The 72089-nt window shown below is 41.0% G+C and overlaps 2 protein-coding genes across 2 annotated transcripts; one reads left to right on the top strand and one right to left on the bottom strand.

The window, feature by feature from the left end:
* The first annotated feature begins 30285 nt into the window (after positions 1-30285).
* LOC146713170 (uncharacterized) lies at positions 30286-31173 on the top strand. The gene has a single exon (XM_085437655.1). It carries the CDS (start codon positions 30286-30288, stop codon positions 31171-31173), a length of 888 nt encoding a protein of 295 aa, XP_085293781.1.
* A 15474-nt stretch (positions 31174-46647) lies between these two features.
* LOC146713171 (uncharacterized) lies at positions 46648-49714 on the bottom strand. Its single transcript, XM_085452293.1, has 2 exons — positions 49559-49714; positions 46648-48385 (listed from the first exon to the last, which is right to left on the bottom strand). The coding sequence occupies exons 1-2, from the start codon at positions 49564-49566 to the stop codon at positions 46762-46764; spliced, it is 1632 nt and encodes a 543-aa protein (XP_085308419.1). The 5' UTR covers positions 49567-49714; the 3' UTR covers positions 46648-46761.
* Positions 49715-72089: the final 22375 nt, after the last annotated feature.

Genomic DNA, 72089 nt, shown 5'->3' on the forward strand with positions numbered 1-72089 from the left:
CCTGTACAAAAATGAACAGTTGGAGAAAATGTGGATAGAGTACACTACACGAGTAAACTGATCCTCAAAATCCCTTAAACCAAAAATGGATGTCTAAATTAATTATCTAGTTTTTGCAAAGGAGGGTGAAGAAGGTCACTGACAGACGCAACAAAGTGCTGCAGGTGATCAGACATTTTGAAGTAGCAGGTAGAGTGTGAGTTCATTTCTACACAGCTTACTGAGTGAGAAGATAAAAGATAAAGAATCAGACTGAATAAAACCAGGAAAGATAAAAATTATTTCATTGAGACATTTAGCTCACCAACAGCTTTACTGTGTTGCACAACGACTGCACAGAAAACAACATAAAATCCTTTTGGAACTGTCATGATAAACTGTGTGGCAGGCAGGATGAAAAACCCAAATGCAGGTGATAGGTTTGTCTAGCACAGACCAAGACAATTCTACGAGGCAATTCTAGTACAATGGCAAAAACAAGACGCAAGTCACCAGAGCTCTTTGGGTAGTCACGTGCAATATAAAACCGAGATTGGCTTATGAAATGGGGCCATTATGGAACCCGTGGACAATCCCACTTAAAACCCACTTTTTATCCTTTGTGGTACCCACATGGTACCCACCAAAAACTTGAAAGATGGGGCCCAGGTGGGTTTCTGTGTTCTTTGCCCAGTTGGGGCCCATTTAGTTCCCAAATTTTCCTAACATAACACCTATATGGGCATTTAACATGGGGCCATTACAGAACCTGCGGACAATCTCATTTAAGGGGCCCATTTTTCAGCCCATTTTCAAATGTGTATATGCGATCCAGTCTTGCCAAAGATACATGATTGTCCTTAGAATGACTCCATGTGTACTTTTTTTAAGAAAATAGACCAGTTAATTTCTCAGTTTATCTGGAACTAGAAGACACCCAGAATAAAAAAAGATATTTCTCCAAAGATCCAAGATTACAGGAGGAATGCGGTTGCCTTGTTTTCAGTTTTATTATTGGGCCTGTAATATACGTTGTATGTCATTCTGGGGCGGGGAACATAGACCTGATTGGGAACGGATGGAAAGTATGACTTTTTTCTCTAATACTCTTAAATCTTTGGTTCATTCAAACTCAGATCTGGGTAAGCATAAATGTAAAAATCCGGTAGTGTCTGATTCACTAAAAATTTGGTCTCAAATTAGAAAGCATTTTCATTGGCGTTAATGTTCAATCTTTACACCATTAATTCATAATCAAGCATACACATTGCTCTCAGGATCAACATTCCAGCTATGGACTTCCAAAGGGATACACACAATCAAGGATCTGTTTATTGATAATTTTTTTCCTTCATTTCAACAACTTCAGCAAAAATTTTCCATAGAAAACAGAGATGTTTTCAAGTATTTACAAATACGTCATTTTATTAAAGAAACGTTTCCATCCTTTCCCAATGAACCACAAAAGCTAGCTTCAGGTGATCTATTCCTAATGAACCCGCTAAAGAAATGAGCTATTTCTAGGATCTACAACCAACTTTTGCAAATAGACAGTACAACTACATTGGACCACTTGAGAAATGCTTGGAGTGAAGAACTGGCTACTAACATCACTAAAGATCAATGGACTAAGGCACAAGAACTGGTTCACTCCACTTCTGTCTGCTGCAGGCACGGACTACTACAATTTAAGGTCCTGCATAGGCTCCATCTGTCTAAATTGAAGGTTTCAAGGATGTTTCCGGGGGCTGACTCAAGATGTGAGTCATATGTTTTGGACATGTCCTAATATCGCTACCTACTGGTCTAAAATATTTAAAACTTTGTCTGATATTTTTAAAAAACAGCTCCCCCCAGACCCAGTAATTGCACTATTTGGTGTAGCTACAGTTAAATGTTTTTTTTTGTTTGTTTTTGTTTTTTGGTTTTTTTTTTTGAGAGATCTCGCAAAAGTTTTAGCCGCATTCTTCCCGTTAGCTCGAAGCTAACGGGAGGTCGAGACCTACTACAGCCGGGAGGAACACCACTTTCCGGCACATCGTGCCTCGACCTCCCGGTCGGCTTCGAGCCGGCGTCCGAAGAATGCGGCTAAAAGTTTTGCGAGATCTCGCAAAAGTTTTGCGAGATCCCGAGTTTGTTTTGCGAGATCTCGCAAAAGTCCGTCTTAATTTTTTTTCTCCCATGTCCCCTGCGGGGCTCCGTAGTTTCACGATTAAAGTAGCAGGAAGAAGAGGCAGTCGCTCCATATATCGGTTGTTAAGCTTAACGTGGGAATGCTTTACAAACATTCAGAGATGAATTTACACACTTGCTTTACTTCTCTCTGGGATAACTTCCTCGGAGATGAAATGCTGGTTTGGTAGCGAGGCTACAAATACACACAGCCGATCTATCACGTGACGCATACTGCTGCAACGTGCTACGGTTATGAGCCGAGTTACGCCGTGTAGCAAGTTTTGTGAGGTGCTTTTTTGATATTTAATGGATCGGATTACATTTTTTGTTTCTCGCCGATATAATTTAGGTCCAGTAATTTAGGTCAGTATCGGACCGATACCGATACGTAATATCAGATCGGTCCATCTCTAATATCAATATATTAGTGACCTTTGTTATTGCACTGTACAGACAAGTGTGATGATCAGGCTGAGACATGTTTGATAAACAGGTGAACAGGTGAGCTGTTTCAGTTACACTGATCACCATAAACGGTCTGAAGAAATCAAGCCAACATCCAGCCTGTCTGACAGAAACCTGCTGAAACCTGAAACTGGTGAATATTTCTACAGAAAAGGATTGTTAAGGCAGGTGGGAGGATCAGGTCACTGACAGATGATGGCAGATGTCTTAAAAATTTACAGCAACAATATAAAGCACCAGGTAAAGAGCGTGAATCCATTTCTACCCAGCTTACTGAGCCAGCGGGAGATAACACCATGTTAAATGCACAGAACAAGTTCAAGTGACGTGTTGAATAAAAGCAGTGCAAACAGAGCAGTCTGGCTCTTCCTCTTCAGCTGGAAAAAATGTGGATCCTTGTTTTCTGTCCGCCTCTGAGCAGGACCTGCCATCCTCTCACCTTGAATTAATTCATGACAATCAACAGAGGGTAATTATTGGTCAGCTTCCCCCTTCGTCTCACCGTCAATTCATCTACTCACCTAAGTCGATAACAGGCTCACAGTCCTAGCTCGTGTTCTAAATTCTTATCCAATTACCTAATCTTCTATGTTCTGTAGCTCTGTTGGCTTGACACGACGCATCACAGCTGACTCACCTCTTTGATACTGGACACCATTCCCACAGGATCTCCGCCACCCTCCTGGACAAAAACGCTTATCACACTCATCTGTCTGCCCTCCTGTTACCAGTGCTCTCGAGGATTCTAGAAAACTCAGGTTAGCCCATCTCAGTTATTCTCAACCAGCCTACCAGACCTCCCTGTTCAACCCTAGCCTTCAAAGTAAGACACACTTTTTCAGTTTTCACTATCACCCCTGGACATATTTGTGCACCCATTAACTCTGTTCTCTCTCCCCTGAGTGCGACCACCACACCACCAGTCGCCCATTGTGTAGCAGCCCTCTTGCCGTCATGTTAAAGGTTTATGCCAAGTATTGTATGTTTAGCCACACCAAGTTTGTACAGGCCCTCGGGGCCTGTTACATGGACTGTAGTACAATACATGATTATGATAAGGCTGCACAAGGCATTTACTATTTTGCATTGTTCTCTATTTTGCCTTATACACTTCACTGTTACAAACTTTCACATATTTTTGGTTTAAGTCTCTTTTTAGTCCACCTTCCCTTTGCTTTGGTGTTCAGCACAGTGCAGGAGATGATGTTGAACAGAAACATGCAATAGTCAAAAAACACTTTATTTACCACAAGTCTGAGCTTTGCTGTCAACCTCCAGTTATTGCCCTTACAGGTTCTGCAGCAGGAAGTCTGTCACTGTGAAACATCACGAGGTTGAGAAGAGATCATGACAAACACAGCAATGTGAGGAAATATACATGAATAACTTCCCATTCTCCTCTCCACACCGACGCACCATTTCCTGTACAAAAATGAACAGTTGGAGAAAATGTGGATAGAGTACACTACACGAGTAAACTGATCCTCAAAATCCCTTAAACCAAAAATGGATGTCTAAATTAATTATCTAGTTTTTGCAAAGGAGGGTGAAGAAGGTCACTGACAGACGCAACAAAGTGCTGCAGGTGATCAGACATTTTGAAGTAGCAGGTAGAGTGTGAGTTCATTTCTACACAGCTTACTGAGTGAGAAGATAAAAGATAAAGAATCAGACTGAATAAAACCAGGAAAGATAAAAATTATTTCATTGAGACATTTAGCTCACCAACAGCTTTACTGTGTTGCACAACGACTGCACAGAAAACAACATAAAATCCTTTTGGAACTGTCATGATAAACTGTGTGGCAGGCAGGATGAAAAACCCAAATGCAGGTGATAGGTTTGTCTAGCACAGACCAAGACAATTCTACGAGGCAATTCTAGTACAATGGCAAAAACAAGACGCAAGTCACCAGAGCTCTTTGGGTAGTCACGTGCAATATAAAACCGAGATTGGCTTATGAAATGGGGCCATTATGGAACCCGTGGACAATCCCACTTAAAACCCACTTTTTATCCTTTGTGGTACCCACATGGTACCCACCAAAAACTTGAAAGATGGGGCCCAGGTGGGTTTCTGTGTTCTTTGCCCAGTTGGGGCCCATTTAGTTCCCAAATTTTCCTAACATAACACCTATATGGGCATTTAACATGGGGCCATTACAGAACCTGCGGACAATCTCATTTAAGGGGCCCATTTTTCAGCCCATTTTCAAATGTGTATATGCGATCCAGTCTTGCCAAAGATACATGATTGTCCTTAGAATGACTCCATGTGTACTTTTTTTAAGAAAATAGACCAGTTAATTTCTCAGTTTATCTGGAACTAGAAGACACCCAGAATAAAAAAAGATATTTCTCCAAAGATCCAAGATTACAGGAGGAATGCGGTTGCCTTGTTTTCAGTTTTATTATTGGGCCTGTAATATACGTTGTATGTCATTCTGGGGCGGGGAACATAGACCTGATTGGGAACGGATGGAAAGTATGACTTTTTTCTCTAATACTCTTAAATCTTTGGTTCATTCAAACTCAAATCTGGGTAAGCATAAATGTAAAAATCCGGTAGTGTCTGATTCACTAAAAATTTGGTCTCAAATTAGAAAGCATTTTCATTGGCGTTAATGTTCAATCTTTACACCATTAATTCATAATCAAGCATACACATTGCTCTCAGGATCAACATTCCAGCTATGGACTTCCAAAGGGATACACACAATCAAGGATCTGTTTATTGATAATTTTTTTCCTTCATTTCAACAACTTCAGCAAAAATTTTCCATAGAAAACAGAGATGTTTTCAAGTATTTACAAATACGTCATTTTATTAAAGAAACGTTTCCATCCTTTCCCAATGAACCACAAAAGCTAGCTTCAGGTGATCTATTCCTAATGAACCCGCTAAAGAAATGAGCTATTTCTAGGATCTACAACCAACTTTTGCAAATAGACAGTACAACTACATTGGACCACTTGAGAAATGCTTGGAGTGAAGAACTGGCTACTAACATCACTAAAGATCAATGGACTAAGGCACAAGAACTGGTTCACTCCACTTCTGTCTGCTGCAGGCACGGACTACTACAATTTAAGGTCCTGCATAGGCTCCATCTGTCTAAATTGAAGGTTTCAAGGATGTTTCCGGGGGCTGACTCAAGATGTGAGTCATATGTTTTGGACATGTCCTAATATCGCTACCTACTGGTCTAAAATATTTAAAACTTTGTCTGATATTTTTAAAAAACAGCTCCCCCCAGACCCAGTAATTGCACTATTTGGTGTAGCTACAGTTAAATGTTTTTTTTTGTTTGTTTTTGTTTTTTGGTTTTTTTTTTTGCGAGATCTCGCAAAAGTTTTAGCCGCATTCTTCCCGTTAGCTCGAAGCTAACGGGAGGTCGAGACCTACTACAGCCGGGAGGAACACCACTTTCCGGCACATCGTGCCTCGACCTCCCGGTCGGCTTCGAGCCGGCGTCCGAAGAATGCGGCTAAAAGTTTTGCGAGATCTCGCAAAAGTTTTGCGAGATCCCGAGTTTGTTTTGCGAGATCTCGCAAAAGTCCGTCTTAATTTTTTTTCTCCCATGTCCCCTGCGGGGCTCCGTAGTTTCACGATTAAAGTAGCAGGAAGAAGAGGCAGTCGCTCCATATATCGGTTGTTAAGCTTAACGTGGGAATGCTTTACAAACATTCAGAGATGAATTTACACACTTGCTTTACTTCTCTCTGGGATAACTTCCTCGGAGATGAAATGCTGGTTTGGTAGCGAGGCTACAAATACACACAGCCGATCTATCACGTGACGCATACTGCTGAAACGTGCTACGGTTATGAGCCGAGTTACGCCGTGTAGCAAGTTTTGTGAGGTGCTTTTTTGATATTTAATGGATCGGATTACATTTTTTGTTTCTCGCCGATATAATTTAGGTCCAGTAATTTAGGTCAGTATCGGACCGATACCGATAAGTAATATCAGATCGGTCCATCTCTAATATCAATATATTAGTGACCTTTGTTATTGCACTGTACAGACAAGTGTGATGATCAGGCTGAGACATGTTTGATAAACAGGTGAACAGGTGAGCTGTTTCAGTTACACTGATCACCATAAACGGTCTGAAGAAATCAAGCCAACATCCAGCCTGTCTGACAGAAACCTGCTGAAACCTGAAACTGGTGAATATTTCTACAGAAAAGGATTGTTAAGGCAGGTGGGAGGATCAGGTCACTGACAGATGATGGCAGATGTCTTAAAAATTTACAGCAACAATATAAAGCACCAGGTAAAGAGCGTGAATCCATTTCTACCCAGCTTACTGAGCCAGCGGGAGATAACACCATGTTAAATGCACAGAACAAGTTCAAGTGACGTGTTGAATAAAAGCAGTGCAAACAGAGCAGTCTGGCTCTTCCTCTTCAGCTGGAAAAAATGTGGATCCTTGTTTTCTGTCCGCCTCTGAGCAGGACCTGCCATCCTCTCACCTTGAATTAATTCATGACAATCAACAGAGGGTAATTATTGGTCAGCTTCCCCCTTCGTCTCACCGTCAATTCATCTACTCACCTAAGTCGATAACAGGCTCACAGTCCTAGCTCGTGTTCTAAATTCTTATCCAATTACCTAATCTTCTATGTTCTGTAGCTCTGTTGGCTTGACACGACGCATCACAGCTGACTCACCTCTTTGATACTGGACACCATTCCCACAGGATCTCCGCCACCCTCCTGGACAAAAACGCTTATCACACTCATCTGTCTGCCCTCCTGTTACCAGTGCTCTCGAGGATTCTAGAAAACTCAGGTTAGCCCATCTCAGTTATTCTCAACCAGCCTACCAGACCTCCCTGTTCAACCCTAGCCTTCAAAGTAAGACACACTTTTTCAGTTTTCACTATCACCCCTGGACATATTTGTGCACCCATTAACTCTGTTCTCTCTCCCCTGAGTGCGACCACCACACCACCAGTCGCCCATTGTGTAGCAGCCCTCTTGCCGTCATGTTAAAGGTTTATGCCAAGTATTGTATGTTTAGCCACACCAAGTTTGTACAGGCCCTCGGGGCCTGTTACATGGACTGTAGTACAATACATGATTATGATAAGGCTGCACAAGGCATTTACTATTTTGCATTGTTCTCTATTTTGCCTTATACACTTCACTGTTACAAACTTTCACATATTTTTGGTTTAAGTCTCTTTTTAGTCCACCTTCCCTTTGCTTTGGTGTTCAGCACAGTGCAGGAGATGATGTTGAACAGAAACATGCAATAGTCAAAAAACACTTTATTTACCACAAGTCTGAGCTTTGCTGTCAACCTCCAGTTATTGCCCTTACAGGTTCTGCAGCAGGAAGTCTGTCACTGTGAAACATCACGAGGTTGAGAAGAGATCATGACAAACACAGCAATGTGAGGAAATATACATGAATAACTTCCCATTCTCCTCTCCACACCGACGCACCATTTCCTGTACAAAAATGAACAGTTGGAGAAAATGTGGATAGAGTACACTACACGAGTAAACTGATCCTCAAAATCCCTTAAACCAAAAATGGATGTCTAAATTAATTATCTAGTTTTTGCAAAGGAGGGTGAAGAAGGTCACTGACAGACGCAACAAAGTGCTGCAGGTGATCAGACATTTTGAAGTAGCAGGTAGAGTGTGAGTTCATTTCTACACAGCTTACTGAGTGAGAAGATAAAAGATAAAGAATCAGACTGAATAAAACCAGGAAAGATAAAAATTATTTCATTGAGACATTTAGCTCACCAACAGCTTTACTGTGTTGCACAACGACTGCACAGAAAACAACATAAAATCCTTTTGGAACTGTCATGATAAACTGTGTGGCAGGCAGGATGAAAAACCCAAATGCAGGTGATAGGTTTGTCTAGCACAGACCAAGACAATTCTACGAGGCAATTCTAGTACAATGGCAAAAACAAGACGCAAGTCACCAGAGCTCTTTGGGTAGTCACGTGCAATATAAAACCGAGATTGGCTTATGAAATGGGGCCATTATGGAACCCGTGGACAATCCCACTTAAAACCCACTTTTTATCCTTTGTGGTACCCACATGGTACCCACCAAAAACTTGAAAGATGGGGCCCAGGTGGGTTTCTGTGTTCTTTGCCCAGTTGGGGCCCATTTAGTTCCCAAATTTTCCTAACATAACACCTATATGGGCATTTAACATGGGGCCATTACAGAACCTGCGGACAATCTCATTTAAGGGGCCCATTTTTCAGCCCATTTTCAAATGTGTATATGCGATCCAGTCTTGCCAAAGATACATGATTGTCCTTAGAATGACTCCATGTGTACTTTTTTTAAGAAAATAGACCAGTTAATTTCTCAGTTTATCTGGAACTAGAAGACACCCAGAATAAAAAAAGATATTTCTCCAAAGATCCAAGATTACAGGAGGAATGCGGTTGCCTTGTTTTCAGTTTTATTATTGGGCCTGTAATATACGTTGTATGTCATTCTGGGGCGGGGAACATAGACCTGATTGGGAACGGATGGAAAGTATGACTTTTTTCTCTAATACTCTTAAATCTTTGGTTCATTCAAACTCAAATCTGGGTAAGCATAAATGTAAAAATCCGGTAGTGTCTGATTCACTAAAAATTTGGTCTCAAATTAGAAAGCATTTTCATTGGCGTTAATGTTCAATCTTTACACCATTAATTCATAATCAAGCATACACATTGCTCTCAGGATCAACATTCCAGCTATGGACTTCCAAAGGGATACACACAATCAAGGATCTGTTTATTGATAATTTTTTTCCTTCATTTCAACAACTTCAGCAAAAATTTTCCATAGAAAACAGAGATGTTTTCAAGTATTTACAAATACGTCATTTTATTAAAGAAACGTTTCCATCCTTTCCCAATGAACCACAAAAGCTAGCTTCAGGTGATCTATTCCTAATGAACCCGCTAAAGAAATGAGCTATTTCTAGGATCTACAACCAACTTTTGCAAATAGACAGTACAACTACATTGGACCACTTGAGAAATGCTTGGAGTGAAGAACTGGCTACTAACATCACTAAAGATCAATGGACTAAGGCACAAGAACTGGTTCACTCCACTTCTGTCTGCTGCAGGCACGGACTACTACAATTTAAGGTCCTGCATAGGCTCCATCTGTCTAAATTGAAGGTTTCAAGGATGTTTCCGGGGGCTGACTCAAGATGTGAGTCATATGTTTTGGACATGTCCTAATATCGCTACCTACTGGTCTAAAATATTTAAAACTTTGTCTGATATTTTTAAAAAACAGCTCCCCCCAGACCCAGTAATTGCACTATTTGGTGTAGCTACAGTTAAATGTTTTTTTTTGTTTGTTTTTGTTTTTTGGGTTTTTTTTTTGCGAGATCTCGCAAAAGTTTTAGCCGCATTCTTCCCGTTAGCTCGAAGCTAACGGGAGGTCGAGACCTACTACAGCCGGGAGGAACACCACTTTCCGGCACATCGTGCCTCGACCTCCCGGTCGGCTTCGAGCCGGCGTCCGAAGAATGCGGCTAAAAGTTTTGCGAGATCTCGCAAAAGTTTTGCGAGATCCCGAGTTTGTTTTGCGAGATCTCGCAAAAGTCCGTCTTAATTTTTTTTCTCCCATGTCCCCTGCGGGGCTCCGTAGTTTCACGATTAAAGTAGCAGGAAGAAGAGGCAGTCGCTCCATATATCGGTTGTTAAGCTTAACGTGGGAATGCTTTACAAACATTCAGAGATGAATTTACACACTTGCTTTACTTCTCTCTGGGATAACTTCCTCGGAGATGAAATGCTGGTTTGGTAGCGAGGCTACAAATACACACAGCCGATCTATCACGTGACGCATACTGCTGAAACGTGCTACGGTTATGAGCCGAGTTACGCCGTGTAGCAAGTTTTGTGAGGTGCTTTTTTGATATTTAATGGATCGGATTACATTTTTTGTTTCTCGCCGATATAATTTAGGTCCAGTAATTTAGGTCAGTATCGGACCGATACCGATAAGTAATATCAGATCGGTCCATCTCTAATATCAATATATTAGTGACCTTTGTTATTGCACTGTACAGACAAGTGTGATGATCAGGCTGAGACATGTTTGATAAACAGGTGAACAGGTGAGCTGTTTCAGTTACACTGATCACCATAAACGGTCTGAAGAAATCAAGCCAACATCCAGCCTGTCTGACAGAAACCTGCTGAAACCTGAAACTGGTGAATATTTCTACAGAAAAGGATTGTTAAGGCAGGTGGGAGGATCAGGTCACTGACAGATGATGGCAGATGTCTTAAAAATTTACAGCAACAATATAAAGCACCAGGTAAAGAGCGTGAATCCATTTCTACCCAGCTTACTGAGCCAGCGGGAGATAACACCATGTTAAATGCACAGAACAAGTTCAAGTGACGTGTTGAATAAAAGCAGTGCAAACAGAGCAGTCTGGCTCTTCCTCTTCAGCTGGAAAAAATGTGGATCCTTGTTTTCTGTCCGCCTCTGAGCAGGACCTGCCATCCTCTCACCTTGAATTAATTCATGACAATCAACAGAGGGTAATTATTGGTCAGCTTCCCCCTTCGTCTCACCGTCAATTCATCTACTCACCTAAGTCGATAACAGGCTCACAGTCCTAGCTCGTGTTCTAAATTCTTATCCAATTACCTAATCTTCTATGTTCTGTAGCTCTGTTGGCTTGACACGACGCATCACAGCTGACTCACCTCTTTGATACTGGACACCATTCCCACAGGATCTCCGCCACCCTCCTGGACAAAAACGCTTATCACACTCATCTGTCTGCCCTCCTGTTACCAGTGCTCTCGAGGATTCTAGAAAACTCAGGTTAGCCCATCTCAGTTATTCTCAACCAGCCTACCAGACCTCCCTGTTCAACCCTAGCCTTCAAAGTAAGACACACTTTTTCAGTTTTCACTATCACCCCTGGACATATTTGTGCACCCATTAACTCTGTTCTCTCTCCCCTGAGTGCGACCACCACACCACCAGTCGCCCATTGTGTAGCAGCCCTCTTGCCGTCATGTTAAAGGTTTATGCCAAGTATTGTATGTTTAGCCACACCAAGTTTGTACAGGCCCTCGGGGCCTGTTACATGGACTGTAGTACAATACATGATTATGATAAAGCTGCACAAGGCATTTACTATTTTGCATTGTTCTCTATTTTGCCTTATACACTTCACTGTTACAAACTTTCACATATTTTTGGTTTAAGTCTCTTTTTAGTCCACCTTCCCTTTGCTTTGGTGTTCAGCACAGTGCAGGAGATGATGTTGAACAGAAACATGCAATAGTCAAAAAACACTTTATTTACCACAAGTCTGAGCTTTGCTGTCAACCTCCAGTTATTGCCCTTACAGGTTCTGCAGCAGGAAGTCTGTCACTGTGAAACATCACGAGGTTGAGAAGAGATCATGACAAACACAGCAATGTGAGGAAATATACATGAATAACTTCCCATTCTCCTCTCCACACCGACGCACCATTTCCTGTACAAAAATGAACAGTTGGAGAAAATGTGGATAGAGTACACTACACGAGTAAACTGATCCTCAAAATCCCTTAAACCAAAAATGGATGTCTAAATTAATTATCTAGTTTTTGCAAAGGAGGGTGAAGAAGGTCACTGACAGACGCAACAAAGTGCTGCAGGTGATCAGACATTTTGAAGTAGCAGGTAGAGTGTGAGTTCATTTCTACACAGCTTACTGAGTGAGAAGATAAAAGATAAAGAATCAGACTGAATAAAACCAGGAAAGATAAAAATTATTTCATTGAGACATTTAGCTCACCAACAGCTTTACTGTGTTGCACAACGACTGCACAGAAAACAACATAAAATCCTTTTGGAACTGTCATGATAAACTGTGTGGCAGGCAGGATGAAAAACCCAAATGCAGGTGATAGGTTTGTCTAGCACAGACCAAGACAATTCTACGAGGCAATTCTAGTACAATGGCAAAAACAAGACGCAAGTCACCAGAGCTCTTTGGGTAGTCACGTGCAATATAAAACCGAGATTGGCTTATGAAATGGGGCCATTATGGAACCCGTGGACAATCCCACTTAAAACCCACTTTTTATCCTTTGTGGTACCCACATGGTACCCACCAAAAACTTGAAAGATGGGGCCCAGGTGGGTTTCTGTGTTCTTTGCCCAGTTGGGGCCCATTTAGTTCCCAAATTTTCCTAACATAACACCTATATGGGCATTTAACATGGGGCCATTACAGAACCTGCGGACAATCTCATTTAAGGGGCCCATTTTTCAGCCCATTTTCAAATGTGTATATGCGATCCAGTCTTGCCAAAGATACATGATTGTCCTTAGAATGACTCCATGTGTACTTTTTTTAAGAAAATAGACCAGTTAATTTCTCAGTTTATCTGGAACTAGAAGACACCCAGAATAAAAAAAGATATTTCTCCAAAGATCCAAGATTACAGGAGGAATGCGGTTGCCTTGTTTTCAGTTTTATTATTGGGCCTGTAATATACGTTGTATGTCATTCTGGGGCGGGGAACATAGACCTGATTGGGAACGGATGGAAAGTATGACTTTTTTCTCTAATACTCTTAAATCTTTGGTTCATTCAAACTCAAATCTGGGTAAGCATAAATGTAAAAATCCGGTAGTGTCTGATTCACTAAAAATTTGGTCTCAAATTAGAAAGCATTTTCATTGGCGTTAATGTTCAATCTTTACACCATTAATTCATAATCAAGCATACACATTGCTCTCAGGATCAACATTCCAGCTATGGACTTCCAAAGGGATACACACAATCAAGGATCTGTTTATTGATAATTTTTTTCCTTCATTTCAACAACTTCAGCAAAAATTTTCCATAGAAAACAGAGATGTTTTCAAGTATTTACAAATACGTCATTTTATTAAAGAAACGTTTCCATCCTTTCCCAATGAACCACAAAAGCTAGCTTCAGGTGATCTATTCCTAATGAACCCGCTAAAGAAATGAGCTATTTCTAGGATCTACAACCAACTTTTGCAAATAGACAGTACAACTACATTGGACCACTTGAGAAATGCTTGGAGTGAAGAACTGGCTACTAACATCACTAAAGATCAATGGACTAAGGCACAAGAACTGGTTCACTCCACTTCTGTCTGCTGCAGGCACGGACTACTACAATTTAAGGTCCTGCATAGGCTCCATCTGTCTAAATTGAAGGTTTCAAGGATGTTTCCGGGGGCTGACTCAAGATGTGAGTCATATGTTTTGGACATGTCCTAATATCGCTACCTACTGGTCTAAAATATTTAAAACTTTGTCTGATATTTTTAAAAAACAGCTCCCCCCAGACCCAGTAATTGCACTATTTGGTGTAGCTACAGTTAAATGTTTTTTTTTGTTTGTTTTTGTTTTTTGGTTTTTTTTTTTGCGAGATCTCGCAAAAGTTTTAGCCGCATTCTTCCCGTTAGCTCGAAGCTAACGGGAGGTCGAGACCTACTACAGCCGGGAGGAACACCACTTTCCGGCACATCGTGCCTCGACCTCCCGGTCGGCTTCGAGCCGGCGTCCGAAGAATGCGGCTAAAAGTTTTGCGAGATCTCGCAAAAGTTTTGCGAGATCCCGAGTTTGTTTTGCGAGATCTCGCAAAAGTCCGTCTTAATTTTTTTTCTCCCATGTCCCCTGCGGGGCTCCGTAGTTTCACGATTAAAGTAGCAGGAAGAAGAGGCAGTCGCTCCATATATCGGTTGTTAAGCTTAACGTGGGAATGCTTTACAAACATTCAGAGATGAATTTACACACTTGCTTTACTTCTCTCTGGGATAACTTCCTCGGAGATGAAATGCTGGTTTGGTAGCGAGGCTACAAATACACACAGCCGATCTATCACGTGACGCATACTGCTGAAACGTGCTACGGTTATGAGCCGAGTTACGCCGTGTAGCAAGTTTTGTGAGGTGCTTTTTTGATATTTAATGGATCGGATTACATTTTTTGTTTCTCGCCGATATAATTTAGGTCCAGTAATTTAGGTCAGTATCGGACCGATACCGATACGTAATATCAGATCGGTCCATCTCTAATATCAATATATTAGTGACCTTTGTTATTGCACTGTACAGACAAGTGTGATGATCAGGCTGAGACATGTTTGATAAACAGGTGAACAGGTGAGCTGTTTCAGTTACACTGATCACCATAAACGGTCTGAAGAAATCAAGCCAACATCCAGCCTGTCTGACAGAAACCTGCTGAAACCTGAAACTGGTGAATATTTCTACAGAAAAGGATTGTTAAGGCAGGTGGGAGGATCAGGTCACTGACAGATGATGGCAGATGTCTTAAAAATTTACAGCAACAATATAAAGCACCAGGTAAAGAGCGTGAATCCATTTCTACCCAGCTTACTGAGCCAGCGGGAGATAACACCATGTTAAATGCACAGAACAAGTTCAAGTGACGTGTTGAATAAAAGCAGTGCAAACAGAGCAGTCTGGCTCTTCCTCTTCAGCTGGAAAAAATGTGGATCCTTGTTTTCTGTCCGCCTCTGAGCAGGACCTGCCATCCTCTCACCTTGAATTAATTCATGACAATCAACAGAGGGTAATTATTGGTCAGCTTCCCCCTTCGTCTCACCGTCAATTCATCTACTCACCTAAGTCGATAACAGGCTCACAGTCCTAGCTCGTGTTCTAAATTCTTATCCAATTACCTAATCTTCTATGTTCTGTAGCTCTGTTGGCTTGACACGACGCATCACAGCTGACTCACCTCTTTGATACTGGACACCATTCCCACAGGATCTCCGCCACCCTCCTGGACAAAAACGCTTATCACACTCATCTGTCTGCCCTCCTGTTACCAGTGCTCTCGAGGATTCTAGAAAACTCAGGTTAGCCCATCTCAGTTATTCTCAACCAGCCTACCAGACCTCCCTGTTCAACCCTAGCCTTCAAAGTAAGACACACTTTTTCAGTTTTCACTATCACCCCTGGACATATTTGTGCACCCATTAACTCTGTTCTCTCTCCCCTGAGTGCGACCACCACACCACCAGTCGCCCATTGTGTAGCAGCCCTCTTGCCGTCATGTTAAAGGTTTATGCCAAGTATTGTATGTTTAGCCACACCAAGTTTGTACAGGCCCTCGGGGCCTGTTACATGGACTGTAGTACAATACATGATTATGATAAGGCTGCACAAGGCATTTACTATTTTGCATTGTTCTCTATTTTGCCTTATACACTTCACTGTTACAAACTTTCACATATTTTTGGTTTAAGTCTCTTTTTAGTCCACCTTCCCTTTGCTTTGGTGTTCAGCACAGTGCAGGAGATGATGTTGAACAGAAACATGCAATAGTCAAAAAACACTTTATTTACCACAAGTCTGAGCTTTGCTGTCAACCTCCAGTTATTGCCCTTACAGGTTCTGCAGCAGGAAGTCTGTCACTGTGAAACATCACGAGGTTGAGAAGAGATCATGACAAACACAGCAATGTGAGGAAATATACATGAATAACTTCCCATTCTCCTCTCCACACCGACGCACCATTTCCTGTACAAAAATGAACAGTTGGAGAAAATGTGGATAGAGTACACTACACGAGTAAACTGATCCTCAAAATCCCTTAAACCAAAAATGGATGTCTAAATTAATTATCTAGTTTTTGCAAAGGAGGGTGAAGAAGGTCACTGACAGACGCAACAAAGTGCTGCAGGTGATCAGACATTTTGAAGTAGCAGGTAGAGTGTGAGTTCATTTCTACACAGCTTACTGAGTGAGAAGATAAAAGATAAAGAATCAGACTGAATAAAACCAGGAAAGATAAAAATTATTTCATTGAGACATTTAGCTCACCAACAGCTTTACTGTGTTGCACAACGACTGCACAGAAAACAACATAAAATCCTTTTGGAACTGTCATGATAAACTGTGTGGCAGGCAGGATGAAAAACCCAAATGCAGGTGATAGGTTTGTCTAGCACAGACCAAGACAATTCTACGAGGCAATTCTAGTACAATGGCAAAAACAAGACGCAAGTCACCAGAGCTCTTTGGGTAGTCACGTGCAATATAAAACCGAGATTGGCTTATGAAATGGGGCCATTATGGAACCCGTGGACAATCCCACTTAAAACCCACTTTTTATCCTTTGTGGTACCCACATGGTACCCACCAAAAACTTGAAAGATGGGGCCCAGGTGGGTTTCTGTGTTCTTTGCCCAGTTGGGGCCCATTTAGTTCCCAAATTTTCCTAACATAACACCTATATGGGCATTTAACATGGGGCCATTACAGAACCTGCGGACAATCTCATTTAAGGGGCCCATTTTTCAGCCCATTTTCAAATGTGTATATGCGATCCAGTCTTGCCAAAGATACATGATTGTCCTTAGAATGACTCCATGTGTACTTTTTTTAAGAAAATAGACCAGTTAATTTCTCAGTTTATCTGGAACTAGAAGACACCCAGAATAAAAAAAGATATTTCTCCAAAGATCCAAGATTACAGGAGGAATGCGGTTGCCTTGTTTTCAGTTTTATTATTGGGCCTGTAATATACGTTGTATGTCATTCTGGGGCGGGGAACATAGACCTGATTGGGAACGGATGGAAAGTATGACTTTTTTCTCTAATACTCTTAAATCTTTGGTTCATTCAAACTCAAATCTGGGTAAGCATAAATGTAAAAATCCGGTAGTGTCTGATTCACTAAAAATTTGGTCTCAAATTAGAAAGCATTTTCATTGGCGTTAATGTTCAATCTTTACACCATTAATTCATAATCAAGCATACACATTGCTCTCAGGATCAACATTCCAGCTATGGACTTCCAAAGGGATACACACAATCAAGGATCTGTTTATTGATAATTTTTTTCCTTCATTTCAACAACTTCAGCAAAAATTTTCCATAGAAAACAGAGATGTTTTCAAGTATTTACAAATACGTCATTTTATTAAAGAAACGTTTCCATCCTTTCCCAATGAACCACAAAAGCTAGCTTCAGGTGATCTATTCCTAATGAACCCGCTAAAGAAATGAGCTATTTCTAGGATCTACAACCAACTTTTGCAAATAGACAGTACAACTACATTGGACCACTTGAGAAATGCTTGGAGTGAAGAACTGGCTACTAACATCACTAAAGATCAATGGACTAAGGCACAAGAACTGGTTCACTCCACTTCTGTCTGCTGCAGGCACGGACTACTACAATTTAAGGTCCTGCATAGGCTCCATCTGTCTAAATTGAAGGTTTCAAGGATGTTTCCGGGGGCTGACTCAAGATGTGAGTCATATGTTTTGGACATGTCCTAATATCGCTACCTACTGGTCTAAAATATTTAAAACTTTGTCTGATATTTTTAAAAAACAGCTCCCCCCAGACCCAGTAATTGCACTATTTGGTGTAGCTACAGTTAAATGTTTTTTTTGTTTGTTTTTGTTTTTTGGTTTTTTTTTTTGCGAGATCTCGCAAAAGTTTTAGCCGCATTCTTCCCGTTAGCTCGAAGCTAACGGGAGGTCGAGACCTACTACAGCCGGGAGGAACACCACTTTCCGGCACATCGTGCCTCGACCTCCCGGTCGGCTTCGAGCCGGCGTCCGAAGAATGCGGCTAAAAGTTTTGCGAGATCTCGCAAAAGTTTTGCGAGATCCCGAGTTTGTTTTGCGAGATCTCGCAAAAGTCCGTCTTAATTTTTTTTCTCCCATGTCCCCTGCGGGGCTCCGTAGTTTCACGATTAAAGTAGCAGGAAGAAGAGGCAGTCGCTCCATATATCGGTTGTTAAGCTTAACGTGGGAATGCTTTACAAACATTCAGAGATGAATTTACACACTTGCTTTACTTCTCTCTGGGATAACTTCCTCGGAGATGAAATGCTGGTTTGGTAGCGAGGCTACAAATACACACAGCCGATCTATCACGTGACGCATACTGCTGAAACGTGCTACGGTTATGAGCCGAGTTACGCCGTGTAGCAAGTTTTGTGAGGTGCTTTTTTGATATTTAATGGATCGGATTACATTTTTTGTTTCTCGCCGATATAATTTAGGTCCAGTAATTTAGGTCAGTATCGGACCGATACCGATACGTAATATCAGATCGGTCCATCTCTAATATCAATATATTAGTGACCTTTGTTATTGCACTGTACAGACAAGTGTGATGATCAGGCTGAGACATGTTTGATAAACAGGTGAACAGGTGAGCTGTTTCAGTTACACTGATCACCATAAACGGTCTGAAGAAATCAAGCCAACATCCAGCCTGTCTGACAGAAACCTGCTGAAACCTGAAACTGGTGAATATTTCTACAGAAAAGGATTGTTAAGGCAGGTGGGAGGATCAGGTCACTGACAGATGATGGCAGATGTCTTAAAAATTTACAGCAACAATATAAAGCACCAGGTAAAGAGCGTGAATCCATTTCTACCCAGCTTACTGAGCCAGCGGGAGATAACACCATGTTAAATGCACAGAACAAGTTCAAGTGACGTGTTGAATAAAAGCAGTGCAAACAGAGCAGTCTGGCTCTTCCTCTTCAGCTGGAAAAAATGTGGATCCTTGTTTTCTGTCCGCCTCTGAGCAGGACCTGCCATCCTCTCACCTTGAATTAATTCATGACAATCAACAGAGGGTAATTATTGGTCAGCTTCCCCCTTCGTCTCACCGTCAATTCATCTACTCACCTAAGTCGATAACAGGCTCACAGTCCTAGCTCGTGTTCTAAATTCTTATCCAATTACCTAATCTTCTATGTTCTGTAGCTCTGTTGGCTTGACACGACGCATCACAGCTGACTCACCTCTTTGATACTGGACACCATTCCCACAGGATCTCCGCCACCCTCCTGGACAAAAACGCTTATCACACTCATCTGTCTGCCCTCCTGTTACCAGTGCTCTCGAGGATTCTAGAAAACTCAGGTTAGCCCATCTCAGTTATTCTCAACCAGCCTACCAGACCTCCCTGTTCAACCCTAGCCTTCAAAGTAAGACACACTTTTTCAGTTTTCACTATCACCCCTGGACATATTTGTGCACCCATTAACTCTGTTCTCTCTCCCCTGAGTGCGACCACCACACCACCAGTCGCCCATTGTGTAGCAGCCCTCTTGCCGTCATGTTAAAGGTTTATGCCAAGTATTGTATGTTTAGCCACACCAAGTTTGTACAGGCCCTCGGGGCCTGTTACATGGACTGTAGTACAATACATGATTATGATAAGGCTGCACAAGGCATTTACTATTTTGCATTGTTCTCTATTTTGCCTTATACACTTCACTGTTACAAACTTTCACATATTTTTGGTTTAAGTCTCTTTTTAGTCCACCTTCCCTTTGCTTTGGTGTTCAGCACAGTGCAGGAGATGATGTTGAACAGAAACATGCAATAGTCAAAAAACACTTTATTTACCACAAGTCTGAGCTTTGCTGTCAACCTCCAGTTATTGCCCTTACAGGTTCTGCAGCAGGAAGTCTGTCACTGTGAAACATCACGAGGTTGAGAAGAGATCATGACAAACACAGCAATGTGAGGAAATATACATGAATAACTTCCCATTCTCCTCTCCACACCGACGCACCATTTCCTGTACAAAAATGAACAGTTGGAGAAAATGTGGATAGAGTACACTACACGAGTAAACTGATCCTCAAAATCCCTTAAACCAAAAATGGATGTCTAAATTAATTATCTAGTTTTTGCAAAGGAGGGTGAAGAAGGTCACTGACAGACGCAACAAAGTGCTGCAGGTGATCAGACATTTTGAAGTAGCAGGTAGAGTGTGAGTTCATTTCTACACAGCTTACTGAGTGAGAAGATAAAAGATAAAGAATCAGACTGAATAAAACCAGGAAAGATAAAAATTATTTCATTGAGACATTTAGCTCACCAACAGCTTTACTGTGTTGCACAACGACTGCACAGAAAACAACATAAAATCCTTTTGGAACTGTCATGATAAACTGTGTGGCAGGCAGGATGAAAAACCCAAATGCAGGTGATAGGTTTGTCTAGCACAGACCAAGACAATTCTACGAGGCAATTCTAGTACAATGGCAAAAACAAGACGCAAGTCACCAGAGCTCTTTGGGTAGTCACGTGCAATATAAAACCGAGATTGGCTTATGAAATGGGGCCATTATGGAACCCGTGGACAATCCCACTTAAAACCCACTTTTTATCCTTTGTGGTACCCACATGGTACCCACCAAAAACTTGAAAGATGGGGCCCAGGTGGGTTTCTGTGTTCTTTGCCCAGTTGGGGCCCATTTAGTTCCCAAATTTTCCTAACATAACACCTATATGGGCATTTAACATGGGGCCATTACAGAACCTGCGGACAATCTCATTTAAGGGGCCCATTTTTCAGCCCATTTTCAAATGTGTATATGCGATCCAGTCTTGCCAAAGATACATGATTGTCCTTAGAATGACTCCATGTGTACTTTTTTTAAGAAAATAGACCAGTTAATTTCTCAGTTTATCTGGAACTAGAAGACACCCAGAATAAAAAAAGATATTTCTCCAAAGATCCAAGATTACAGGAGGAATGCGGTTGCCTTGTTTTCAGTTTTATTATTGGGCCTGTAATATACGTTGTATGTCATTCTGGGGCGGGGAACATAGACCTGATTGGGAACGGATGGAAAGTATGACTTTTTTCTCTAATACTCTTAAATCTTTGGTTCATTCAAACTCAAATCTGGGTAAGCATAAATGTAAAAATCCGGTAGTGTCTGATTCACTAAAAATTTGGTCTCAAATTAGAAAGCATTTTCATTGGCGTTAATGTTCAATCTTTACACCATTAATTCATAATCAAGCATACACATTGCTCTCAGGATCAACATTCCAGCTATGGACTTCCAAAGGGATACACACAATCAAGGATCTGTTTATTGATAATTTTTTTCCTTCATTTCAACAACTTCAGCAAAAATTTTCCATAGAAAACAGAGATGTTTTCAAGTATTTACAAATACGTCATTTTATTAAAGAAACGTTTCCATCCTTTCCCAATGAACCACAAAAGCTAGCTTCAGGTGATCTATTCCTAATGAACCCGCTAAAGAAATGAGCTATTTCTAGGATCTACAACCAACTTTTGCAAATAGACAGTACAACTACATTGGACCACTTGAGAAATGCTTGGAGTGAAGAACTGGCTACTAACATCACTAAAGATCAATGGACTAAGGCACAAGAACTGGTTCACTCCACTTCTGTCTGCTGCAGGCACGGACTACTACAATTTAAGGTCCTGCATAGGCTCCATCTGTCTAAATTGAAGGTTTCAAGGATGTTTCCGGGGGCTGACTCAAGATGTGAGTCATATGTTTTGGACATGTCCTAATATCGCTACCTACTGGTCTAAAATATTTAAAACTTTGTCTGATATTTTTAAAAAACAGCTCCCCCCAGACCCAGTAATTGCACTATTTGGTGTAGCTACAGTTAAATGTTTTTTTTTTGTTTGTTTTTGTTTTGTTTGTTTTTTGCGAGATCTCGCAAAAGTTTTAGCCGCATTCTTCCCGTTAGCTCGAAGCTAACGGGAGGTCGAGACCTACTACAGCCGGGAGGAACACCGCTTTCCGGCACATCGTGCCTCGACCTCCCGGTCGGCTTCGAGCCGGCGTCCGAAGAATGCGGCTAAAAGTTTTGCGAGATCCCGAGTTTGTTTTGCGAGATCTCGCAAAAGTCCGTCTTAATTTTTTTTCTCCCATGTCCCCTGCGGGGCTCCGTAGTTTCACGATTAAAGTAGCAGGAAGAAGAGGCAGTCGCTCCATATATCGGTTGTTAAGCTTAACGTGGGAATGCTTTACAAACATTCAGAGATGAATTTACACACTTGCTTTACTTCTCTCTGGGATAACTTCCTCGGAGATGAAATGCTGGTTTGGTAGCGAGGCTACAAATACACACAGCCGATCTATCACGTGACGCATACTGCTGCAACGTGCTACGGTTATGAGCCGAGTTACGCCGTGTTGCAAGTTTTGTGAGGTGCTTTTTTGATATTTAATGGATCGGATTATATTTTTTATTTCTCGCCGACATAATTTAGGTCCAGTAATTTAGGTCAGTATCGGACCGATACCGATACGTAATATCAGATCGGTCCATCTCTAATATCAATATATTAGTGACCTTTGTTATTGCACTGTACAGACAAGTGTGATGATCAGGCTGAGACATGTTTGATAAACAGGTGAACAGGTGAGCTCTTTCTTAAGAAGTAAACATGGTAAAGTCATCTTTGCCTAATCCTCCTTCCTGTTTTGATCTCTCTCTTGCACAGAATCTGTTTCAGTTACACTGATCACCATAAACGGTCTGAAGAAATCAAGCCAACATCCAGCCTGTCTGACAGAAACCTGCTGAAACCTGAAACTGGTGAATATTTCTACAGAAAAGGATTGTTAAGGCAGGTGGGAGGATCAGGTCACTGACAGATGATGGTAGATGTCTTAAAAATTTACAGCAACAATATAAAGCACCAGGTAAAGAGCGTGAATCCATTTCTACCCAGCTTACTGAGCCAGCGGGAGATAACACCATGTTAAATGCACAGAACAAGTTCAAGTGACGTGTTGAATAAAAGCAGTGCAAACAGAGCAGTCTGGCTCTTCCTCTTCAGCTGGAAAAAATGTGGATCCTTGTTTTCTGTCCGCCTCTGAGGAGGACCTGCCATCCTCTCACCTTGAATTAATTCATGACAATCAACAGAGGGTAATTATTGGTCAGCTTCCCCCTTCGTCTCACCGTCAATTCATCTACTCACCTAAGTCGATAACAGGCTCACAGTCCTAGCTCGTGTTCTAAATTCTTATCCAATTACCTAATCTTCTATGTTCTGTAGCTCTGTTGGCTTGACACGACACATCACAGCTGACTCACCTCTTTGATACTGGACACCATTCCCACAGGATCTCCGCCACCCTCCTGGACAAAAACGCTTATCACACTCATCTGTCTGCCCTCCTGTTACCAGTGCTCTCGAGGATTCTAGAAAACTCAGGTTAGCCCATCTCAGTTATTCTCAACCAGCCTACCAGACCTCCCTGTTCAACCCTAGCCTTCAAAGTAAGACACACTTTTTCAGTTTTCACTATCACCCCTGGACATATTTGTGCACCCATTAACTCTGTTCTCTCTCCCCTGAGTGCGACCACCACACCACCAGTCGCCCATTGTGTAGCAGCCCTCTTGCCGTCATGTTAAAGGTTTATGCCAAGTATTGTATGTTTAGCCACACCAAGTTTGTACAGGCCCTCGGGGCCTGTTACATGGACTGTAGTACAATACATGATTATGATAAAGCTGCACAAGGCATTTACTATTTTGCATTGTTCTCTATTTTGCCTTATACACTTCACTGTTACAAACTTTCACATATTTTTGGTTTAAGTCTCTTTTTAGTCCACCTTCCCTTTGCTTTGGTGTTCAGCACAGTGCAGGAGATGATGTTGAACAGAAACATGCAATAGTCAAAAAACACTTTATTTACCACAAGTCTGAGCTTTGCTGTCAACCTCCAGTTATTGCCCTTACAGGTTCTGCAGCAGGAAGTCTGTCACTGTGAAACATCACGAGGTTGAGAAGAGATCATGACAAACACAGCAATGTGAGGAAATATACATGAATAACTTCCCATTCTCCTCTCCACACCGACGCACCATTTCCTGTACAAAAATGAACAGTTGGAGAAAATGTGGATAGAGTACACTACACGAGTAAACTGATCCTCAAAGTCCCTTAAACCAAAAATGGATGTCTAAATTAATTATCTAGTTTTTGCAAAGGAGGGTGAAGAAGGTCACTGACAGACGCAACAAAGTGCTGCAGGTGATCAGACATTTTGAAGTAGCAGGTAGAGTGTGAGTTCATTTCTACACAGCTTACTGAGTGAGAAGATAAAAGATAAAGAATCAGACTGAATAAAACCAGGAAAGATAAAAATTATTTCATTGAGACATTTAGCTCACCAACAGCTTTACTGTGTTGCACAACGACTGCACAGAAAACAACATAAAATCCTTTTGGAACTGTCATGATAAACTGTGTGGCAGGCAGGATGAAAAACCCAAATGCAGGTGATAGGTTTGTCTAGCACAGACCAAGACAATTCTACGAGGCAATTCTAGTACAATGGCAAAAACAAGACGCAAGTCACCAGAGCTCTTTGGGTAGTCACGTGCAATATAAAACCGAGATTGGCTTATGAAATGGGGCCATTATGGAACCCGTGGACAATCCCACTTAAAACCCACTTTTTATCCTTTGTGGTACCCACATGGTACCCACCAAAAACTTGAAAGATGGGGCCCAGGTGGGTTTCTGTGTTCTTTGCCCAGTTGGGGCCCATTTAGTTCCCAAATTTTCCTAACATAACACCTATCTGGGCATTTAACATGGGGCCATTACAGAACCTGCGGACAATCTCATATGGGGCCCATTTTTCAGCCCATTTTCAAATGTGTATATGCGATCCAGTCTTGCCAAAGATACATGATTGTCCTTAGAATGACTCCATGTGTACTGTCTCCGATGTCCATTGAAAAACCTCCACACATCTGACAGATCCACAGCTGCAGCCAGCTGCCTAAGCCTGCGAGAGGATGCAGGATTGAGGTTCGATGTGGTTCCTATCCAAAGGTGGGTTGTCAGTACAATTGAAATCCCCACATAAAAACAAATAGGCTACTCATCATCGCTAGAAACCGTAACAGTATCACACAGGACATCTAAAAAGCCCATTCTGTCCACTCCTTTAGTTGGTGCATATACATTGAGAAAAACAATATTCACATTTTCATATTTGACTTTAACTTTCAGCAAACACCCCTTGATTATTTCCTCTGCTTCACAAGAAACAGGTAAAAATTTCATAGAGAACACAATCCCTACACCTCCACTACAACTGGACTTATGACTAAAAAAACATACCCCCCACAGCCCATCCTCCAGGCGAGTTTCCTGAACCAACATAATATCTCATTTCTTTAAGTCCATAAGCTTGAAAAAAGCAGCTTTTTTCACCTCGTTTCTAGCACCATTCAAATTTAATGTGCCTATTTTGAATTCAGACATGAGAGAAGCGAGGCAGAGGAAAAAAGACAGGGAGTTAGGGTGTTCCTAAACATCGTCGTCATCATCAGCAGTAAGTGCTTGAGCTCTCACTTCAGTTTCTTTAAACGATAAATCTCTTGGTCTGTCAACACATCATCAATAAAATTTCTAGATTTTTTTGTCAAGACCCGAGACGACTCAACAAAAAGCTTAAGGTCTGGAAAATAGATCCACTAAAAATCCACTTTCACCATCCTGAGGCCTTTGGTTTTCTGTAAGAACCTCCTGATCTCAGCAGGAGGGTACAGATTCTGGTGTTCCTGGCTTAGGGACAAATCACTTTCAGACTCCATACTGCTCTCTCCTGTTTTGTTTCCTCTCTTAGCTTTTGTCATTTTTGTACTACAGTGGGCAGGTTCAGAGCTCTTCCTCTTTTGAGATAACTTCAGCAAATCCTCATCAAGCATGTTGTCATCCAAACAAAAATCATCAACAACAGACTCAAGAGGTGTCACCTTTCTGACTGGTGTCAGAAAAATATTTTTTTCAGCAGTAGTTTTTCCCTTTTCTTTTAAGAAGAACCATCAGTTTCCTGTTTGGCTGAACTAAATTATTTCATACTATGCATCATGATAAGAAATACTTTTATGAAATTAAACAGAACAAGACATGCAACAACTGGCACATTATTTCAAATCTCAGGCCTGAGCTGTGGTTAAAATGCCACAAAACAAAAACATTCCTCCTTTGTCTTTGATTAATCATTTTTCCTTGACTTCGAAGAAAAGTTTGTTTTTATTGCTTACCGGGCTGCTTCATAAAGTGGTGGTGGATGTTTTTTCTGAGGTTTAACCAGGATGAAACTTCCTGAAGTTGAACTACTCATAATTCACTGATACACAAACTGTGCTGTTTCTTGCACATCATATAAACATGTACCTATAATGTCTCTATAGAGGTTAAAAAAATACATACTTGTGTTTTCCTCTCCCTGCTGATCCATTTTATCCTTTCTTATTTTAAAGCTTCAGGTATCTCTAAAGTCAAATGAGTGAATGATTAATCAACCGCACCATATATTCGACTTTGTCAATATGGCGTAGTGGGTGTAGATTCGAAGAAAGTGAGAAAAACTGCAACTGGTTGGCGGTGAGGAGAGGAAGACAAGACAAAGACGCTGTGTAAGAGAAACAAGTATCAATAATAACTAATAATTAAATGCAGAGAGGTGTGTGAGAACAGAGTGAAACATTTGACTGGAGAAGAAACACTCAGTGCATCATGGGAATCCCCCAGCAGCCTTTTGCAGCATAACTAAGGGAGACAGGGACAGCTGATCCAGCCCTAACTATGTGCTTTTTCACAAATGAAAGTTTTAAAACTAGTCTTAAAAGTAGAGGTAGTGTCTCACTCCTGAATCCAAGCTTGTAGCTGATTCAGCAAACAACATAACTAATGAGAATAAAGTGAAGGTGGAATATGTATGTGTTCACACGCAGACTGTGAGTTGTGTTTCCTTTCTAAGCTGTACTAAGCAAATTTATCAGTAACTGATCACTTGACCCCACAGCAGGATGAAGATGTTTCCTGACACAGAGGCGTCTGCACAGGCTCAGTCTGACTTGCAGTTGTAATAAGTCATAAAAAACTCTTATCAGTGCCTCATCAGGCAGCAAAAACATTTTTACCAAACTAAACTACAACCTGAAATCCACAAAAGTTGGGACATTCTTTAAATTTGAACAAAATAAAAACTAAAAGACATTCAAATTACACGAACCAACATTTATCAGAACACAAATAACATACTACATTTAAAGTGAGATATTTTACATCATCATCCACTGAATGAGCTCATTTCAAATCTGACGCCTGCTACAGGTCTCAGAATAGTTGGGACAGGGGCCTGTTTACCAGGGTGTAGCATCTACCCTTCTTTTTAAACCAGGTTGAAGACATCTGAGCATCAAAGTTATGACTTGCTGGAGTTTTGCTGGTGCTTTAATATAGATTTCAAGCTGCTGAAGAGTCTGTGGTCGTCTTTGATGATCCAGTGAAAGATCTGGACGGCAGACAGGTGAGTATAAATGACTGCATCAGTGTGTGAGGGTTTATTGGCACCTGTAGAATTAGTTAATACGTTCCTCTATGACCCTGTTGTGCAGCTTGTAAGCAGAGCCTGGCTCTTTAGCTTCATAAGACTGTCACATGTTTGTCTTTGGAATGAGATGCATCTGATGCAGTCATAGTGGGAGGCCTTTCAACTCTCTTTGCTCACAGTGTGGTTTATGCTGTGAAATGGTAAATAGCCTGTATTTATATAGCGTTTTACTAGTCCCTAAGGACCCCAAAGCGCTTTACATATCCAGTCATCCACCCATTCACACACTGGTGATGGCAAGCTACATTGTAGCCACAGCCACCCTGGGGCGCACTGACAGAGGCGAGGCTGCCGGACACTGGCGCCACCGGGCCCTCTGACCACCACCAGTAGGCAACGGGTGAAGTCTCTTGCCCAAGGACACAACGACCGAGACTGTCCGAGCCGGGGCTCGAACCTGAAACCTTCCGATTACAAGGCCAACTCCCAACTCTTGAGCCACAATCGCCTGTGAGCAAAGGGAACTTTTGAAACATAGTGAAGAAGGACTTAGATAATGGAAACAGCTGCTCGTTCTACTCTTCTCGGACAAAGTTATGCTGTTGTAATAGCTGCAGTATATGGTTTTGTATTGTCCTGTTCAAATACAAACAAGGCCTTGCATGAGATAGATGTCATCTGGAGGGGAACGTATGTTGCTCTAAAACCTTAATAGAACTTTCAGCATTCATAGTTCCATCCAAAACATGTAAGCTGTCCATACTGTATGCACTTACGCACCTCCATACCATCAGAGATGCTGGCTTTTGAACTGAACTCTGATAAAAACCTGAAAGGTCTCCCTCCTCTTTAACCCAGAGGAATGCCGTGTCTATGATTACCGACAGGAATGTCAAATTTGGATTTGTCTATCCACAGAACTTTTTCCCGTTCAATGAGTGTTGGCCCACAGGACATGACGGCACTTCTGTTGCATGTTTAAATACAGTGTTGGGAAGGTTACTTTCAAAATGTATTCCACTACAGATTACAGGATACATGCCTCCAAAATGTTTTTTGTAACGTATTCCTGTGACTTATAATACGTTACTCAATGAGAGTAACGTATTCTGAATACTTTGGATTACTTAATATATTATCATGTCTGTTACAACTACATGAATTACTATTACTGAAAGTTCGTCACAATACCAATATCAACTAGATTTTTAAATCTTAATATAAAATGAGTAACAGTAGGGTTGACATTAGGTAAGGCTGCAGTTTTTGCAGCGATCTCGCATTGAAAACGAATCCGCGCGTATATATAAAACAGGTCTGCGGCTAAGAACTGTAGTAAAGGTCGGATACGTCGGGTTCCAGGATCGAGACTGAGGATCCTGACAGAAGACGTCAGAATTATTGTCTGAAGGCCAAGAAAAATGCCCAACCCATTTATTTTCCCAAGTGAATAGTTTTTGCTACACCGAGCCACTTGATTGTCATAGTTTTTTTCATTCTTTGTTATTTATTTATTTGTTAATATTTAAGTTATTACAGTCAGAACACACAGGAACGGGAAAGAAAAAGATGAAGAGAGTGGAAGTTGGAAAAAGACTCAAAAGTTGGGAAAAGACCTGCTGCAGCTGGTGACGGCTGATGAACAGAAGGTGTGGCAGCCTGCAGTGTGAACAAACATAAACACACACAGGGATGTGAGAAAAAGGAGGGAGACAACAAAAACACCACACGGAGAAACGAACACATTTACCGACCCCCACCCCATGCAGGACGACTGCCAGGATCGCCAGTCTGAGGTAAACACAACATTCTGTGTATGAAAATAGACTTTGTGGATGAGAGAAATCAAATTCGGAGGGTGGATACCATTTTCATTATGCTCGTTCAAATTTCCTGAGAAAACCACACCCCCGTGTTGATTTTGCAATCCCACTGATCATATATAAAGGCAGGTCTTTCTCTGTCACAGCAGACAAACACAAGATCTTTTCCAGCCAAACACTGCCTGCACACACGTAAGGAATGCAACCACTCAACAGCATCTGTGTTTTCTCTTTATATTAATATGTTCATTTATTTACTCGTATTAAAATCATCAGGATGTTATAGTTTAGATGCAGTTAGACTGTAGATGTGCAGCTATGGTAAGCCTTTCAAGGAATGTATTCAGGTAATTTATGGGCTCCACTGAGTGCACTTTATTTTAAGGATTTAAACAAGCCTCGAGCCTTTATCTCACACTTTGTTTTAACTGAAATTATTGAAATAATGTGATTAGTCAATTATTCATCATCATTTTCACACAGCAGTTTCCATTTTTTTAATAGTATTTTATGTTTTGATGTTTCAAAAAAGAATTCAAATGTGTCTGAGTAAGAGAGAGAGTTGTATTTTATCTGTAAATGATAAATCTTTAGGATTCACATTGTTATCCAAAGTCCACTCGGCAATCTGCTAACATCTCTTTATGCTCCCACGTGTAATTATTTGATGCAGGGACAATGGCCCACATAACTGACATTGAAGTGTCTCTGGATGAAGCTCAGGAGAGTCAACTCCGTGCACGAGGCTTCATCAAAATTAATGTTGATCTGAACAAAGGAGCTCGAGGAAATTACATATACATTTGGTACAAAAAAGGATGCGGCCCAGCAGTCACAGGGATTCAGATTACATTCATGGATCAGATGAGTGAGGGTCTGATCAAAGCAGGGTACCACAAGATCGACAAAGACCTCAATGCTGGAGCAGGTGGAGACTTCATCTATCTGTGGTACTGCAAGGATTCCCAACAGTACAACATCCCCATTGTGGACCTCGATGTCACTGTTGATGCAGCAGATGAAGCTGAGAAGTTTAAAAATGGCTGGGAGAGCCCGGCCTGTGATCTAAACCGGAATACGAAACAGAAAGGAAACTGGATCTACCTGTGGTTGAAGAGAGAAAAAACAACCTACATCTGTGACATCACTGCCAGTGCTGGCTTTGAGGGCAGTGACCTCCTCAATGATGGCTACATACGATTGGATGAAGACACCAACCGAGGTGGAGGAGGGGCCTACGTCTTTGTCTGGTATCGTCTGACCACTGACACTAAGAAGGCCATCAGAGAGCTGCAAGTTTCCACCAGTGATGCAGATTATCAGGCCTTTCAAATTCAGGGCTACACACCAGTGAACCAGGACCTGAACCAGGGGACTGGAGGAAACCCGGTGTTCCTGTGGTACAAGAAAGACAACAGCTGCAAAACCCCTATCATGAATGTCACTCTGATCGCCAATGCAGCAGCTAAACAGGTGTATGAGCAGGTGGGGATTGAGGTCATTGATAAAAACCTCAACACACGCAACAGAGGTAATGTCCTGTACCTGTGTTTCAAAAGTCAGTGAAAGTCGTCATGGTAACAGAGCTGAGCATGCCCACTGAGCAGAAACCAGAGAATCAAAGATGTTCCTGTTTAATTGGTTTGATGATAGTTTTTCTTTCCTTTCTGAAACAATCTTTAATCAGTGTGATCTTAGAGCTTTGACTCCACCAACGATCATTAATCCTACAATCTGTTCGATTAGCTCTGTTTCACTTTATTCAGATGATTGTCTCTGTTTCAATAAAGTCTCTTTAGCATCTGAAATATCTCTGTGTCATGTGTCAAAGCTTCATCTGATAGTTGTTAACAGAATAAAGTGAGCTCAGAAGGATCAATACATGACTTCATTTAGCAGAAACCTGAGCTCACTGTGTGTTTAGTTCATATATTACAAAGAATACAGAAGCATTTGTGCAGTTATTACCGTCATTTATATTTGTGTTGTTTTTTCTCCTGTCCGGCACTGTAGCTGTCACGGCTAGCGAGGCGAGCTGTGTGGAATTTAATAAAGGACCCCAGATGTCGATACTGCAGTGAAGTGAGTGGGCTTTATTGAGACTGGGTGACTTATAAGCAAAAGGCAAGGGCGGCGAGAAACAGAACTTAGAAATAATCTACACAAGGAAAACTCAGACCTGAACACGAGGGGCAACACAAAAGACAACGAGCAGGGAAAACAGCCATCAAGAACATAGGGAGATAACACAGACAATCCAGCCACGAGCACAAGAGGACACGCACTAAAAATACACACAGAGGGAGACACAGCTGAACCTAACTGACCTGACAAGACAAGGGAAATGCAAACTGAACACACTGACATAAGACCCAGACTTTCACAATAAAACAGGAAATACACAGACACACACTGGAGAGGAGGGGAACTACAAATAACCGAGGAACCAAAGAACACAAGAAACTCAAAACGGCATAACTGTACTCTAAGACATTAACTAAAGACTAACAAAGTGAACTTTATATAAAAAACATAATACAAAATAAATCACAGAGACACAAGAAAACTCAAAACACTGGGTCGAGAGACCGAGGATCCTGACAGAAGACGTCAGAATTATTGTCTGAAGGCCAAGAAAAATGCCCAACACATTTATTTTCCCAAGTGAATATTGAATATGGTTTTTGTTACGCCGAGCCACTACTCATAGTTTTTTTCATTCTTTATTATTTATTTATTTGTTAATATATACGGACAGAACAGACAGGAACGGGAAAGAGAAAGATGAAGAGAGTGGAAGTTGGGAAAAAACTCAACAGAATGTGAGGGAAAGATAAACAGAGGAGAAGAGAGAGACTGAGAGAAAAGACAGTAAAAATCTGTTTGATCACCTGCAGGGAAACTAATAATAAATATTAAATACTGAATGTTACTGAGCAGCACACAAGACCGACAACGCACAACATGTTTAGAGGCAGCAGCCAACCAAGACAGTGTGAGTCTGTGAGGACCTGTGTGCACACACGTGTGTACAAGCAGCTGGTGTTGCTGCGTGTGCATTTAAAACAGAATCAGCATACTTTATTTATATAACATATTATTTATATAACATACTTTAAGGAAAATATTTGGGTTACAGTTGTTCCAGTATAAATAACAGTAACAATACAATATGTTACAGATTTAATAAATAGCAAAATATATACAAATCAATCAATAATAAATATCAAGGATTAGCAGAGGCGATTATAAATAAATATCAAGAATGTTCACAGGAGTATTACTGAGTAGAAAAGAGTGTGTGTAAGAAGGGTGTAACTATTGCAGTGTTTACAGTGTATTAGATGAAGGAGTTGTACAGGAAGATGGTCACGGGAAGGAATGATTTCCCACCAATGAACCTCTGACAGCTAGTGTCAGCATGACCGCTCCGACGAACCCTCAATGTCTACTTGTATTTAAAATTGAGAAGTGGGCACTGGCAGGAGGCGAGGTTGAATAAACAGACCGTTCTCTGGACACCGCTCAGCGTGCCCACCCTTAAGGTCCCATATATGTGTGTGTTACGTGAGTGTCTAGTCTAGTCTGTCTCTATTACAGATGACGCGTTCATGTTAATGTGACTCAGCTTTCTCATCACATGCAGCAACATCACACACACTGCTGTGCTCGGATGCAGGCATCACTGACAAATACAAGCTACTCTCTTTTTTTTTTTTTTTTTTTTTTTTTTTTTTGTCCCGTTTGGATCTATAGCCATCAGAATTGTTGTCTTAAGGCCAAGAAAGATGCCAAGCGGATTTATTTTACCAAGTGGATCATCATGGCCTTGCCATATTGGTCCATTTGATTGACCTTTATTATAATTATGAATTTATTTTATTTTCAGTTGCTACAAACGGGACAGACATGACTGGGGGATAGGACAGGGGGAAAGAATGAAAGAAAGAGAGGGAGAGAAAGAAAACCAGAGGGGAGAAGAGACGTGAGAAGGGGGGGGGGGGAAAGGAAAAAAAAACACACAAACAAAACACCTGGATCACCTGTATGTAGAAAAAAAAACAGAAGAGAAAGCAAACGGCAAAGAGCAACATAATAAAAAAAAAAAAAACAGCACCATCACAATAAACTAGATATCAGTAGATACTAAATAATAAACGATATTGTGCAGCACACAAGATAGACAGCGCACAATGTGCTTTGAGGCAGCAGCCAAGAAAGCTGTAGTCCGCGTCTGTGAATACCCATGTGTACACCTGTGTGCATACCTGTGTGGATCAGCATGCTTGTATTCCAAAGGTTTCTCCATGTAACGATCTGCTAGGGAGTGTGGGGAGCCACAGCCCCGTCCTCCAGGGTATGAAGTAGGTATGGAGGAGATCAAACTCCAGACATCCAGAGGCCCCCAGAACACAAGAGACCAAGGAAGACCAACAGAGGGGCAGCTGCGCCACTGTCCCAGTAAGAGCTGAGGAGAGTCCCAGATGAGGGCTCACTCAGCAGCCGCGGAGCAGAAGCCAGGGGGAGTTGCAGTGACGCGCCCATGAGCTCCGCCGGCAGCCAGCTGCGCCTGAGTGACCGAGCCCCAGGCCGAGAGGCCGGGGGCACCCCGCCTCCAAAGTGGCCCGAGCGAGCCCCAGGCTCCAGGCCCCGACAAGCGGCCACCAAGGAGTGAGCCGGTGTGTACCCGGACGCCCGCCCCCAGACACAAAGAACCACCAACGCACCGACACCTGAGGGAGTCCGCCACCGGCAGGGGAAGTGGTGGTGGGTGGAGATAGGCCTCCAAACCTTGGAGGGCCTGAGATGTCCCCAGAGAAGCTACTCTCTGATAGCGAGTGAGAACAAGCTGGTCTGTAAGATTAGCATTAACAGATCTCGGAGAAAATAGAAATTTGGCCGTTGGCATGTGTTTGGGCGGTGATAAAGTGGCAGGAGTGAGCAGCAGTACAAACTGGGCAGTACAAGATTTTGAGTAGCAGTTAATTAATACAGTATTGCACGGAGTAAGGGTTTTTATTCTTGTTTAAATACTGACTAAAAAGAAGTGACCAGTGCAGTACAGTGTACATTTTAGGCCATCGTCAGGTCTCAGGAAAAAAGTTCTCAGGTATCAGGAAAAAAGTTCTCAGGTCTCAGGTCTCAGACAAAAAATGTCAGGTATCAGGAAAAAAGTCATCAGGTATCAGACAAAAAAATGTCAGGTCTCAGTCTCAGACAAAAAAATGTCAGGTCTCAGAACACGAGCTATCAGACAGAGAGAGAATCTTCCTGCAGGTGGCGCTGTTGTTATGTGCCAGCTGAATTGATTTCCAAATACGTCATCAATGTGTGACAGTGGAAGAACATAAGGTCATTGACCTCACCGGAATTCTACCACAGTTCATGCTCCTAACGACACAACGTACGTTTAACGTGCTCTCCCTTTTGTCCGTACTTTTCCCATAGTTGTGTTATATGAAGTTGCGGTTAGGTTGTGAAAGTTACATAACGCATATCAGAGAAGGAACGCTAATTTTGTACGGTAAACTAAGTCAGCACTATTTTTGTCTGGCTAATTCATTATAGGTAGTGACAGTGGTGTTGAAATGTGATCTCAGTTTAAACTTAGTTAGTAATTGTTTTATATACGTTTCAGCGAATGGACAAGCTGAAAGCTTACGTGGAGCCTGCATCCTTTCTGTTGCTGGTTTTCTTTATTTCTCTTTTTTCATTGCTACTGTCAAGATATTTGGTGATCCCGATATGTTATTTTTTGTTGTTGTTTATAGATTTGCTGCAATATGTCATCTGAAGAAGATGGCTGGTTTCACGTAAAAACTCCAAAACACGTACAAAACCAAACAGAAGTGCTCCAGGATGCTAGGCGCAGTGTTAAGCTTTTGTTACCTCGTGGCTACACAAGGTAAATCATTGGTTGTCTGACTGGTTGTGCAGATCTGTATGCTGGAAATCACACTGGGAAGCTTGTCATCAATTGGAGTCTTTCCGCATGGAGCTCATAGCTCACTTAAATACCTAACCTGTATTTAGAAACAAAATTATGGTCTGTGATCTATCACTTCATTTTCAAATAATAAAATTCCACTTTACGTTCTCTTTTACAGCATTCAAGTAAATCATAAATTCAACAATTCAACAATAACTGCAATTTGCAATTACTGACAACCTGAAAATGTTTGGTACTCTTCAGTTAAGTCTCTAAATTATAACATAAAAAGTTAGTCATTAAAATTACTTTATTAGCTACTGATAATTTGATTTATTATTGATATTTATGATAATGCGGCACAAAATATTATTTTTCTTTGTTGAACAGTAATGCTCTGAAAACAACTGAAGTAAAACAATTTCATGTGATTCCTTCAACTTCAGCTTTAGACATTAAACTTGACTTTCCACGCACCAATTTCTGCCCCTGCTGATGCTTGTACACAAGGAGGTGCCAACATATACATACATATCCATGTACTTGAACTGTGGTAGAAAGTCAGAGTACCTGCAGAGAACCCATGCAGACACAGAGAGAACATGCATGAAGATATTCACATAGAAAGACCCCAGTCATGATTTTGCTGTGAGGCAATAATGTTAACATGTCATTGTGCTGCCTTCATTGCACTTTCTGTTTATTCATTTTTACTCAAGTCCCCAATATTGTTGTTTGTTGTTATTGTTGTTATTGTTTCTTAAATGCTCAGACACTGTACACATATATTTTGCTTGATGAATATTGTACATGCTTCTTTATTTGACCATTAAACACATTGATATCAGTGTTGTAAAGAAATTACACTTACAATTATTCCTACTGTTATCTATACCTGAGACAGAGACTGTTATTCATGCTTTTATTTCATTTCTGTGTCGCGTCCAACAAAGAAAACATCATTTTGAAGTTCATGGACGACACTGCAGTGATCGGTCGCATCACTGTAGGGGACAGCTTATAGGAGAGAGGTGGCTGGTCTGGTGTCATGGTGTGAGGACAACAACCTCGCCCTCAACACTGACAAGACAAAGGAGATGATAGTGGACACAAGAACAGGAGGCCTCACCCACCGCTGTTTATCCGGGGCCTTGAAGTGGAGAGGGTGAGCAGCTTCAGATACCTGGGTGTCTACATCTCTGAGGACCTCACCTGGACACTGAACACCACACAGCTGGTCAATTCAATTCAATTTTATTTATATAGCGCCAAATCACAACAAAAGTCGCCTCAAGGCGCTTCATAGATACAGAGAAAAACCCAACAATCATATGACCCCCTATGAGCAAGCACTTACATTTTGAATTAAAAACATGAACAAAATGTGAAAGTCTTCTTCTTCTTTGCTTTAGTTACATTTGGGTTTAAGTTGAAGGTAAAATCCATAATCCACAAATAATCATTTACAGCCATATTTTCTGGTTTAAATCTTTAGAACTCACAACAGAGAACACAATAAAACTAATAACTGCTGCACACTGACACGTTCGTGTAATTTCCTGGGTTATCTGACAGTTATTGAATCCTTTAAAATGGAAAATAACAAAGTGGTACAAATAAATAATAATCTAAAACGTATATACAAAGAAATTGATGTTTTACACATTAGTAAGTCTCATGGACAATAGGGGAAAATAATTTTTATAGTAAATTTACTCGTCAGGAAGCAGGATGCCATCTCAAATACCACGTGATGATGATTATCTCCCATTTGTCTTACAGATATATCTTAGCCCATATTTCATGTAGATCTGTTTCTGCCTGCATGTGTAGAGGATTGAAGTATTTAATTGAAGTATTGAAGTATTTAGCGAAGAAAACACAAAGTGACCATTTAAGCCCTAAGACAGATGGGACAGGCTCCAACCTCCTGCGACCCTGAAAAGGAACAAATGGATGGATGGAAAACTTAAGTGTGAAATCCAAATGAAACATATTTTAATAGTGTTTGTGTCGCACACTGTGACTGGATCGCTGATGACTGATCAAGGTCACACCTCTGTAGGTGGCTATGGTAACACTAAGACAACACTGCCACCTAGAGGTCAAACTAAAACATTTGTTTCTTCTGCAAAGTTTCTAAGATTTAAAAGAAGATTAAAAATGTAACGTTTGCTTTGAAAGATGAACAATGTTACTGAGGAAAAAAGTAGGAAAAAACAGCAGCAGTAGGGAAAGCAGCAGATGGTGATAAACTGGACTCACTCAGACTGACACAAGGTCAAAATCATAAACAGAACATTATAGTTTCTACTTTATGGCCACTTTATTAGGTACAGAATGTTTGTTACATGTGTTACGCCTCTTTTGTCACCTGAAACGTTGCAGGCTGTGATGTAATTTAAGTCCGTGGAAAAATGTGCATGAAGAGCAGCAGAAGCATGCCTGCGTGGGTTTCCTCTTATAATCCGAAGATGTAAAATGTAAATTTTAAGCTGGCCAAGGGGATCTCCAGGCCCCAAGGATGTCGTGGAGGTTTTAGATGTGTTATGGTAAATGGTAAATGGCCTGTATTTATATAGCGCTTTACTAGTCCCTAAGGACTCCAAAGCACTTTACACAACCAGTCATCCACCCTTTCATAGCAGAGTGAAGCTGACCCCCCACCCACTTGAAACGTAAAGGCAAATAGGCGGAGGGGTTAGTGCTACGTTTGTGCAGATTTGTGCAGTTAAAATTAGCGTTTGTGCTGCTACGGTTTTTGAGATATATTATTTTATAGGTCATTCAAAGGTCACCATCCCCCCAGACTGCTCCAAAACGGGCCAAAATGGTCTACTTTTTTAGTGCTACGTTTGTGCTGATTTGTGCAGCTAAAATTAGCGTTTGTGCTGCTATGATTTGAGATATTCTGTTATGGTTTACTGCTGAAAAATGTCTTTTTCAAATGACCTTTAACTTTGTGTGTTCACTTGTTCAATAAAGTTCTGTTAAAAAACCCTCTTGTTGTATTTAATCAGCTAAATTTGTAATGAGTGTATTTTTTTTAAACTTCAATTTCTTTACTTCAATCACTTTTTGCTCATAAAACCACGATGCAAATGCTTGAGTATTTATTTTTTTTAGAGTGGATTAAAAAAACTTTATTGAAAACTACATTTGAACATTTAACACTCCCATGAACACTTTTTGAGAAACGAACAAGCTAGCAGTTTGCATCAAATACACATTTTCTGGCAGAAAAAAACTATTATTTGGCATTACTGTGTCTGAAGGATTCTTAGAACAGCGTTCATCTGATTTCTGAATCAGAATCAGAAAGGGTTTTATTGCCAAATGTTGAGCAGGTTTACAACATTAGGAAATTGCTGCGGTGCTTCAGTGCAAACATAGTGTCAGATAACGCTTAAATAGACATGAAAAAATAAGAATAAGAATTAAAAGTGCTACGTAGAAAGAAAGATATATATACATGAGTGCAGGTGGTGATCAGTGCCAAACATGGAATGATGCAGTGAACAAGTGAACAAGGTAAGCTTACATTTAAAATACTGAGATTTTAGTTACTGAGTTAATACATGATATAGCTAACTGTTTGGATCAAAAGGATTTTTTTTCAATGTTAAACATTTTCAAAAATGTCCAAGAAAAAAGTTTCTAAAGCACTTTAAAACATGTAGCACACTGGACTAAAGTGCTGTACAGTACATGGGTTAAATACAATTTAATAAACTCACAAATTCAATAGCTCCATCTTAAAAACAATAATTCCACAAAATATAAAAGTGTAGATTGGTGGAGAACTTGGGGGAGGGGTTGCTCCTGGCTGTATATATAGTTCAGAAATCACGTTTTGCTCCATCATAATCATAGTGTGGTTTTTCTTTTTTTTTCTTTTTTTTTTTTTAAAGATGCCTCGAAAGCCATCTGTAGACAAGGTTTTCATTTTTGCAATTCTTTGCAATTCAAAAGAGGCCATAGTCCAAAATGGCAAAATAACCACTCCAGCTGCATCAGTCTGGAAAGAGTTGAGTCAGCAGCTAGAAGACAAGATGTCAGCAAAGGCCCTGTACACTTTTGTGAAGCTAAATAGAAACAACATCTGGTCAGCTTTGGAAATCGGTGATCAGGAAAGTAATAGTGAAGGAGAGTTAGATTCACATTGCATTTCTCCTGGACAAGAAAACTGTCAAGCTTTTGAATTAGAAGTCCCTTTTGAGGACTGGGTTAAATTTATTCCTGAAAAGGTTGAATACAATGACAAGTTTTCTCCTACCCAAAAAAGGGAATACACAATTTTGAAACCTGGCACTTGGACTCATATCATCAACGATCTTATATGGAAGAAGATCAAAAATACATGTACACTTGTGTTTCGTAGAGCAAAGGTCCATCCAACTGTCAACAATAATTATCTGGACATCAGAGGCGACTGTAAGGAGTGTCATGGCCAGTTAGAAATGTCATGTGACAGACAGCCAGCAATTAATAGTCCAATGGTGCTCCAGTGTTTCATGAGAAATACAGATTTCTCCCTGCACACTGGCTGAAGGAAATTGCCGTCCCGGTTTCCTCCGTGGCGTGAGCGATAAGCAGAGTTTTTCCCTTTCCTTATAAGATTCCTAATTATTCAAAGTAACACTCAAGTATGCCGTTCAGCGGGTTAGTTACAGCGCCGGGAGCAGTTAGGAGAACAAAGTGACACATAGACTGTTTCAGCTTGCTCTCCACAATCAACTCAGAGGTTTATTCAGTACACAACAGCTTATATAGAGGAAAAAGGTTCGTGTGTCAGCAGGTTCTCAGTTCAAACCGGTACAGACCAAATAAGGAAACGTCTTCCTGCCTTCTGAGCAAAGAAGTATCCTTTGTGTAGTTTATCAGTTCAGCTACGATTTATGATCATCCCAGCAAAATACACTCCTAGACATAGAATACAGAGTTCTTTCATTAGTGAATTCTGAAACAAACCACCTGGCTTTTTAACAAGCTCTTTTCTAAAAGATAAGGAAGGGAGGATGGGAGTAAGGAAGTGGTCTCTCTCTGTGGTATTTTCGACCTTGGGGTACCAGCCTGTGATTCTTACACATCAATACATGGGTCAGAGAGAAAGAGAAAAACAACTAGTAAATGGGCCTTATTGAGTAACAGTTCTCCTGTATAATATTACTACAAAACAATATCCTGTAAATGCTACCCTGGTATCAAAATATCACAACACTGGCCACTCCAAGCGGTTCATGTCTGGAAACCTGCGTGAACAGATCGCTAAAGAGCTGTGTGAGGGCAGAATGGAACCAGCTGTATGGAGGTCAGCGAGGGCAGCAGATCTGATGGATGTTGGAGATCCTGAGCCAAGCCACCTTCCAAATTTGGCCACTCTGCGAAAAGCCAAACAAGAGACAAAAGACTTGGAATTAGGAGATAAGGACCCCATTGCATCTCTGCAATTGTTAAAATATAGTGTTCCTCACAGTGGTAGCATCCGAGATATTGGACTGGACAAGTTTTTCTGTCACTACTGGAGTCAAACACAGATGCATGTTTATAAGACATTGTCAAAAAAATCTCCCCCAACTGTGTGTTTTGATGCAACCGGTTCAGTTGTGAAAAAACTGCTGAGACCAAATGGCAAATCTGGCCATATCTTCCTTTATCAAGGTATTCTGAAAGAAAACAATTGCCCCAGTGTCCCAGTGGTGCAAATGCTGTCAGAGAAACATGATGTTAATGCCATCGCAAACTGGTTGACAGAATGGATTCGTGCAGCTGTGAGTGACTTTTCTCTGGCAATTCTGGGAGCTCTGGTCAAGGCTTTCACTCCTCATCCTGATCTGAAGTCCTACCTTAATGAATGCTTTCATGTCCTTCTTGGAACCCAGTCTGCCAAACTCCCCCCTTGTTATATCAGGGTTGATGTTGCGCACTGCATCAAGATGCTATGCCAGTGGGATTGCCTGAAGAAGAAAACACATCGTGTTAAAGATTTCTTTAGCAAAACTTCTTCAGTCTCAATGTTTGGACCATGCAAATCAGCTCCTACATGCTATCACTGTTGTGGCCCTCAGTGAGGCAAAAGGTGATGACAGTTCTGGAGCCCCTCTTCCTTCAGAAAGGTGCAAGAAATACTTGAAAGCCCAAATTGCTCAAGACTCCATCATCATTCCAGATGAACAGACGGAGGAAAGTGAGAGAGTGAATTCAGTGGATGAGATCCAGACTGACCTACGACAGTGGGTAACAGAAATATGTGAGGAGAGCAGGTCACTTGCTGCAGCAAACGGGGATAGAGATAATATTCACTTTCTCCCTGAGATTATTCCTCATATAATAAGACTGGCAAGTTACTTGCCACTCTGGACAGGAATAATGGTCCCTCTCTTCCAAAGCACCAGCATCACAGCAAGTTCAGCCACTGTTGAAGCTGAGTTCAAAAACATAAAACAATAAAGCCTTTTCAAACATGACAACTTGCCTCTTCGAGTCGATCGCTTCATTGCTCGTCATCTTTCCTTCATCGAGGGAAATATGGTGGCTGTAGCTCAGGCGGTAGATCTACTGATCGGAAGGTTGGTGGTTCTATTCCTGGCTTCCCCCAGTCTGCATGCCAAATATCCTTGGGCAAGATATTAACCCCAAATTGCTCTCCGATGCATCCATCGGAGTATGAATGTGTGTGAATGTTACTTAGAAAGCACCTAGAACAATGTGCTTGTGCGAATGGGTGTGAATGGGTGAATGCACAAGTTGTGTAAAGCGCTTTGAGTGCTCAGAAGAGTAGAAAAGCGCTATATAAGAACCAGTCCATTTACAATGCAGAAGACAAAATAAAAATGGATGCTCACCCGTTTGTGGGATCTGATGCTGCCACAAACATTCTTCCGGCTGATGGGGATGCAGTTGAGAACTGGAGGGGCCTAGCTGTTCCACCCAAAAAAAGGAAGAGGACTTCCTACCTCTCTTCATGCAGATGAAACTTTTGGGGCCAAAAGAGTGAAAGTGGGATTATTAAAAAATGGAAACCTCCGTCAGCCTATTAGATTAGGGGAATCGACAATCGCTGTGCTCAATACCTGTGCATTTGATGCATTTTTTCAGTGCTTATGTTGTGCCTTCTGTGACAGCTCCACATTTCAAAATGCTGTTCTGAAAGACAGTGAAAACCCAGTCCTGCAGCTGGTGAAAGCCATTGCCACAGATGGTGTGACCCAACAAACCTACAGAAGGAGAGCAGAGCTGCTTAGTGTAATGTTTGAAGCTGTCTCGTTGAGGTCTGCTGCGATCCAAATCGATGCTCAGTGTAATATCTCCGCTGTAATTGCTAAGACAATGAGGAACATCTCAAGTGTTTATTTTACCAAACACTGCTCTTCACAGCACTGCTAGCTCAGCAAAGGGATGACAAGGGAAGTGCCATTTGTTTCTCCTGCCATCTCTGTCCTCAAAGAGTCTGGTATGGCTCATCATGGCACGGCTGTGGAAGCAGGACTTGGCCTACCTGAGTCTACCTGCCTCAGGCCACTCTCCAATCCATCTCTGTGTCCATCAGAATTCAAAACAGAAGACAGCACCACAGGAAATGAGCTCTGTGCAGGGACAGTTACTCACAGCTACAACATTGGAGATATCGTGTGGATTGATACTGACCTTGCAAACCAAACAGAATTTCCACTGAATGAATTTCCCTCCAACCTGGTTCTCCAAGGAAAGCCGTTCACTTTGAGGGCATTAATTGCTTTCCATGGAAAGATGACCACTGATGGTTTGGGTCATTACACTGCATACTGCAGGAGAGCTCCATGTGTGTGGGAGTGCTATGATGACCTGGGAAATGGAGTGACAGGAGCATCTGAAAAGAAAAAAATACAACCCCATGCTGTGTTATACACAGTATAATGAGTGCTGCCTGCATTTTTCTGTTTTATTTGGTTCATTACAGTTACATATGTTCAAATGGCTAGTGTGTTATCAGTAAGTTCAGTTTTGCACATAAAGTTCTAAATTAAAAATCTTTTAACACTCTTTTCTTTGTCAGTCTGATGTATATTTGCTTTTACACACCCAGTCACCTTCACCCGTAGCCTTGAAAGTAACCGTTCCATTTATCTGTAAATATTTTTTCTGTATTTGTTTGGTGTGTTTACCTGGTGGCTTAAGTCAGGGGTCAGCATCCTTTTCATTTCAAAGGGCCCCTTTTCCCCCTGCTGCTACAAAACCTGTCTAGAGCCTAAAAAAAGAAAGAGCCAATAAATATCTAGAAAATGAGTTGTTGTATCGTGTAAGCTATGGAAATGTAAATAAAAATGTTTATTTTTAGATTTGATAAGATAATGAATCATCAAAGCTTTATAACGGAAAAAAAGTATTTTTTAAAATGAAGCCAGCTACGTGAGTCCTTTCCATAATAATTGAAAATTAGGAAAGATGGGCAACCAACTTGAAAATTACAGTAAACAGATTTGAACCTAAGAAACATTAAATCACTTTTAAAAGCCTTGTACATTCAATGAATAGTCAATGCAGATATTTCATAAAAAAAAAAACTGTTAACACAACCCTTTCTTGTTGTCTTTATAATAAAAAAATGACTTACTTGGTCTTATAAGAGCCACAGTGGAGGGGCCAGAGAGCCACATGTTGCTTTAGAGCCGCAGGTTGAAGATCCCTCGCCTAGGTGCTGTGGAATATTCAGTTTTCTACACGTAGGTAACAATCTATCAAAGCAAACACTTCATTTTTTCTGAGACAGCTACATTAATAATAATGAACATATATAATTCAAAACAAAATCATAGAGGCCAACTGGGTATGTAAAAAATAATAATAATTTAGGTATACGTGAATCACTTCACATGAAACTCAGTTTTGCCACAGAAAAAATAAAAACTTTAGCCTACCTTGTGTACGTTTCTGCACTAGTAACTAAAGAAATATCGACCTTTCCGCTGAATAAATTGTGTTGCTAAAGTGTAAACTAATAAAAGTTAATATGCAGCAAGCCTAGAAAAAGTGCAAAACTCCAAGGCTGCTGAAACTCACTGCCACAGACACTGGTGTTATACAGCGTAGGCCGTAATAATTAAAATCATTATATCTCAGATACTGTAGCAGCACAAACGCTAATTTTACCTGCACAAATCAGCACAAACGTAGCACTAAAAAAGTAGACCATTTTGGCCCGTTTTGGAGCAGTCTGGGGGGATGGTGACCTTTGAATGACCTATAAAACAAAATTTAATATCTCAGAAACCGTAGCAGCACAAACGCTAATTTTAGCTGCACAAATCAGCACAAACGTAGCACTAAAAAGTAGACCATTTTGGCCCGTTTTGGAGCAGTCTGGGGGGATGGTGTCCTTTGAATGACCTATAAAACAAAATTTAATATCTCAGAAACCGTAGCAGCACAAACGCTAATTTTACCTGCACAAATCAGCACAAACATAGCACTAAAAAGTAGACCATTTTGGCCTGTTTTGGAGCAGTCTGGGGGGATGGTGACCTTTGAATGACCTATAAAATAATATTTAATATCTCAAAAACCGTAGCAGCACAAACACTCATTTTACCTGCACAAATCTGCACAAACGTAGCACTAACCGCTCCGCCTATTTGCCTTTACATTTCAAGTGGGTGGGGGGTCAGCTTCACTCTGCTCGTTCCCGGTGTTTTGTCAAAAAGTGATTGTCTGATAGCAGAGTGAAGCTGACCCACTCTGTCTAACTGTTACAGAGTGTGACTAGGTGTGAATATGTGTTTTTTAGAACTATCACAGTTTATTTCTAAAATAATACATGTTGTTTGCGGTGCTCTATTTAAAACTATTGGTCTGTGAAACTTTTAGAAAAGTGAAATGCCCCTAAAGTAGTTAAATCATCTATGTGTAATCAGCGAGTCTAACTGTTGCAGACTAGTAGATAATTATAAGACTAGTTGCATTAAAGCCACATTGAGGTTGATTGAGGTTGCACAAAAAAAGTGCAGGTATATTACTACTTTCACCTTAGAAACATAAATTTATTTTGGTTCAAATTACATGTTAGAGTCCTGCAAACACAGTAACCAACCAGTTTATCCTAAAAGTCCCATCACGAAACAGTTTTTATTAGACCATTTCTCTCTTTTCAAAGTTATTTTTGAATCCCAACAATGATTCTCATGCTTGTTGATGAAAATTTATGATGCACCACACGCTTTACAGTTCATCATATAGAAAGGTAGAAAACCATTAGACAAAAGGCCTGTGGTGCCAGGCTTGCTGTGTCAGTGTCCCCACCATCTGTCTAACTGCTTAAATAGGGTATGAGGCAGACATGCTAAAACAATGACTTAAAATTACTAATATACAATGTGATCAACACATAGATGAAAGAAATTCTAAAACATGTTAAAACAGAAATAGAGAAAAGAAAATAGAAGCCCCTTTAAAAACAAGCAAATATAGGTTACATAGATTTAGTTTTTTGTTTTGTTTTGTTTATTTCTTTGATTTTGTAAATGCTAGACAGCTTCAGAAGATTACACAGGTTCTAATTTACAGAAATGTTGTTTAAAATAGTGATAAACTGTATCAGTCTGAGACTTGTATAAAAAACACTTGTTTGGTTTTCTATTTGGAGTCAGGCTAAGTTCAGAGTCATTTTAAAGCTAAATCAAAAGTATTTCATTTTATTTTCTTGTTTATTATACAAGAAAAAAATATTTTAGCGATACCTAGTCTATATAATCCCCTTTAAATGCTCTACTCTACAACCTTAACTTAACATTGAAACAAAAACCTAAGCCTGGCGTAACTCCCTTTCCAAACGTCAGTGCTACACATCGCCAACAGCTCCACATTTTCTTCCTCTGTACCTGGACAGTGCAGCACCTAAGGACTGCACACTAGCATCACCTGTTGTGTTGTTGATCCAAGTCTTTGGATAATGCTGATGTAAATGCCTATCATTGATTTTAAATGAATAATATATGCATTTGAAGAAGCATGGAATTTGTGCTACCTAGATATTTGTTAGATAGATATATATTATTTGTTAGATATTTCTACCTAGATTTGATTTAGTACAGTAGATATCTCCAGATATAATTTTATTATAGATTTAATGTTTGTTTTTTTTCATTTCTGATACAGTGTTAGTGTTATGTGCCCCATGTTAATTCAGACAGATATAATACAATACACATCTAAATTATATCTGTACATCACAAACATATTTATTCTGAAGCCTAGACATTAGTGTAAACTTTGTTGTCATTGTTTTTTGTGAAGATTTTACATAGACCTGCATAAGCATACTTTACTCCACTTCGAACTATTTCGTTGACCAGATTTGCCTGCCTCTTCAGCGTCCGCAACTTTTCTGTGTCGCCTTTCTCCTTCATCTTCTCAATCAGGAAGTCCAAGTGGACATAAGTGGACACTGAATCTACTTTCAAGGCAATTTCATTCAGTCTGTCAACATGCTGGCAGGCCAAATTAATCCACTTTTCTTTATCTGCTTCAAGGTTTTCTATTTCTGTTTGGAGATCATCCAAAAGGCTTGATGCATCCACAGATGCTGCTTTGCTCTTTTCGTACTTTTCCTTCACATCTGTTAGAGTTTTCTGAACTTTCTTTGTCTTTGTAACATAGATGTATTTTTCTTTAATGTGAGCGGATGCAAGACACTTCCTGGTACAAGCAGTGCAGCGCCCATCTTTTATGACCTCACAGTGTTCAGGTTTCCAGGCCATTGTGCAGCCAGGGTAGTGACAGTTCTCCTCACAGAATGTGCAGCAGACGGCTCCTTCAAAGAAAAACAGCCCCCACATTCCACCATTAATAAGCTCTTTTTCTTTGTATGGCTCATTGACTTCTACTTCAAACTCTTTATTCATCTTCATCTCTTGTTCATATTGCTTCAGAGCTTGCTGAGTCTTTTTGAGTTCTGTCTGTTTTAGTGCAATTAACATGAGGCGGTCTTGCAGATTTTGGATGCAGGCTGTTAGTCTGATGTGTTCCTTCATAACTTCCACAGTTGTCTCCAGTTTTTGAGGTGTGATATTTTCTAGAAAGTCTGTAAACTGTCTCATTTCTTGTGCTGAAATTTCATGAGCATGCTGCAAGTTCCCTCTTTGCTTAGTTCGATCTTGATGCTGGCAGTTATCAAACAGAAAGTGAAGAGGTACATTTTTTTCATTTCTGGCACATTTAATATTTGCAGCTTCAAGAGCTTGAATGAGATTCATCGGTGTCACTCCATTTGAATATGTAATGAGGGTAACAATGTTTTTCTCCAAGTCTTTTCCAAACAGAGACATCACTGAATTCAAGATGTACACAAGGCGGTCATTAAGTCTACATTCACTTGCCTTCACCACCAGACCCACCACATCAATTTCATGAAATCCTTCCTGAGAGCGAAATAAGTCAAACAATCGTTGAGTGACGATGACGTCATGTTCGATCCCTTGGGTGTTTCCATATCCAGGAGTATCAATAATGGTCAGAGAGTAAGGCAGAGTTTTATTTTCAAAATCAAAGACCTCATACAGAATCACATCTGATGTCTGACTCTGAAAAGTACTTTGATTCTTGTCAACTACGATCTGAAACCAGACTTCATCCTCCCACTTCACTCCCATGGTGTAGTTTACCAGAGCGTTGATCAGACTAGATTTTCCTGCTCCTGTTTCTCCCACAAGTAAGATGGTTTTATTTGGCTTGCTTGGATTTTTTTTGCCAAAGGTAACTCTTCTTAAAGTGCCAACTATGTCAGTCGTTGTTGTCAGCTTGTAACAACTAGGAGATCCTTTTTTGATCAAATCACATTTTGAGATGATGCTCTTTAGTTTTGATGACTGCATATCCCTGCCATAAAACAAATACAGTAAACTTTAAGAGTGATTAAATTTAATGTGTATTTCTTATTAGCAAATTGCTAAACTTGATTTTAAAACAAATGTGTAATGAGCAGAGCTTTTAATCCATCCATCCATTTTCTGCCACTTATCTGGGTTTGGGTCATAGGGACAGTAGTCTAAGCAGAGAAGCCCAAGTCAGCTGAAAGATATAATCGCTCAAGTTGGATTTGGCCTGGGGTGGGTCCTCTTAGAAGGACATGCCTGAAACACTTCAAAACACCAGGTACCTGTTATGGTCCCTGTGCCTCCTCGGCCAGCCCAGTGTGGCCACAAGTGTTTGTTGTTTTTCTCTCGCTCTCTCTCCCCTACCTGTCTGCCTGGGCGGAGCTCTGATTGGGCTCCTGCCCTTGGCCCACGCACCTGCAGCTGATCTCGAGCGAATTGCAGTTCTCTGGCTCTTAAGGCTGGGGCTCTGAGCTATTCGTCGCTGGAATATTGAGTAACTCTCGTTAGTATTGCCTGGCTTCCTTGCGATTCTACTGTTCCCGTGTTTGCCTTCGACTTACCCTCGTCTGTGTAAACAGGTTTACCTGGATCAGCCCTTTTGTGACCCCTGGACCCCGTGAGTAGGAGAGTGAGCTGAGCTGCTTGTGTGGAGACTGTTTGGATAAGGAGCAGAGCGAGTGCAAAGAAGTGTGTCTCCCCAGCCTATTGATCCCCGGGACCCTGGTGTCCCCCCCCCCCCCCTCACGTGTATATAGTGCACCAGTGTGATTAATAAAGTGTCGTTGAACTGTGCTACCTCAGTCTGCGCCTGAGTCCGTTCCACCCCCGTGACAGTACCTAAGACTCCAAGACCAGACAAACTAACCTGTGCACTGCCTGGATTGACTACAAGAAGGCCTATGACTCAATGCCCCACACATGGATCATGATCTACTCAGTGGACTCAATGGAATGTGTCAGACAACACTGGAGGCCAAATTCAAATCAATAGCATAAATCACCATAAGTCACTACCAAAGAGATGACCTTGTGATCAGTAAGTGACCTGCTCTACCTCCTGAGCTACAGCCATTAACATGAGTGATAAACATGAGTAAACTCTCAGTAGGTAGTGTACACTCACAGACAAGTGGTAGAAAATGAATAGATTGATGAACATATAGCAATGACTTACTTTGCCATGATAAAAACTTGAGAACAAGCTTTAAACTGTGATGAAGGCCTGAAGAGAAAAGAGAAAAAAGTTTAGTAAACTGGTGGTTTCCTTGACTTAGCAAAGTCAGCCAATTAGTTTCTGTGATAGAGTATAATTTACAATATTGGAATATTATTCTTCATAACAGTTGGTATTTCATTAATCTGAACTTTACTCCAGTCCGACAATCAATATGTGTTGCAATGTCACACAGTGAAAAAAAAGAAAACATGTTTGTTTTGCAGAAAAATTCAAGAGAGTAAAGTTTTGGTGCTGCCACAGTAATGTTTTATTTTTAAAAAAATTGAGCATCCACATAAAATGGAGACATTTACACAATAATAATTTACAACCTGAGGTCTGAAAAAGTTGGAATGATGTGTAAAATCTAAACAGAATTCAATGATTTGCAAATCTTATCAACACAGAAAATATACAAAATATTTCAACTGAGAAAATGTGCCATTTTAAGAACAAATATTTGCTCATTTTGAATTTGATTAAAAAAATGGAAATAACAAAAGACTAGATGAAATGTGTTAAAAAGAAACATCGGGAAGACAATTTCTCCACAGCATGCACATCTACTGTATATACAACAATTTTACAATAATGTTCATAAATGTGAAATGTTCATAAATGAAATTGTTAAGGCTTTGAATGTCTCGACATACAAACAAATACAAACATACAATTCTCTGTGTGCAAGGGACAAGGCTGGAAATTAATACTGAATGGACGTGCTCTTAACTTCCTTGAGAAGCACTGTATTAAAAGAGGAATTTTCATGAATGTGCACAGCTCGGATTGACATTTTTACTTTTGTTATACTGTTTTGTTTTGTGCACATAAGTGGTCCGCAGGTGCACATTCGGTGTCAAAATAAAAGATGCACACCAGATGAGAAATTGCAATGCGCGTTTGCATACATAAGATTTTCTGGAGGAAGACAGACATTTATTTAGAACTCAAAGATGTCGAAGACGCAAGCTCCTTTAAGCAATTACTTTGATGTTCCTCCACCTCCAGAAAAATGTCAGAAGAAGCGCAAAAGAAGCGCATATTCTCGGAAAAGTGTTTGCAGGAGGTGAGCTGGCTTCAAACAAATGATGATTGCACAGAGAAGTGGTGCAGAATATGCCATGAAAATCATACTCTAGCAGACAAAAACAGTGTCTTTTATATGTACCGTATTTCCCGGACTACAAAGCGCACCTGAATATTAGCCGCACAAGCTAAAATCAGGGGAAAATCCTGTTTTGTACATACATTAGCCGCACCTGACTAAAGGCCGCAGGTGTTTCAATGTTGACTTATCATATGTAAGAGAATATGCACAAATCGAATTGTCAGGAAAGAGATGGCTGTTTGGAGACACACCCCTTTTATTAATATTTTGAAAAACAAGTTATGGGTACATATTTGCATAACTTTTTAGGTATATGTACAAGTAGCGGTAATTACAAGTACAAAACATGTACTGTGCTTCATAAATGAGTAACAAATGTAGTACATAACAATAACCTACAGCACACCAGAAAAATAGATTCAGACTACCTTTTAGGCTCCGTTGCAGTGACACGGCTTTAACAAGAAGAAAAGTCAGTCATTCACCATCTTTCTCTTCTTCCTGCACTAAAACCACCAAAGTCCTCTTCTCCAGTGTCGGAAACGAACAGGCTCAGGGTGGCTTCGTCATCCACTCTGAGCTTCTTTCCTTCGTTGTCACTTTCAAAACCAAACAAATCCTCGTTGTCAGTGTCAGAGTCGAACACCCTCTGATGGGCTGTGGCGGTGTCCTCCTCCGTTGGTGATCATTGATGTTTTCACACTTTTCCACGCTGTCAGATTCCACCGGTGGAGTTGAGCATAACTTGCTTTTCGCAAGTTTATCGCCGCACACCATCCACGCCTCCCGCTGAACGCGTAGCGCTACTTTGAAGTTTGTTTTTCGCGCTACTTGTACGGCACTATGTTGCCTGGCGGATGGACATGTGACCAACATACCACTCTTGAACCCCGATACTGTGTGTCTGATCACATGCCCTTCCGCCAGGCAACGTAGTGCCGTACAACAGCGGAACAAACAAAACAAATCGTCTTACGATATGACAAAAATCATGGACAATCCATAGAAAAGCCGCACCTGACTAAAACCCGCAGGGTTCAAAGCTTGTGGAAAAAGTAGCGGCTTATAGCCCGACAATTACGGTATGCAAATGTGCGTTAAAACTTCTTATCTGGTGTGCGTCTTTTATTTTGCGAATGCGCACCTGCAGACCACTTATGTGCACCCCTGTCTATAAAGTTATTCTATTTTTAATTCTAATGATTCTGTCATAAAAATTATTGCATGGACTTTCAGCGTGGTCAGTGTTGAGCCATTCAGTTGTTCGGTCAGTCTGTCTCTTATGTTCTGTTCATAAGAGACAGACTGTTCTCTATTCTCTCTCTCTATGTGACAAGAGTTCATTGTGAGAACCGTTCTCTCAACCATTCACACTTGCAGGTTAAAGCTTCCTCATGCACAGAAGCCAAATGTGAACATGATACAGAAACACTGTCATGGTCCTGGGCCATGTGGGCCCAGTATTCTTAGTTTTCATGTATTTTTGTATTTTGTTCTTTATTTAGACCATGCTTCCTGGGTTGATCTGTTACGTTGTTCCTTATGTGTTTTCCCTTCGTGACTCTTACCCCCTGTGTGCCCCTCTGTGTATTTATGAGCCCTCGTCTCTCTTTGTGTTTTATTCTATGTTTTCCCCAGCCCGTTATGTCTGTGTTCTCCCCGTGCTCTCTCTCCTCCTGTTTGAACCTCTGTGTACTTCCTGTTTTACTTTGCCCATCTCCCATCAGTGTTACATTCACTCCTGCCGTGTCTTGTTATGATTATCAGTGTCACCTGTGTTCCCCGTGTGCATCCACTTCCCCTGATCATCCCTCATGTGTATTTAGTCTCTGTGTTTCATACAGTCTGTGTCGCGTCGTCTGTGTTCCCACCCTCCGTGTTTCCATGCCCAGACCTTTGTATTCTAAATCATAGCCTTACCTTAGTTCATTCCCAGTTTAGGTTTCTGTTTAGTTATTGCTTTTGTGCTGCCCTTATTCTGGTTTGTTTCTCTTGCGTTACCAGCCACAATAAAAGGCTCACTTTTGTTTAAAGTTCACTCCCGTGTCACTTTTGTCTGCACCTGAGTCCTCCATGCACTCTCCACACGGTCTGTCACAGCGGACCGTGACAAACACAGCTGCAGTGACTGACCCGACACACTGTATCATACTGAGGAGTGTTTATTGCAAATCTCATCTCTGCCACATCTTCTCTGGACCAAAGATTATTTAAAATGGAGTCCAAGAATTGCAAAGTGGAAAAGTCAGAGGAATCAAAATTTTGAATTCTTTTTTCAAAAACATGGATGCTGTGTCCTCTGGCTTCTTATCAGTGGTCACTTCATAGCCTGCATCTCTAATGGCTTCAGAGCAGTGATTCTTAACCAATAGGCCGCGAGCCACACCTTGAGGGCCACAAAGGAATTTGAGCTTTACACCTCTAAAAGGGCTGCGGGACATCAGAAGTTATCAATTGAAGACACCAGGGACTACTGTTATACATAAAAACCTCAGTTACAATACAGCTTCCTACCACTTTGTGGAAGTTGTTAAATCAGCCTCAATAAGTAAGCAAAGAAGACACTCTGCCCGCTGTTTGCAGTTAGCAAAATATGGAGAAGTTCTTAATACGCAAAAATGAAGATGAAAGTGACAACCCCTCAACTCAACTCAAAGTGACAACTCCCAAAAGGAAAAGTTTTTGCACAAGTACAACCCTGTCTTCTTGAAATATGGGTTTGTGAATGGAGAAAAAGAGGCAGACCCGAGAGCCCAATGTGTGGGGTGTAGACTATTGCCACCCAACTAAGCATTGAAGCCTTCAAAATTAAAAACGGCATCTTGAAACCAAACATCCCACACTCACAAGAAAGCTGGTGAAATATTTCAAGAGAAAAATAAACGGACTGCAGATGCAGAAACGGTCTGTTGTGTCACTGACTGGTAACTCTAAATGTGCTTTAAAAGCTAGCTACCTCATATCCAGATTTGTGGTACAGAATAGAACGTTTTTGCTACAGCGGAAGAGTTGATTTTGCATGCTGCTGTACTTGTGCATCAGATAACTGGAGAGGCTGCTGCAAAAAAGCTAGCAACTGGCCATCCCACTCGCAAATGACACTGTGAGACACTGAATCAAGGACTTGGCCTTAGACATACAGCATCAACTTTTGGAAAGAATAAAAAGTAGCCAGTTTTCCCCTTGGCAGCTAGACAATTCCAGTGATGTCACAAATGGTGCAAACAGAGACTGCAGCGTGTTGTGCGCTCTGCTGAGAAGGTGATTGGCTGCAGACTCCCATCTCTGCAGGACCTGTACACCTCCAGGACATTGCGGCGTGCAGCTCGGATCTCAGCTGACCCTTCTCACCCTGGACACAGTCTGTTTGACCTGCTCCCCTCAGGCAGGAGGCTCCGGTCCATTCGCACCAGAACCTCTCGCCATAAGAACAGTTTCTTCCCCTCTGCTGTCGGACACATGAACAATAACCATATGACTGTTCCCGCCACTAACACATGACCCTACGCTGTGTCACTGCATCATTCCATGTTTGGCACTGATCATCACCTGCACTCATGTATATATCTTTCTACGTAGCACTTTTAATTCTTATTCCTACTTTTATTTTTTCATGTCTATTTAAGTGCTATTTATGACACTATGTTTGCACTGAAGCACCGCAGCAATTTCCTAATGTTGTAAACCTGCTCAACATTTGGCAATAAACCCCTTTCTGATTCTAATTCTGATTACTGCTGGTTTTTGTTCATTATCGCTGAGATCTTAACCCCTCAGGTGAGTCTGTCTGTCTGTCAGCACCTTTCACAACTGACAGAAAATCTGATTAATATTTCCTTCAGGATCCCAGAGAAGGACATTTGTGGATGTTTGACACATTTTCTGTGGATCCCACTGAAAATGATGTTGCTATGCCCTCGGATCATGTTCCCACTGACAGCTCTCTAAAGTTGCAGTGGGGAAAACCTGACCTGGGCTCCTTCTGGATTGCTGTCTCAAAGGATTACCCATTTCTGGCACTGAGAGCTGTGAAACCTTTTTTCCCATTCACAATCAGGATCAAAATTGGGATTTTCATTGTGGCCACAATCAAGATCAAAGACCAAAACAGACTCAAAGCAACACTGGAAAGTACTCTGAGAATGAGCCTTTGTCCACCCAGACTGATCTGATCGTGTCTCAGAGGCTCAAGAAATGGACTGTTGTGACTGTTTGTTGTTGGTCATTTGTCTCAAATATAAAGAGTAACTTCTGGTTCTGCCAATGAAAAAAGGTTTACTCCTAAAGAAACTTTCAGATTCACTCACAGTTGATGAGGATATATTTTAATTTGCACTTTTTTAACCCTTTAAAACCGGTCAGAGCGGGCATGCTCCATTTTGCTTAACTATTTTTAAATCCCGGTAGCACTGCAACCACGTAAGCTAGCGCAATAATTTTTTTTGCATATGAAACTGGAGGAGTTGTACTTACATCTTATGTCATCACCTTGTCCTAGGTCACAGTTTCCTTCCACATATAGCTTTGCAAAAACTACATAAAAAGCGCTTGCAGCAACAAAAACATAATATTCCAGAAACACGCTTTGCCGATCCAATCAGCTATTCATAACACTTCCTAAGTCCATCAGCCTGAACAATCGCATGTTCGCCATGACCTTCCCAAAACCAGATATGACGTCATTTTAGCGGAAATGTAGTTTTTTAACCATCAGGACCTCATGAGCCTATACTGGTGTTTTTAAAAGTTATGTTTGACTTTATGACTTTCTGTGTTGTTTAGAACTCATATTGGAACTAACCTTAACTTCTGTGTGTGGATATCCCTCTTCTGGACCAAATCACGGGACCTGTGTTGGCCCAAGTGTGGCAGCGTGTGTGGAGTTTTGGAGCGAGTGCGGCTGAAGAGGAGTGCGTGTGTGCGGAGGAGCTGTGGCGGTGACTGTGTGGAAGAGGAAGTGTGTGTGTGGATCCCCCCCCCTTCTCTCCCTGGAGCCCTGAACCCCCCTCCCAACTCACTGTACATATACAGTTGTGGTCAAAAGTTTACATACACTTGTAAAGAATATAATATAATGGCTCTACCGAGCGTCCCGTTATTTCTAAAACTCTGATTTTTCTCTGATAGAGCGATTGGAACAAATACTACTTTGTCACAAAAAACATTCATGAAGTTTGGTTCTTTGATGACTTTATTATGGGTTAACAGAAAAAAGTGATCACATCTGCTGGGTCAAAAATATACATACGGCAACATGAATTAGCAATTTTGGTGACTTAGAAAGTTGTCAGTGAACTGAGCTTCATAGCATGGCCTCTTAACTGCTTGTGAGTGATTATGAGCGACGAGAGCTGGTGACTTCTCTCAGGCCAGTTAAATAGGGCTCATTGGATACAAACGCCCACAAACGCCACAATGGGAAAGTCAAAGGAGCTCAGCATGGATCTGAAAAAGCGAATTATTGACTTGAACAAGTCAGGAAAGTCACTTGGGGCCATTTCAAAGCAGCTGCATGTCCCAAGAGCAACAGTGCAAACAATTGTTTGTAAGTATAAAGTGCATGGCACTGTTTCGTCACTGCCAAGATCAGGAAGAAAACGCAAGCTATCACCTGCTGCTGAGAGAAAATTGGTCAGGAGGGTGAAGAGTCAACCAAGAATCACCAAAAAGCAGATCTGCCAAGAATTTGAAGCTGCTGGAACACAGGTGTCATTGTCCACAGTCAAACGTGTTTTGCGTCTCCATGGACTGAGAGGCTGCCGTGCAAGAAGGAAGCCCCTGCTCCAAAAGCGGCACCTTAAGGCTCGACTGAAGTTTGCTGCTGATCACATGGACAAAGATAAGACCTTCTGGAGGAAAGTTCTGTGGTCAGACTAAACAAAAATCGAGCTTTTTGGCCACAATGCCCAGCGATATGTTTGGAGGAGAAAAAGTGAGGCCTTTAACCCCAAGAACACCATGCCTACAATCAAGCATGGTGGTGGGAGTATTATGCTGTGGGGCTGTTTTGCTGCCAATGGAACTGGTGCTTTACAGAGAGTAAATGGGATAATGAAGAAGGAGGATTACCTTCACATTCTTCAACATAACCTAAAATCATCAGCACACAGGTTGGGTCTTGGGCGCAGTTGGGTGTTCCAACAGGACAATGACCCCAAACACACATCAAAAGTGGTAAAGGAATGGCTAAGTCAGGCTAGAATAAAGGTTTTAGAATGGCCTTCCCAAAGTCCTGACTTAAACCCCATTGAAAACATGTGGACAATGCTGAAGAAACATGTCCATGTCAGAAAGCCATCAAATTTAACTGAACTGCACCAATTCTGTCAAGAGGAGTGGTCAAAGATTCAACCAGAAGCTTGCCAGAAGCTTGTGGATGGCTACCAAAAGCGCCTAATTGCAGTGAAAATGGCTAAGGGACATGTAACCAAATATTAGCACTGCTGTATGTATATTTCTGACCCAGCAGATGTGATCACTTTTTTCTGTTAACCCATAATAAAGTCATTAAAGAACCAAACTTCATGAATGTTTTTTGTGACAAAGTAGTATTTGTTCCAATCGCTCTATCAGAGAAAAATCAGAGTTTTAGAAATAACGGGACGCTCGGTAGAGCCATTATATTATATTCTTTACAAGTGTATGTAAACTTTTGACCACAACTGTATATAGCACTGAGGTGATCCCTGTTGTGAATAAATCTCCTTTTGTTCTCTTAGGAAGAACTGTCTGCGCGTGAGTCCGTTCAGTAGCCATGACATAAGGTTAAGAAACCCTGCTTTAGGGCAATACATGTTCCCATCCAGGAAATTCTTCCATATTTCAGCAAGACAGTGCTAAATAGTGCTAAACGGTGTAATACATCTATTCCAGATCTATTCCAAGACAAACAGTTTTAGGTTGTTTTCTGAGCAACAGCAGGACAAATTTCTACCTTTGCCCTATACATACCCAACCACGTTGGTGTCATCAGAATACTTGAGTTGGTTGTATGGATTAGTGTACAGTTATTGTTATTGTTGTTAAAAAATACAAAAAGGTGCACAGTAGTTGGGAGTGCTATGCTGCTGCATACAGCGAAACACCCCACCATATTAAATGGGAAAGACTGTTCAATAGTAATATTCATTCGTATGGTTAACAAATTCTACAGGCCTGGCTTTCTGGGGCCTAGTGGACCATAAGTGAACAGTTTTTGGTAATGTCAAATATAGATAAATAAAGGCGTGAAACAGGATCATATCAAAATTCAGCCATAAATCGGCTGAATTTTGTGGTTTATAAATGATATAAACCAATGCCAAAAGGAAACTAACTACAACCTAAACTGAGAAAAACTAATACTAAACACAGAACACTAAGAACATGTAAGTAAAATGGAACATGGAAAAAGAAAAGTACAGAACTTGACAAGTACAAAGGGAAAACAGACACCATGGCTGTATCCCAATTCAGGGTCTGCAGCCTTAAAGTACGCAGCCTCAACAATCCTCAAGGGCCGCGTACTCAAAGACCACTAAGGCCGGAAGTGCGATGCTTGTGAAATGGGACGGTCTAGCCTCCATTGAGCTGTCCAGGTTGCCTAGCAACCATGATACTAACAGCTGGAAACGTGTCATACAGCTTTGTTTGACAGAAATGAAGGAGAAAATCTTTTGTTCATTTGTTTGTTTGTTTCTACATGAGCTTTGATCATTCTCTGTAAGATTAAGCTCAGCGCCGTATATTATAAAGTAAAGGCTTTAAAACCAAGTTAGTACAAACGTCACTAATGTCACATAACTTTGCCGACATGTGGCCAACAGTAATGTTTTAATGTTCTTCATTGTTAAACATTTGCACATAAATAAGTGACATCATATTCAGTACTTACTTAAAGTTTACTCTTCGGCCGCCCCTCATCCGCCGTTTTTTTTCTGCAAAATTATCCACACCCACCACCGCGCTATGCATTCTGGGATATGTTGGGCCACGAAGTCTACACCGCCACAGCCTTAAAATTCAGGGAAATGAAGGACGCATTTGAGGGCCGCATTTCGAGCAGCCTTCGAATTGGGACAGCCTTTGGCGCGCCGCTGTGACGTAATCGGCCTTGAAATGCATACTTTAAGGCTGCAGACCCTGAATTGGATACAGCCCATATATACACAAGAAGGTGATTAGGAGGTAACACAGCTGGGATGAATTAGATAATGATACAGGGGAAGCAAAAATGAACACATTGAACACAGGATGAGAGACTATCAAAATAAAACACACTGAGATGCAGTGTCATGGTCCCTGTAGCTGTCCCAATCCAGAGACTGCACGCTTCGCGGACTACGTGGGGCAGGTACTACGAAGTGCGAGAAGGGTGGAAGTGAAATGGAATGGTCTGGCCTTCATCAGGCTGCTCAGGTTACCTAGCAACCATTATACTGACTGCAAGAAACGTTTCATACAGCTGTGTTTGACAGAAATGAAGGAGAATTTATTTATTTTTTTGTTAACACAGACTTCATGGCTTTTCCTATAATACCTGGTGGGGTAGTCTCTAGTCAAAATGCCCGGGCCCATTTTTTCTCCCAGTCCAGCCCTGCAATAAAGTATTATATTTTATCATATTCCAGAGTAAAGTTTAGAGTATTAGAGGTATTGTCTTCATAATTTATCTAGTGCTGCATCCTTTGTAGTGCACATTTTGATTAAATCACTGCCACTTACAGATGATATTACCACATTTCATCTGTAAATACTAAAGATCTGGAAGAAGTTAGTTAAAGTCCTGAACCTCTTGATATTCAAGTCTTTGAATAAAAACAAATGCTGTTGTGACAGTGAGGACCACGGTCTTCTTGGCATATATGTATGATTTCCATACATTTTACACCAGATGACCACTTTAGTTGTAAGATTCAGATAATTATTTATTAAAAGCTAGATATTTTAAATGAGAATAAGAAAGAAAAGTATTTCTTTGTGCCTCACTCTCCCTGTTAATAACTTACCTGCCCCCCTCACAAAACTTTGCTAGACCCACCCCTGCACAGTTACCAGCTGTCAGCTACATAGAAAAGGATCCTGGTGTTATTTGTCTCTCAGAAACAGTTCATAACTTCCATTCAACTCATTCATGTCACCTAAAAGGTAAACCTGTTTCTCCATCACCTGTTCAGCTCTGATGGTTTCCCTCTCACCACATATCCAAACCGATATCATGACCAGCAGCTTTTACAGCTGTGGCTCCAGCAAACATCAGCTGATACTAGAAATTAATATTAAATAAATTCTAAAAACAGCTGATCAAGCTTAAACGTGCTGCTGTTGTTTAGCGCGACATCTGCTGGTTTCCTTATTATGGTGCAAAGTGAGCGATAAACAAACAAGAGAGAAAAGCCGATCAGCTGATCATTGATCAGTTTGATTGAAGTAGCAACAGGAGAGGGAGGGAGAGAATGACAGAAGAAGCTGTGCAGCGTAAAATAACTCAAGCTTTATGTCTGTTTTTCATTCTAGCTGAAGTACGGGACAAATCACATTCCTTTTCACCTCAATACCATTTTCTTCAGAGCCGTTGCCCAAGAAAGGTGGGAGGGTGCAGCCGACCTCATCGGCTGTAATTGGTCCAACCCATAGTCGATCATGACCAATTGTCCAATTCACTACCTTTCATTGTTTATAATATTAAAAAAAAATAAAAATAAAATAAAAACAAAAAATCATCATCAGCAAAATGGGCAAATGGCTTTTCTGCCCAATGTCCAGTTTAGCTGTGCTTTATTGTCCTAATAGGGACAATAAAGCAATAATGTGCTGTGCTACCACAGAAGCTGTCGTTAAGGAGTCAAACAAAAACAAAAAAACCCACAACAATACATAAATGGATTGATACATAAAGAAAACAAACAATACATTTATTTGTAGTAAAAAACAGTATGTACAGTTTTGGATTAAGTTTTGGGTTTGCAGTTTATCAGAATAAAAAGCAGGAAATAGACTGATTTTCTTTAATCAGTTGGAAGATGTCCTCATTCTAACATGAACTGCTCTTACCTGTGTTGTTTTCAGGAAGCTCTGGTAGAACTGAGGAGGAAAGAGCAGAGAGGAGATTGTGTTCAGAGGTTTTATACGCCATCAGAGGAGGGCGGGATTCTGTGGTCACATGATTTCAAAGAAACAAGAATAATTTTTTTCAAGTCATTCAAACATAAATACAACTGAACCAAAGATTTTGCATGTAGCTCAAAGTTTAGACAAGTAAAGATTTTTAAACATTGCATTTGCAGCAGTGGCTTAATAATCAATAATTAAGAAGGTTATATATCAGACACTTTGTGTCTGGGGGTGGGCGTCCGGGTACACACTGGCTGACTCCTTGGCGGCCGCTTATCGTGGCCTGGGGCTCGCTTGGGCCATTTCGGAGGTGGGGTGCTGGTGCTCGGTCACTCAGGCACAGCTGGCTGCCGGCGGAGCTCACGGGCGCGTCACTGCAACTCCCCCTGGCTTCTGCTCCGCGGCTGCTGAATGAGCCCTCATCTGGGACTCTCCTTAGCTCTTACTGGGACAGTGGCGCTTCTGTGGGTCTTCCTTGGTCTCTTGTGTTCTGGGGGCCTCTGGATGTCTGGAGTTTTGATCTCCTCCATACCTGCTTGATACCATAAAGGACAGGGCTGTGGCTCCCCACACTCCCTAACAGATCATTACATGGAGAAACCTTTGGAATGCAAGCATGCTGATCCACACAGGTATGCACACAGGTGTACACATGGGTATTCACAGACGCGGACTACAGCTTTCTTGGCTGCTGCCTCAAAGCACACTGTGTGCTGTCTATCTTGCGTGCTGAACAATATTGTTTATTATTTAGTAACTATTGATATCTATGACTAGCTAGTTTATTGTGATGGTGCTTTTTTTATTATGTTGCTCTTTGTTGTTTGCTTTCTCTTGTGTTTTTTTTTCTCCATACAGGTGACCCAGGTGTTTTTTTTTTTTGTTTGTTTGTTTTTCCTTTCTTCCCCCCCCTTTTCACCGTCTCTTCTCCCCTTTGGTTTTCTTTCTTTCTCTCCCTCTCTTTCTTTCATTCTTTCTCCCTGTCCTATCCCCCAGTCATGTCTGTCCCGTTTGTAGCAACTGAAAATAAAATAACTTCATAATTATAATAAAGGTCAATTAAATGGACCGATATGGCAAGGCCATGATGATCCACTTGGTAAAATAAATCCGCTTGGCATCTTTCTTGGCCTTAAGACAACAATTCTGATGGCTATAGATCCAAACGGGACACAAAAAGAAAAAAAATAAATAAAAATTAAGAAGGATAGTAGTGTATACAAGTCTTTTTTGTTTCCACGATATCACTGAAACTAATTAACAATCCCCTCTACTACTTCACTGACCTGATCAATGTCCCAGAAGTTTAACAGACTTAATGCTATACTCTGATTTTAAAGAGGTCCTGTGACTATTATTTCTGTTTGTTTTTTTTAACAAAATCACATTTTAAACATTTAGAAATATCTCAATATACTTTACAGTGTGATTAGCTCATTGAGTAATCTAAACAGTAAACTTAAATAAAACATTTTCACTGTGTGGTTTTGGTCAGATTGCATATATTCCTTTAAGTCTATAAATGATGGAGTAAAAATGCAACTTTTTGTGCAAAAAAATACATATAAATGTAACAATACCCATCATCATTGTGATTATTAGTTAATAAAAGCAGAAGCAGTGCTAACAACCACACAATGTTTAAGTGTGATATTGTGCAAAGAATGCCCACAAATCAGCATTTTTTTTTACCACTTCCCAGAATTGCTGGCAGGAAATGTTTTCGAGTTCTTTGTCTGCTTCAAAAATGGTATAAAAACCTCCACGTTTTAAGGAATTGAAGGAAAACACGATTTTCATAGTTTCATAAAGTTTTTGCTTGACTTAAATGTAGTGACTCATTCCGGTTAAGATGGTGAAATACATAGTCTCCTGGCTCTTATGAAATATGTGAATTATTTTGTGAAATATGAAATACATCAAGTTTTAACATGCAGTATTTGATTTTTGTTTTAGTTTTTGTCCATGTTTCCTCTCCCTCTCTGACATAGAGTGTTTGTGCTCCTTTACTTCCCAACTCTGTTTATCAAAAATGTCCAGCTAACAGTGATGCAGTAACTATACAACGCTATCATTTTGAAAAATCCTACCTCCAAATGGACATAATCAATCTTTTTGGAATTTACTTACCGGAACAATTGCATCAAAACATAATGTTAATATATATAATGTTAATATCAGGAAAGTTTCCACGACATTATTATGTTGTTATTATTATGTTGTTATATTACATGAATTAAGCATTAAAAGGGGGTCCAAGCCAGTACCAGAAAGGTGCCAGCCTTTCAGCTGTCAGAGATGATTAGTGAAGACTGTTTCCATGAGAAAGACACAATGAGAAAAATGTTCAAATGTTAACATGCGCACAGACACACGCACGCACGCACGCACGCACACACACACACACACACACACACACACACACACAGTAAAACCCTAAACAGTATCTTGGATATGTGGCTTGCATTTTCTTAAATTTTACTTCAGTAATAAGGTAAAATTTTACTGCAGTTGTTAATGTCTTTAAAAGATCTATCTAGTACATTTACAAATGCAGTTTATTTAATGTCTAAGTCAGACAGACTTCCAACCACAGTTTGTCTTGTCTAGTTTTTGTTCTGCTGTTTTTCCCTGTTGTGGCTTCTGTGACACACACGCAGCTTATATGGCATGTCTGTAAGTAATTTGGACAGAAGACATTATGGTGGGTCATATAGTTTCTGTTCTGCTACTTTTTTGCTGTGGCTGAAACAACATAATCACAGCACGTGACTCATACACACATTTATAAGAACTTAATGCACATTTAAAAGTACTTATTCTGGGAAAACAAGGCAAACAGTGCTTGTCTTGAAAAAAATAGCTTCTCACCTGTTCAGGTGAACTGCCCTTCTTTTTATTACTTCATCTTCATCTATTACTACATCTTGTCAATGCTGTTTCCTGTGGTTTATGGAAAAGGCTAACTGTATACCACTTATTTGTTGTTTTTGAAGGGAAAATCCTTAACCTGTTAATGGTTTCAGCTTTTGAAGCTGAGAGGACATGTTTTCTGGTTACATTTATATGGTAGATAAACCTCTGGTCTTTGACAGGAGCTTGACAAGCTGTCCTGGGGTCCGTTCTTCGTACCTCGCTAAGTAGGTTAGCTGGATTAGATTGTTGACGATTTCGCGTGATCTTGGATCGTTCAGTTCCCTGAAGCTCATCTGGGACTTGCTGCCATAGCAACAGAGCCGTAAGCGTAAACCTGCTCGGGAGCAGGTTTACTTTATGTAAACAGGATTAGATCGCGGCCACGCAGGTATGTCCGCTTCATTTATACGAAAGCAACAGCGATATTCCACCACTGTTTCACCATAAATAAATAACATCAATGTAACTAAAGATAATGCAGCACTTGATCCTTTTATTGATGTCACACAGATACATACAGGTCATTTCCTAAAAAAGGGAAATGTACTATTAACATTCTATTACATGTATGTGATTATTACAGATGTAATTCATATTTTAGAGTAGTAATTGTAAATTACTTCGTGTAATCAAGATGAGAGACCACGGCTATAAAAGCGAAGGTGGATTTGGGAAGCCTGTCGCAGCCATGTCCTGTCCGTATACACGAGCCACCCATTGCGGAAGGTGCAAGATTGATAAGGTGAGTCCTCAGAATTCAGCGTATATTGCGGGACAGACAGGATCCTTTAGCTCAGCGCGACAGTGTGCTCATTGAGAGATATCGATATTCCCGTGAGGGTATTATTCACTTAACCAACTTGTTGACGAGGGGGTGCAGGACCACCACCTGTCTTTTTTGGCTCTGCCCTTTTCTTGGTTGCTGTTATGAACAAACAAACAGAGTATTTCAGGGTCTCTTTCCAAGAGACAAAAAGCAATATAAGTGATAAATATTACCATCCTGTAGAATATTCTTATATTCCACTTTTACTTGTTCCCGTGTTCTAGTGGGTCCTGTTGTGGCTCTAATGTTAAAGGGGATATAATATAACATAATACAATATAATGCCAATATATTACACTATATTATCCAATATAATATTGGATAATATAGTGTAATATAATAAATCTACCCTATCGCCTACTGGTGGTGGCCAGAGGGGCCGATGGCGCGATATGGCAGCCTGGCTTCTGTCAGTCTGCCCCAGGGCAGCTGTGGCTACAACTGTAGCTGCCTCCACCAGTGTATGAATGTGAGAGTGAATGAATAGTGGCATTGTAAAGCGCTTTGCGTGCCTTGAAAAGCGCTATATCAATCCACTCCATTATTATTGTTATTATTAAATTACTTACGAGTTTGATTCGTCAGCAACTTTCTGCCAGCCCTCTCTCCTTGCTTTTGCAGCCTTTGCAGTGTTCCCTTGCGTTCTGATTAAACTCTGAAACTCCTGAAATCCCTCACTCAAGGGTTCTTGCTCTGCTGCCGAAAAATACCGAGCACGCCCCTTCGACATTTTCGCCGACCAATCAGAGGGTCGCCGATCACTGTTTCTGCTATCGATGCGTAGCCCCTTTTACGACACCCAGTGATCTCACATTACTTCATCCAGCTGTACTAATCGTCAACAGCAGGTGTGTTCGGAGAACCGGATTAGCGAGCTCATGGTTAGCGCGATGATTTGGTCTTGGATGTGTCATTTGATCTTGGATGTAGTAAGCGACGTACGAAGAACGGGCCCATGGTCTCCACGTCACCCTGTTTTTTGTTATTGTTTTTGTCTCTCCCTATCTCCTCTCTTCTGTCTGCCTGGGCGGAGCTCATCTTGGGCTCCTGCCCTTGGCCCATGCACCTGGTCTAATCAACCACCTGCCACTCATCTGTCTAAATTGCGGAGCCACTATTTAAGATGGCGGCTCAGTGTGCCTCATTGCTGGATCATTGGCTGTGTCCCAATTCAGTGACCGCAACTCCGAAGTACGGGCAGTTTGCATACTACGTACTATAAGTACGAGAAGTGCGGAAGTGAGAGGCTTGTGAAATGGGATGGTCTAGCCTTTGTCACGCTGCTCAGGTTGCAACCATGATACTAACCACGAGAAACGTTCTATACAGCATTGTTCGACAGAAATGAAGGAGAAAAATGTTTTTTTGTTCATTCATTTTTTTATGACATCACTTTGATTTGTTGAGTATCTGAGGCTGAGACCACAGGACTGTAAAACATGATTGTTGGGCTTCATTTCTGTGCTGAACAGTCATTTCAAGATTAGTTATAATATGGCCAACATTATATTTATTGTCAGATTATTATGGATATATTACAGCAGTGAGCTTGAACTCTGTGTCAAAGATTCAAATTGCAGTTATTTATATTTCCTATCACTTTAAATCTTCACTCAAAGACAAGTATCTGTGACAGTGTATATATAGGTGTTTTATAACAGACAAATCTTGTTCGTTTAATATTTTGGCATTACTGAATTTGGCTCAATGTTGCACATATATGTGCAAAAAGAAAATGTACGAGCTGTTCCTGATAGAATGAAGAGTAGACTGATATATTAAATATTCCTTTATTGGGTAAAAAAATCACACCATGTCATAACTGCTTTAAGTCATACAGAATAGATATCAGAGCCTTAAACAGGCTGCTAAATAGTGATGTGTCGGTCACAAATGAAATGGCTCTTAGAGCCGGATCTTTGACGGCTCCTTATCGCGAGCCATGGTTTTTTTTTTTCTTTCTCTCACCCTCTCTCTTGCACTTTTTTTCTGCTTCACTCCGAATGTGAGCCTTGTGCTTTGCGCTGGGAAGAGGGGGGAGTGGCAGTAGTTACATGTACGCTCGCGGTAGCACAGGAACAGAGCAGGAGGGAGAGACAGAGAAAGAGAGCCAGGGACAACAACGTCACATTAGAAAGGTATAGTAATCATCCACAACTATTTTCAGTTGCAGATGATAAACCAGAAGGGGTTGCAGTGGCGTGCCCTGAAGCTCTGTCCTCTCTGGAACAGCTGGCTGCCGGCAGAGTCCGCGGGCACGCCACTGCAACCCCCTCTGGCCTCTGCTCCGTAGCTGCTGGATGCTCATTTGGGGCTCTACTCAGCTCTTCCCAGGAGGGTGGCAAGGTTCCCCCCCCCCCCCCCCTTTTGGTGGTCCTCCTCGGGTCCTCGTACTCTGGGGCCTCTGGATGTCTGGGGCCTGGATCTCCTCCATGCCTGCTTCATGCCCTGGGGGACGGGGCTGTGGCTCCCCACACTCCCTAGCAGATCGTTACATGGAGAAACCTTTGGAATACAAGCATGCTGATCCACACAGGTATGCACACAGGTGTACACAGACGCGGACTACAGCTTTTTTGGCTGCTGCCTCAAAGCACATTGTGCGCTGTCTATCTTGCGTGCTGCACAATAGCGTTTATTGTGATGGTGCTCTATTTATTATGTTGCTCTTTGTTGTTTGTTTTCTCTTCTGTTTTTTTTTTTCCATACAGGTGATCCAGGTGTTTTGTTTGTTTTTCTTTCTTTCTTCCCCCCTTTCTCACTGTCTCTTCTCTTAATTAAAGCAACAAAACAACCTGAAGAGCCGGTTCGGAGCCGAAAGAGCCGGTTCTCTAAAAAGAGCCAGAAATCCCATCACTACTGCTAAGTGGGTCAAACTGGGCAGAAAGTATATGTAACGGAGGGAATGTGATTGTGAAATTAACATAGGTGTTACTACAGGAGGGAAACCCTCCCCAAAAACAGACGGAGCAGTGAGGAGCCAAGGGAATAGACATGATTAAAAAAAACTGTATGACTAAAATATAATTTATTATACAAAAACACAATAAAAATCAATAAAACACAAATATTAAAAGTCCAGTGGCTTCCGCCACGGTATAAAAGTCACTAAAAGTTAAAAATCCAGCCGATAGGAGGAGACAACACGTTCTCACTCCCAACTCGTCAAACATGTGACGCATGGTCAGGCTCCCACTGCTTCACTTATCGACGCGCCGGGTTCCCCCCTCGCGTCGAGAATTGACGTGCAGGGTCCTCTCATTGAATACTATAGAGCTCCCTAAACATTGCTTATTGACGACAAGAGATTGCCGCGGAAGAGCCTGTTGTCCGTATATTTATATATTTCCAAAATCACATTGTAGTGACGTATATAGAACACACTATATTATATAATTAAACAACTACCTGAGAAACAGCAGATACAGCATACAGCAGATACAGATACAGATACAGCAGATAAATTAATTATAGGCTATTACTTTTGTATGGTTTATTGCATTTACGGAGGGAGTGGTGTATGCTGGGTAATGGCACAGCTAGCGACTGGGTGACTTTATTCACCCGCTTCGGCTGTTATCAGTCCATACAGTGGGCATTATTAGCACAAATCAGTCCCATAGATATGGGCCATCTCCTGCTAGATTGTTCAGAAGGTTGTTCTCATCCATCCAGATGGAGGATCACTAACAGGAGCGTGGGAAGACTCCAGAATCCACTCTGGCTGGAATCCGGTGGATACAGCAGTGTTTACAGGTAAGACCATTTAAACGGACAGCATTTATAGAATGACTATTAAAAGTTAGCGAATGTCAATAATGTTAATGTGGTTATGTTAGTAATACATCGAGTGCTAATATAACAGCTATAAGATGCATTTGTAGATATTATTACGTGTTTTACCGTCTTTATGGTGCTAGCTTAAAGTTACGGTGTAAACGTTAGCTTATATTGGAGTAAAGCTGTTACTGTTAAACGATGTTAGCACAGAAATATTAGCTTCTGTCATGACTGATGAAGTTACTAGTTAATAAAGTTTTCAGTAAAGTGTTTAATCGCAGCCACAGATTGACAGCAAATATCTCGATTAGCTTCAGTGCATCTGTAATAAATATGTGCAAGTTTCAGTGGTTCGTTTAAACTGTATGATACTTATACTGACCCAGGGTCAGTGTAAAATACAATCCTAGCTGTGTGAACAGAGCCTGGCTCCTTTAATCCTGCATGACAAACTTTGCCCAGGGTAACTCTATGTGAGACTGTCTCACAGTCTATGAAATGTTTCAATTTTAAGAGGGGAAACTCTGCATTATGGCCTGCCTGGTAAATGGCCTGCATTTGTATAGCGCTTTTCTAGTCCATTGGATCCATTGAGGCTTTCGTAATTGGGCGGCTGTTAATGATGGCTTCAACCTGTATGAAGAACTGTATGAAGACCTTCTTCATCCAGGTTTTGTACTTTCATTATGGAATTAAGTACTTTGCGAACCAGTCTTATCAGTCGCTCCCAGGTTCCTCCGTGATGTGAACCTCCAGGTGGATTAAAGGTCCCTTTTGCAGAAAGACGTCATTGATTTTTGCCTGGTTCCAATGTTCAATGGCAGTTCTAAATTCACGTTCAGCACCTACAAAATTGGTTCCATTGTCAGAACGCAGTTCTCGAACCTGACCTCTTCTTGCATTGAAACGTCTGAACGCATTAATGAAAGAGTCAGTATCCAGTGATGGAGCAACTTCAATGTGAACAGCATGGATAGCAAGGCAGGTGAATATAACACCATATCTCTTCACCACGCTCCTCCGACTTTTTACACTGAAGGGTCTGAAGTAATCCACTCCCACCCACGTGAATGGAGGTTCATCTGAAATGATTCTTTCATTGGGCAAATCCGCCATCTGTTGATTCACTGGTGGAGCATTAAGATGTCGACAGATGACACATTTAGATAACACTTTTCTTATTGCTGTACTAGCTCCAATCAACCAGTACTTTTCTCTTAGCTTAGACAGCATGTGGTTACGACCACCATGTCCAACTTCCTGATGTATGTGTCTAAGCAAGAGCTCGGAGATGTGTCGATCCTTTGCTAGTATTATGGGATGTTTCACCTCAACCGGCATCGATGATCTACTGAGTCTCCCACCCACTCTGTGAATTCCATCTTGCAGCTGGGCAGAGTCTTCTTAGAGGACTTGATTTTATAATGGGTTGTCCCTTCTTCAGACTCACAAGCTCCAAGGAAAATCTCCTCCTCTGACAGAACTTGATAATGACAACCTCAGCTTTGTCCAGATCTTCCACTGTAAGATTCTTAATCACAGATGTCCTCTTAAAATTCCTCAGCTTTTCTTCCACAAATGATTTCTGTTGCTATTTACTGACCTCTGACTGTGGTAAGCTTGAACACAATTCTCTCCTTTTCTTCACCAAGGACAGAAGCAAGTCCTTAAATTTTAACAGCCATGCCACTGACTTCTTAAGACGTGTCCAGGTGGAAAAATGTTTAAACAAGCGAGTAACAGAATTTTCTCCAGCTTGCTCAACACTCACTGTGGCAACTGTTTTTACCTCAGGATCATCAGATGCAAGCAGACTGATGTCATCTGGGTAGACAGGCCATTCACTCCTAGATTGTAGAAGATACTGAGGCCCAGACAACCATTTTGTATTCTTCATAAAAACATCGACTTTCACTCCTCTTGAGGCCATATCTGCTGGATTACTGGCAGTGTCCACATATCTCCATTGTGAGGAAGATGAAACTCTTAAGATTTGTGAAACTCTGTTGGCCACAAAAATCTTGAATCTTGAAGTCTCACTCCTGATGTATTTAAGAACAGAAGCACTGTCTGTCCAAAACACAGAATCCAGAAGTTCCATCTGCAGCTCTTTCCTCCAGAGTACATCCAATCGACTGGCCATGGTTGCTGCAATGAGCTCCATTCTCGGGATGGTAAAGAATTTAAGAGGAGCAACACAAGCCTTTCCCATAACAAACGCACAGTGTCATTCTGAACAGATGTTTTCAATCAGCAGATAGGTCACTGTTCCATACCCATCCTCACCGGCATCACAAACTGTTAAGTCAATTGGGGGGTTTAATTTGGTTTTATATTTTTTGGGGAAGAGTAGCCGCAGTATCGAGTCCATGGCACAGTTTGAATGATTTGTGAAGTGTACGAGAGTGGACGGTACCCGCTCTGTGTGCTGATTGGGGCGTTGTCCTGAATCAGCAGAAGTGTCTCGCAGAAAGTTTGAATGGAACTACGAGAAGCATGAGGTGTGTGTGAGCCAGCCTCGAGGGGCGGGTTCACAGGTGGGACGAACGACAAGTAAAATTTGCGTGTGTGTGAGAGAGAAAGAAAAGGTGGGGGCGAGTGACCAGCCTGTGAGTGTGTGTGAATTCCTTGATGACAAAGAGGGAGACAAAGTAGATTAGTTGATTTTCTGTGAAATAATAAATAGTTAAGAAATCGTAGTGATAAAATAGGAGAAAATGAACTAAAGTAAATACAGCAAATTAAAGAGTGGATTAGTGTCAAACTAATGATAAATAAATTGATAAAATTAACAGTGACATTTAACGGTGATCAAATACTCAAGGATGAATGGAGAATTTGATTGCTGACTGTATGAGAGCTGTTGGGGTGAAAGGAAAATGAGGTTGGAGGAGTGAGTTAACAGGTTAATGTGTGGGTGTAAAACAATGGGGTAATAAAAAAAGAGAAAGAAAATCATGAAAACAAAGAAAATAAAAAGTGTGGAAGTGTGAGTGGGAAATTGTCTCCAACTGGGGGAAGCAGTGACGCTACAGGTCACCTTCTTCCCCTGCTGGACACAAAAGAAAACAGAATTTGGAGTCTGGTGGATGAAAATAATTAACAACAACATCAAGAAGATTTTTGTGTTTGCGGTTAAGACCAAATAAAAAAATTCATTTTTTGGGGTTTAAAGTCAGTAGAGTTCAAAACAAAATAAGCAGAGATGTGTTGCATTAGGAGTGATGAAAACATATGCAGTCACAGTGAATAATGAAAGTCTCTCAGTCTGTCGATTACAGGTGGGGAACGGACCTGGATCAATTCTCCACGGGCAGCAGTCGGAAGAAAATTATAGGTTGAAATCATTAGAAAAAATAGAAACACTCAGCCAGAATGTTTGGCTGAATTGTTTTGCAGCTTCCCGTCCTCATCCTGAACAAGTAAGCTCCAAGGAAGCTATTTTCTCAAGTGAGTGAGTTTCTCCACATTAAAATAGGCTCTGGAGAAAGCCACTTATCTGGGATATCTGGGATATCAATTAGAAAATGAGAGTCCCAGCCTAAAAAGGATTCAGCGAGGTAATCCGATCTAAAGTTCTTCTTTTTCTTTTTGAAATGACGTCATTTTGCTGAGGGTGGAGATCAAATGCGGCAATGGGTTCCACTATCAGCAAAGAAAGAAAGAATGGATGAATGAATGAATGGAAATAAAAACAAACTTACTGACTGGTAAAAGCTGACAAAAGCTGACAAGACTTGACCACGACTCAAGGTTAACCTCCACCT

The sequence above is a fragment of the Copadichromis virginalis genome, linkage group LG3, assembly GCF_057382275.1.
Source record: "Copadichromis virginalis isolate Kocher_CV1m ecotype Utaka linkage group LG3, C_Virginalis_male_GT1.1, whole genome shotgun sequence".
Lineage (NCBI taxonomy): Eukaryota > Metazoa > Chordata > Actinopteri > Cichliformes > Cichlidae > Copadichromis > Copadichromis virginalis.

Coding starts and splice junctions, on each gene's coding strand:
- LOC146713170 (XM_085437655.1), top strand. CDS start 30,286: ATGGCCCACATAACTGACATTGAAGTGTCTCTGGATGAAGCTCAGGAG.